Source organism: Podarcis muralis, chromosome 2, assembly GCF_964188315.1.
Source record: "Podarcis muralis chromosome 2, rPodMur119.hap1.1, whole genome shotgun sequence".
Lineage (NCBI taxonomy): Eukaryota > Metazoa > Chordata > Lepidosauria > Squamata > Lacertidae > Podarcis > Podarcis muralis.
In genome coordinates, this window is record NC_135656.1 from 61,754,424 (window position 1) to 61,826,512 (window position 72,089).

At 44.7% G+C, this 72,089-nt stretch overlaps 1 protein-coding gene across 1 annotated transcript; it reads right to left on the minus strand.

Annotated features, from left to right (window-relative positions):
- Window positions 1–16,723: 16,723 nt before the first annotated feature.
- On the minus strand, window positions 16,724–32,452 carry LOC114591340 (zinc-binding protein A33-like). Its single transcript, XM_028718266.2, has 7 exons — window positions 32,301–32,452; window positions 30,839–31,114; window positions 29,417–29,512; window positions 21,197–21,430; window positions 19,332–19,351; window positions 17,686–17,801; window positions 16,724–17,526 (listed from the first exon to the last, which is right to left on the minus strand). The coding sequence occupies exons 2-7, from the start codon at window positions 31,109–31,111 to the stop codon at window positions 16,985–16,987; spliced, it is 1,281 nt and encodes a 426-aa protein (XP_028574099.2). The 5' UTR covers window positions 31,112–31,114; window positions 32,301–32,452; the 3' UTR covers window positions 16,724–16,984.
- Between the last annotated feature and the right edge of the window lie 39,637 nt (window positions 32,453–72,089).

Consider the following 72,089-nt stretch of genomic DNA (forward strand, 5'->3'; position numbering starts at 1 on the left):
AACTGTTCTTAACCTGAAGCACCACTTTAGCTAATGGGGCCTCCTGCTGCCGCCGCGCCGCTGGAGCACAATTTCTGTTCTCATCCTGAAGCAAAGTTCTTAACCTGAAGCACCTGCTCTTAACCTGAAGCACTGTTTCTGGGTTAGCGGAGTCTGTAACCTGAAGCGTATGTAACCTGAAGCATATGTAACCCGAGGTACCACTGTAGTATTAATCATTTTCAGTATACAAATCTAGTTGCCAATGGCATATATAATGTCCAGTTCTTACCTTAATCCCCAGAAGTATTAAACATTCTAAGAGCTGACCCTATGTATGTTTACTCACATGTAAGTCCCACAGAGGTCAACATGGCAACAACAAGAACACTCTTCCAGAATCATGTAAGTTCAGTAAGAAAAGGAAACTTTCTAAACCTGCCCTTCATTTATTTGTCACATGTAAGTCCCACAGAGGTCAACATGGCATCCTTCTGACTGAGTGTATGTAGGAATCCAGACATATATGCCTGTGTAACCTCAATCTACAACCTATTTCTGAATAGTCCTATTAAAATCAGTACAACTGCTTAGGTATATTGTGGATTACACTCTGACCCTGAGTTTCTCTGCCACAGTAAATAAATGCTTGATTGGAGGTGGATGGGCAGGGGACACAGTGAAGCCTGGTTTGCTTTAGCCTTGCAGAGCAACATAGATTGACAGCACTATGTCAGAGTATCATGTCCTTTATTTTCTGCCCCTGCAGTGGTTGAAAGACTGCATGTCACAGCAGAAGGCTACAGTGCTCCTGACTTTGCTGGGTGACCTACAGTTAAGACCAGCTCAAACCGAGCTTTTTGCAGGACAGAGTCTTGTGTGAGGCACCTCAAACATTGTACCAAAGAACTAATGTATGTTGTATGAAGAAAAAAACAGTAGGGGATGTGTGTATTCAACTAACTTTGTACCTAAGTTAGTCATGGTGAGGAATTTCAGTGGGTTTACTCTGAGTTAGTTGAATAACACCATCTATATTTTTAAACAGAAGAGGGAGCAAATATTGTACAAAAAAGAAAAAGGTAAACATTACAAATCAAAGGCAAAAAGCCGCACACAAATATTGTTCAATTATCAGCTTGTAAAATGTTGAGTTCTGGCTTTGTATAAATGGATACGGTGTCATAATTTCCAAATTAAAGCTACAACAGGCCTGAACAATTGGGAGGCCAACCCTTTCCTTACCATGTGTATCTTTCATAGAGTGGAAGTGAGAGTGGGCGGGTGGTTTGGCTACACAATTTTTTTATCAATGATATGACCTTGTGGACATTGAAAATGACACCCGGCTGAGAACCACATGCTAATTTTTTCCAAATGGTATGAGTAGCTTGTGTTCTCAATGTCTTCCATAAACCAGTTCAAATACACACCATCCCCTCTTTCTGAAAACACCAGATAGTGATGAAAGTGATGACTTGTGGGTATTACTGGAGCTGGGGTCCAGCAACAGCCTTCCGCATCTATTACACAAGAAGTAAAAGATTGTTCAGAATTAAATGAGCAGATTCAAAGGCAGAAATAAGGGTTTTAAGCAACACAAGCACACTGTGGCTCTTTATTTCTCACTTTCCTCCACAGATACATTCAAAGTGGCTTAATAATAAAACCATAAATCACACAATAACTTATATAAACAAGAGCAGGTTACTGAAATAGCAAAAAAACTACCATAGGAAAAACAGAAAATTACCTGACAAATGCCTTTTACAGGGTCTATGTTTATCACGATATATAATAGTGGATAAGAAGTTTATTCACTAATCAGTTGACTTCATCGAGAGCCAGTGTGGTGTAGTGGTTAAGAGCGGTAGTCACGTAATCTGGGGAACCGGGTTCGCGTCTCCACTCCTCCACATGCAGCTGCTGGGTGACCTTGGGCCAGTCACACTTCTTTGAAGTCTCTCAGCCCCACTCACCTCACAGAGTGTTTGTTGTGGGGGAGGAAGGGAAAGGAGAATGTTAGCCGCTTTGAGACTCCTGAAGGGGAGTGAAAGGCGGGATATCAAATCCAAACTCTTCTTCTTCTTATTCATGGATTTTCCTAGAGGCAATATTATAGTAACTTTTATCATTGTCCATAGCAATCTTCTCCACCTGGAGCCCTCCCAAGGTCAGACTGCAACTCCTGTCATTCCTGACCACTGGCCATGCTAGTTGGAGCAGATGGGAGCTGGAGTACCGTATGACACTGTACATTGAAGGAGTACAGTCCTAACACTATGCACTCATATATAGTGGCTATGTGAATAGAGTTCAGAATCACTTCCTATGTATATAAAAGGTAAAGGACCCCACGACGGCTAAGTCCAGTCAAAGGCGACTATGGGGTTGCGGTGCTCATCTTGCTTTCAGGCCAAGGGAGTCGGCGTTTGGCCACAGACAGCTTTCCAGGTCATGTGGTCAGCATGACTAAACCGCTTCTGGTGCAACGGAACACCGTGACGGAAACCAGAGCGCACAGAAATGCCATTTACCTTCCCGCTACCTATTTATCTACTTGCACTGGTGTGCTTTCAAACTGCTAGGTGGGCAGGAGCTGGGACAGAGCAACAGGAGCTCACCCCGTTGTGCGGATTCGAACCACCAACCTTCTGATCGGCAAGCCCAAGAGGCTCAGTGGTTTAGACCACCGTGCCACCTGCATCCCTTTACCTTTCTATGTATGCCACCAGTATGAATGTGGTGAGTCTAAGAGACATGAGAACTGTTTTCTGCAACTATTAAAATTTCTGCTGCAATTTGTTTCTTTCAAAAACCCTTCATGCAATCCATGCCCTAGTTAGAATCAAATAAATAGGGCTTTCCCCCCATGTTTAATATAAATACTTTATACATAATTGTAAGGTTTTAGTTCTGTACCTGTTTGCACAGGTTCCAGATTTTTTTAATGTATGTTTGTTTTAGTGAATTCTTGTTTTACTGAATTCAGCAGGAACAGGATTGTATACAAGAGTTTTATATTTATGCTCACATCTCTCGCAGATTACTATTATCCCCCTGGAACCAATATTACTGCTGTTATTTATTTCGTTTATGAACAGCTCCCTTTGAGGCATCTCAAAGTGATTTCGCAATACAATAAAAACTGTATATAAAACAACTGCATATAAAAAACCAGTTTCAAATCCAGTACAGATACTGTTGGCGATAAAGACCTCTACTACAGCTATTTTAAAGCTACTAAGATTCTCATTCAACTCAGCCATAAAGAGTAACAGTGCACAATGAGGAAATGTTTCCTGTTCATCTTTTTGAATCTGGGTTATGATAATGTCATTGCATTCCCTAACATTGCAAGATATTTTCTGTTTGCTTTATTTTTCTTCATCAATTTTGTATGCATCTATGGAACGGATAGAAAACCTGTCACTTTCTAGATCAGCCTTCCCCAACCAGGTGCCCACTAGATGTTGCTGGACTACAGCATCCATCACCCCTGAGCATTGTCCATGCTGCCTGGAGCTGATGGGAACTATAGTTCCATAACATCTGGAAGGCCATAGATTCCTCATCCCTGTTCTATGGTATCCCCCCCTCTCCCCCATCTAACTTCTAAGCTGAAAGCTACTGCCTCATATAGCAAATATTCTTTGGTCCAATGTGGTTTATGCATGACACATTTCTAGTCTGTCATATCCTTACAGTACTTGAGGCAGACATTGTGCATTGTGATATTTTCTCCCAATGCCCCGTCTGCTTATTTGACAGCTGCAGCCCACTGCATCAAGTCTTCAGGGAGCTGTCCACAATTAAATAATAATCTCTCTTCCATGACAAGACCTACTTCAGAACACAGAATTCTGTTAAGGACAGTTAAGCCTGCCGAGGGTTTTTTTTTTTTGTACATAATTTTGCACTTGTTAAGCATTGCATTTTATTACCCAATCTCCTAGCCTTGAGAGGTCCTCCTGTGCACATTTTAATCACTTTGCTATTCATTCCCTTTCCAGGCCATTAGTCAAGCAAGCCTTCGGAGGCGAGAAAACACATTGCTTCAACACCTATATTCATTCCGCATGTCACTGCTGGTGAGGGGCTTCAGTCGTGCCAGTCGAGATGACAGTGGAGTCTGGAAGGATGCCTGTCAGCAGGGAACTGCTCTAACAAGTTCCATTAAAGAACAGTACAAAGGTCACCTGAGTCTCTTGGGATGTTTCTTGCACAAAAACAAAAACAGCTACTCAACAGACACCATGATCAAAGAAACAATATGAATTTCACAAACAGTGGAGAGGCGACTGTACGTCTACAGAACTTAGGAAACGCAAGGCTCAACTTCTTTCACTTCACAAAAAGTTATTTATGCCCAGGTGAACCAGCAGACTTCTCTATACAAGCTTCTTTTCTCATTTAGCAAGAGGGAGATGTACTGGATTTCATGTTGGGCCATTCTTGTTCTCATTTCTCATGTATTAGATCAGCTATAGTCTTGGCTACTGCCACAGGCTCCTGGGCCAGGGTGAGCAATGTCTTGACACTAGTCATAAATGAGACAAAGACCTGGAAGGCATTCATAGAAAGCAGGGGTGGGGAAGGCACCAAATGTAGCTCTGGCCTCTCTGCCCAGTCTTTCATAACTACTTAAGAATAGGTATAACTTATTTCAAAGGAGATCTTCATTGTAACATCCAGGCACATTCTCAGCATATTTTTTTCTCCTCTTTCCTATTTCCTCTGACTCTTCCTATGTCTCCCATAAACTACTAGGACCTGGCAGAAGAGACTGACCGCTTTGCTCCTCTGGCTTTTCTGCTGCTGTGCTGAACTGAGCCTAGCCATGGTTTGGCTTAGAGCAGGGGTGCCAACTTGAATAAAAGATTGGAGTGGGGGACATAATCACATGACACAGTGGGGACCCCCTCAAATATTTATTGGGGGGCAAAGACTCCTAGGAGTTGGCTCCTATGACTTAGAGTATCATCAGAGCTCAGGTTCATGGTTTAGCTCTCTCCAAACCATGACCTGTAACCAATGTTTGCATTACAGTTTGCTATTTATGGCTTGTCTGGGAAAGCTAAACCATGAACCCGGGTTCTGATGACATGCTAAGCCATGGGTAGGCAAACTAAGATCGAGGAACCAGATCCAGCCCAATCACTTTCTAAATCTGGCCTATGGACGGTCCAGGAATCAGCGTATTTTTACGTGAGTAGAATATGTCCTTTTATTTAGAAGGCATCTCTGGGTTATTTGTGGGGCCTGCCTGGTATTTTTACATGAATAGAATGTGTGCTTTTATTTAAAATGCATCTCTGGGTTATTTGTGGGGCATAGGAATTCATTAATTTTCCCTCCCCAAAAAATATAGTCTGGCTCCCCACAAGGTCTGAGGGACTGTGGACTGATCCTCTGCTGAAAAAGTTTGCTGACCCCTGCTTTACATGATCCAACAATCACTCTGTAAAGCCAAGCCCTTTCCTCCTTTGGACCCCCACAAGCTGCAACAGATAACAACTGTTCAGAAGTGTCATGGGCAAGGCTTAAGGGAGCAGGCCTTTCCAGGAGCAAGATGTGAAACTGAACTCCACACTAGTTGCAAGAATGAACATGGATTCAACTTGTTCAGAGAACCAGAGTACTTTCAAGCCGACTACCAAAATAAAGGCCAAAGACACAATATGATGCAGAGACCCAGAACACAAAGTAGGGGGCAGGAACCTACACGTAGACACACAAGTAGGATTCAACAGAGTGCAACAAGAAATGGTTCCTTGAATGCTTATGTTATTGATGGCTCTCCTGTCCCATCCCAGAGGATGTGCTCAGCACAGAGCAAGAGTGAGGGACCTGTGGCCCTCCATACATGGTTGGCCTCCCAGGTCTGAGGGACAGTGGACTGGCCCCCTGATGAAAAAGTTTGCTGAGCCCCGTGCTAAGCCAAACCACGGCATAGCTCAGAGTAGCACAGCAGCAACCTGACCAGAAGTGGAGCAAAGAGGTTGTAATCTCCTCTCTCCAGGAGCGCACACATGTACTTGTCTGTGCTAAGCCATGGTTTGGCTTAGCATGACCTGCAAACAAGGTCTGTCTATTCCAGAACCATCTACTCTGACAGGCGGTGGCTCTCCAGGGTCTCAGGAAGAAATTCTTTCACATCACTTGACACCTTTTATACTTCCTGTCTCTTTGAGCTGATGTTGAGGCCGAAGACTGAAATGCCTTTGTTGCTCTGTTTGTGGCACCAATATGAATCTTTGTGTGTGGAGACTGCCCTGCCCCCACGTAGCCTGGTGCTACAATGAGTGCTTTACTGGGCTGTAAAGAGTGAGAATTAATGCAAACATTTGTATTGGGAAAGAGAGGTAACAAAAGTGTGACAGAGAGATAAACAGGCCGAGAGATGGCACTGGGATATATTAAAACACCAAAGGAAATAGAGAGTCATTCCACTGAAAAGAGCGTTGATGGCAGTGGAAAGCAAAGGGTGGGAGATCATGAGAACTTGGCTTCAGTTCCACGTATTTATCTGGTCTCTTGGCAACTGAGTAACATCTGACCCTCAATAGTGTGGCTGTGGGGAGGGGCAAATTGTGTTCAACCTGAAGGACAGGGACAAGGTGTCACCTGGCAGTACAATCTGTTATATGCAAAATGGCTGAATCGCACGCCATGCAAGCAATCGCCAAGGTCTCAATACCCAGCTTTACCACACTGCCACCTAATGGCGGGAAGCGATTAGGACTTTATTTACACATAAGCTGTAGATAAATGGCTATTGGTAAACAACAGGGACTCTTCGTTGTTATAATCTGAAAAATACTGCCCCTGACAAGCCCAGTATGACCAGTTAACAACATAAGGTAAAGGATTGAAAGTGCATATTAGTTGCTTGCTATTTTGAGAGTTGAGATTTATTTATTTTCTTACATCTATATACTGCCCTTCTTCCATCATGGAACCCAAGTGGCTTCCAGGCAGCCTTCCATCCAGTCACTAACCAGATCTAGACCTGTTTTGCTTCAGCAATGAGCTTCATGTGCTTTCAGACCTGAGACATGAAATGATGCACAATATTCTTACTTATAGGTAGGTAGCCGAGTTGGTCTGCCGTAGTCGAAACAAAATAAAAAAAATACTTCCAGTAGCACCTTAGAAACCAACTAAGTTTGTTATTGGTATGCACACGAAAGCTCATACCAATAACAAACTTAGTTGGTCTCTAAGGTGCTACTGGAAGGATTTTTTAAATTTTGTTTCCACAATATTCTTGCTATCTTTCAGGCTTTTCGAAGTAGCTAATTAGGAAAAGTGAGGCAGCTTAATACTGAAATCAGGGTAGCAAAACAACTCAGAGATAAGGGGTAAGAAACAGGACATATATAAAGAGAGTACGAGAGAGAGAGAGAGAGAGAGAGAGAGAGAGAGAGAGAGAGAGAGAGAGAGAGATTGTACAAATGGCCACACTTTATTTGCACACATACAAATAAAGAGAAGAAAAAAATTTAAAATATTTTTGGCAAAAATTACAACCTTTCCCTGAATTATTATTCTTTTTAAGGAGAAGAGTTGACTAAACATACTAAAGCATTTTACAGTTTTATAATGATATTGTACATGAGTCTTACAAAATGAAAAGAAATTTTTTTCAAACCCCAGTACTGCCCTATCTAGAATCACAGAAATGTTTTGCTACAGAGGGTCTGGTAGGCCACACTACATATTTCTAGGCTGTCTCCCCAATGAGGTCTCCTGATAAATTATGTTTGCCCTCAGTGAAAGCACCCTAAAGCATCCTTCACCAACCTGGTGCCCTTCAGATGTTTTGCAGTGCAACTTCCATCACTGTGCTGGCTGGGACTGATGGGCAGAGGCATACCTGGGGGTTGGAAAAATTGGTCCCTGCTGATGGCACACACGGTGTGTGTGCAAAATCCACCTATCAGACTATGGATTGTATGATACATGTGTATGTAGCAATGCACCACTGTCGTCACAGCAAGATCAAACATAGGAGAAGCTTCCTATCCTTCTTGCACCAGAACACCAAAGGTGTGTGGTAAACTGATTTTTAGGTTGTCATTGCTAACTTAAGCATATGAACCCACAGAGCTGCATTGCAATCTTCTGTTTGGAAAATAAAAGGATTTGCATGATACCCAAAGCAATCCTCGTTCTTAACAGGGGGAGCGGGGGGAGTAAGCGCACATCATGGAAAAACAGGAAAGCTTTGGGTTATTTTTAAAATGTGTTTCAGTGTAGGACTAGGTGACACATAAAGGTTCATGAATGGTGCTTGTTTCTGTGAATTTTATTAGATTATACAATTGCCCCATACATCCTCTAACAGACAAAAGCCAGAATTTCATCTGCACATATCAGCATGTGAAACACACAACCCACCCACAGCACAATCTATTTGTTACAGCCACATTACCAGCTCTGAAAGGGGCTACAGGGTCCAAATTATGGTATCACCTGGGGTAAACAGATTAATATATAGATATTTTGACATGTTGGCAGGGTTTTGTTTTGTGTTTTAAAAAAATGCTTGTCAGCAACCCATTTCCTCACAGTGACCCCAGCAGGGGCTTCAATGTGCTTCCTCCCCTCCTGACCCAAAGAGCATTCTCTCCCAATACAAGTCTCTTCCTTGTATGGGAGGCAGATGGGTCAAGGGCATATCCCATGGAGCAAAGAAGAAGTGCATGCTGGGAACTGGAACAAGTCCTTCCAAGTCCATTGCACAGGGAATGTGCATAAAATTATGACCCCCCCTTTTAAAAAACACACCACAAAACTGTTTAATGCTCTCCCAACACCACAATTTGTCATTCAAGTACAGAACACTCTTCCAGAATCATGTAAGTTCAGTAAGAAAAGGAAACATTCTAAACCTGCCCTTCATTTATTCGTCATCAAAACATGTGCTTAGTGTTATTTCCTTCCCATGACGAGCCAGTGTGTTGCAGTGCCCAATTGCGCCCCATAAAATTCCTGCTCCATAAATATGTTAGGCTACCATAGAGTGTCTGGTTAGCTCAGCGATGGAAGCAAAAAAAGAACAAAACAAAAACAAAAAAAAGGAAGAAAGGCGAGCGGGAGCAGAGCAGGTAACTATCCAGGTACAGTGGTACCTCTGGTTATGTACTTATTTCGTTCCGGAGGTCCGTTCTTAACCTGAAACTGTTCTTAACCTGAAGCACCACTTCAGCTAATGGGGCCTCCCACTGCTGCTGGGCCACTGCCACACGATTTCTGTTCTCATCCTGAAGCAAAGTTCTTAACCCGTGGTACTATTTCTGGGTTAGCGGAGTCTGTAACCTGAAGCATATGTAACCTGAAGCGTATGTAACCTGAGGTACCACTGTAAATGGGTACCTTTTGTTTCTTTTGTCAGAAGTGCTCAGGTCAGGAGATGGATCAGGGCAGCAACAAAATATCACTATGGAGATTGTGATGAGCAGGTGATTTTGAGATTATGGGCGGCGGCAAAACAAGCTAGTCAGCCTTGAGAATTTTGCAGCTTGACTTGGGGAGTGGGGCAGTTGGCATTTGTTATTCTGTCACAGGCAGCACAATGCTTTGGGCCAGCCATTTCCAATCCTGCCTCCTTTTAAAGAAGAGATTGACATTATCTGGAAAACAGAAGTTAATGTTGTTTTGTAAAATCTTTTGTAAAGGTAAATTTATACAAATGTGCACTGTGGTCATATTATTGCTGTTAACAAAATGCCCGCAACAGCAGCAGCTCACAGTTCTCAACAAGCTCTTGCATCTGCAACAGCCAGAACCAAATCACCCAGGCTAACCCTATATCACTGTTGTGTTGGTACGGCCAGGAAAGAAAGGGGGAAAAGGAATTTTTTTTCTTGTTTCCAGAGAGATTAGATTTAGTCTTGTTGCTGCATATGTGTGGGTCAGCCAGCTTCTTCATTGAATTAAACAGTCTTCACCTTTTCTTATAGGCACACGGACAAAACATCCCCAGGAACTTTATTTTTCCTTTCCCCACAGGAGATCTCAAACAAACAACCCCTTTGCTATTCTGTTTTCATTTCATCTGTGGCCAGCAGGCTGTAAGGGAGCTAGCTCTGTTCCAGGACATCCACAGACGAAAATGGGTTGCATAAACTCCCTGGGTCCCGCACAGGCAACGCTGGGTAGTGGAGCTACAAATGGCTTGAGACTCTGGAAGGAACAGGCCAAGACTCAGAGCTGTTGTTTAACACAAAAGAAGCTGATTCTTGGAAGATGACACACTAGCATAACAGCCCAAGAGAACGAAAAATCAAATAAACACCCAGCAGAGACTCTCCCACCGAGAGTATTCCTTCTGTCCAAAAGCAGCTCCCTTTCTGATTTGTACAAATCATACACAGCGGACGCATACCTTGGAGAAAACAGATGGTGGCCTATTGCATGGTCACTGCAGGGGAATGGCAGACTTTGGCCATTTGGCAAGCTGAATGTGACACGTATACTTAAGCTAATACAGTGGTACCTCGGGTTACAGATGCTTCAGGTTACAGACTCTGCTAACCCAGAAATAGTACCTCGGGTTGAGAACTTTGCTTCAGGATGAAAACAGAAATTGCTCGGCAGCCGCGGGAGGCTAAAGTGGTACCTTAGCTAAAGTGGTACCTTAGCTAAAGTGGTACCTTAGGTTAAGAGCAGTTTCAGGTTAAGAACGGACCTCCGGAAAGAATTAAGTTTTTAACCCGAGGTACCACTGTACAGGTTAGATCAGCTCCTCCATGTAGGATGTTTTGAAGAAGCAACCATGGGATAATGGCCCACTCTTTTTACTTCCTCTGAGGGGATATGGTTTGAAAGCATGCAAAGCTAAGCAGGCTGTGTGTGTGTGTGTGTGTGTGTGTGTGTGTGTGTGTGTGTGTGTGAGTGCTTGGATGGGTGGCTGCCTGAGAATCACATATACACTACTTTGGGTTCCATTCAGTAAGGTGGGACATGAATGTAATGAAATGAATCAGGAGCAGGAAAAGAGAAGCTTGGCTGCTATGGTCCATATTCTTATCTCTTAAGATCTGTGGGTTGTTTATTGTGTGGCTGGGAGGTGCTGTTGCAGTGTGCCTTCTCTCCACTGTCTGTAACCCACATCTTGGACCCTATATGTGTGGAATATGGCACTTATGGAATGCTTAACTCACCATCGAGTGGTGATAAGAGGAACAACAACAAAGATGGGCTTGACTCTTTAATTTATATCATTTATTAACAATAGTACAGTAATCTCCCTTCTGTCTTACAGCAGCCACTTACAACATAAATTATCTTAATGCTTTAGATTGAAGTCTACCCTGTAGATGCAAACTTATTCAGTAATGTACAAAGATTTTCCAAGTTTGTTTTGATGCCATGTGGATGACTGCATACAATACTTAACATCTGTACATGTATTTGTCTTGGAAGACAACACTTTATGTTTGGTAATCGTTTTTAAGTTTTTCAGCAAAGTTTTTTTTTAAGGGAATTTTGCCTGTATTGGTACAGTTTTACAGTGATGTTCACAGGACCAGCACAAGCAGTGAGTTTTCCATTCAGCCTAAGCACTTTCTGGGGAAAGGGTTCTATGCTTTTCCCAAGCATTCTTCCTTAATTTTTGACTATATTCTACAGTGCCTAACCAATAACCTGGGTAGCAGTCACATGGATGCACCTCAAAGAGATCCCCCTCCCAACCTTCAAATAATACAGTATAATACAACACACATTCTTCCATTAATTATTCTCCCCCACCCAATCAAGTTTGCTATACACAAAGTCAGCATCTCTGTCAACTCTAAGTTGCTTTGCTCCATAAGACTTTGCTCCATAATAATGGGTTAGGTAAATCAATTGAATCAATCAAATATTTATTATGCTTGATCAACCATTAAATAAAGTACAAAAGAAAAAGTTGTGCACAATCACAGCCTCAGTAGAACCAATGATGAATTATTCACAGTGAAAAGTGGGGAACTCACAATCATAGCAGGTATAAGGGAAATTAAGTACAACATTCAAATGATGAATGGCACCTGTTTGGTCATAGTGCTTTTTTCTGGGGTACGCATACCCCTAAACATTTTGTGAATCTAAGTTTGGCCTCATTGAGGGGCAGTATTTCAATATGAGTAGGAAAATGAGAGTGCCCCTAAACATTTTTTTTAGAAAAGCACTGGATTTATTAGACCCCTCAAGCAAGACACTTGAAAGGGTCTCTAAGGATCAACCAGAAAACTGCCTCCTAAGGAGATAAATTATGCATTCCTCCACCCGTTGTGGGTTCTCTAACATTGACAGAAGCTTCAGTAAAAGACCTAAGAGTGTTTCAAACTCTAAATGGTTGCAAGGATCGTATCTGCCATTGAAGGGAACTTGGGTAAATCTGTCATCTAGGATCTTGGAGGGCAAAATGTAAAAATATGCCAACAAACTCTTCTGTACCTAGGTATTGTCAGAAAATTTAGATATGGCTTACATGTGTCAGAGGCAGACTGAGCCAAGGCCAGATACCATGATGTACATGCAAGGAGATGCATGGACATCTGCAGGGGTGTATGTGTATGAGAACAATGCTCCCCCCAAGGTGAACCATAGTGCCCTGTTTCTCAGCTTCCACTTAAAAAGGAACAAGCTCCTACCATTTGTAAGAACCTCAGAAATGAGAAAAGCTTAGTACTTTTTGTTTGCCGCAGGAATGCATTTATCCTGCTTCCTTACATGCTCCAAGTCATTACTAAAATATTCCAAACTGTGCAAAAACAAGCACACCGAGTGATCAAACCCCCAGCAAAAATGGGAAGCTGCCCTCAAAATAAAGCAAGTAGCAACAGATGCAAAAGGCAATGGGGCCGACCAAAGAAAGGAGGGGATTTATTGACCTAATATGTTTCAGACGCTATAGGGATTCAGCGAACAGTAAATCAAAATTCAAATGTGCTACCTCTAATTATTTCCTATGCTGCCTTAGAAATAGAAGAGGTATAGCACACCTGAATTTTGAAACACTGTCCTCTGAATTTCCCTGAAGGAAGCCTACTTGGTTGGATCAATACCTCCACCACACTTTTGTAATCAAGCTTACATTCATTGACTTCACATACATTTGGCATGCTTTATTAAAATTTTGAGTTTTAATGAGGACAGGTTTGGGATGTGAATGTACATTTCCTGTTAGGCTGCACCTATGCGCTGGGAAAGTGGGAAGGAGCCTTCTCACAAAGCCTTTGGGCCTTCCTGTAACACTTTTAAACCAGATTGATGAGCTTCTGGGAAACGAAGAGATCTGCTTCATTCAGTGCCAGGGTAAAATAATAGGACACTGGCAATCCCTGGCTGCTGTTAAGATTAGATAACTGTGACCAATCCATCAAGTACAGTATCTTCAACCAGTGTCTCACCCCTCAGAGCTGCTGGTTTCTGCCAATGGATATGTTTGTTTTGCCCACTGGGCCTGGATCCACCAGGCTTGTTGAAAGCCTTGAGCTACAGAAAGGCTCCGTATAATCTCACCCATTAGAAAGGCTGCTGACAGACGAGGGTTTCTTAGCCAGGAGGTGATCCCCAACCCGCCCCCCTTTCCTCCAAGTATTAAAGCAGCTCTGAAAAGAGTCCAAACCTGTCACTCCAACCTCAGTCTTAGGAATCTAAACAAATAGCAGAATCAGGCGCCATTTGTTACATTCCTCAAACGAATGGGACTCTCGTCTTTCATTTTGAGAACAGTATTTTTTATATTTAAAAAACCCCAAAAGTCAAAAGTTGTGGAGAATAGCTCTAGCAGGTCAAGGAGAAGCAATGGAGCCTGAACAAGCACATTGTGCCTCTAACCCCTGTGCAGTACAGTTGTGCAGTAGGCACGAAAGCTGCACTAGGAAGGCTGTGGGGAGATCTAGATGGGATCTTGCGTTTTCAAAACTCAGTTGAACCACATTGCAGGGGTGGAAGCAATTTCAAGCAGGGTAAGGGGGGGGGAAGCTAGCTGATCTCTTCTTGAATCTACTGCCTGCCCCCACCCATTCACATTTGTCCTGGCCAGGTTCAAAGACTAGCAAATTGCCCCCAACAATGTGTGTGTCCTTGGTGGTTAACCCACAGGTTAGATTCCAACTCCCATCTGCTCCAGCCAGCATGGCCAATGGTCAAGGATGATGGGAGCTGGGAATCCAACTCTATCTGGATGGACACAGGTTGGTAGGGGAAAGGCCCAGCACCAGTTTTGGTCCCTGCTTCAAATTGCCACTGCCTTCATTTAAAAGGGGTTCAGTCAGTCACATCGAGTGTGACCTCTTAGCTTCCCTCGTGCAGTTGTATGCTTAACAGAGCGGTTGTGCAGTGGCTTCATGCGCATGGGTTGCATGAGACAGGCACTGAATCTCTCAGAGTGGAAGAGTCATGACTATTCAACTATTGATCAATGCTTGTTGCTGAAGCGCGTTATCAACAAATACCTTGGCAAGCACAAAGAAGCAGATTCACGGCTCTCAATGACTTGAAAGCAGCCTTTGACTCTATCCCTCCCTAATGCTTTTTGGAGAAAGTTGCAATCAGTAGGTATTTATTTAAAACTGTTAAGCTCCTTCATAAGGATGTATTCTGGAACAACTTTACCAGCTAGAACTGGGTTAAATGACCAGTTTTCAAATAGCCTTTCTGTTGCTAGGGATGTACTTTTAAAATTGTTTTTAAAGGATGTAGCGCCCTTCTTAAAAAGCAATCATCTTTGTACTGTGAAAGTAGGCTGCAATAGGATAGTTATCCTTTTATTGTGCTAATGATGTTATTTTAATTTCCAATTCACAGGTTGAACTGTGTAGGCTGCTAAGATGATTTAGTTTGTATTGTGATAAAACCAAAATAATGGTTTAATACATAGTGTAAAACTGGACATTAGACGGGAAAATATTCACTTAAATACTTAAGTTATTGTGTTCTATCAGTTGAGCAGCTGCTCCACCCTGTTTTGCAGGATTGCTGTTGCTGTTGTTGATACCCTGCATTGCCCCCCACAAAGGGACTCAAGGCATATATAAGAACAGCTAAAAACAGAAAAAAATATATATTTAAAAACAAGTAAAAATTAATAGAATTAAAACTATATTTATATATACATATATCTGTATTAAAAACTAAATTAATAGTTTTTCAACTCCATTAATTTAATTGTACACTGTCAATAATTTTTTCTTTTAAACTACTACTGTCAGATTTAGTAAAGAATTCTAAAACACATTGGCAGAATATTGGATCTTTTATGACCAAGTAAGTCTTGGGGGCAGCAATGGAAGTTACTGTAAAATTTGAGAGGCAGATTTGTAAAATTGCTGTTACTGTAAAATTTGACTATGATAGTGGCAGGCAGAAGAAGGACAACGCAGCCTGCTATACTTTGAAATAGCTAATCTTGACAAGCAGATAACTTTGTTAACCCTTTCTATATGGCTCCTGATAAAGAAAGGCTGCTGCATGCTAGAACAATCTTGCAAATAACTGGCTAAGAATTCAATGCGAAATATGAAAGGCACGCAGCAACTGCTGAGCATCAACGCCATCACTCAGCGCCTTCTGTTAGCATGCAGAGCCCTCTGCTGGCAAAATGCAGCCCTGCACCAAGAACAGGAACTCCTTATACCCACTGAAAAAACACCCTTCCAAAAGGAAATTCCACTCTTCGTATGAAGAAATTCTTCAGCGTCAACACTGGGTAAAAGACTGATTGATTGAGCATTTTGTGCACTGCTGCAAAAACAATGACAGCTTGTGAAACTGAAAACTCTTGTGGAAGAATAGGCAGAAGCAAGCATTTATTATTATTTTTAAAAAGCGGCACGGCAAGAGGATGTGAAATATAATGAAAACAAACCGTGGCGTCCTGGTACAGGCCAAAACTGGCACAAAGGCCTCTTATGCATCTCTCCCAAATATACAAGCTACTCTGAACTACTGTGCTGCAATGCGCCAATGCAATTCTATCATCCAATGGTTCGTCCATGGAGCACAGCTCTGCCAATGCGGACTTAGTTCATGAAGGTGCACCGATCCCAATCCTCTCTCTTGCAATCTGCCATTCTTGTTGCCACTGTTAGGTTGAACTGCTTTATTCAGCACCATTATTCAGCACTTCACTGTGCCCAGACTTATTTTGACAATCTAATTTCCTCCACAACTAGTATGAACAATTATGTTGTGCTGTGTTTGCATGAGTGTATGTGTTGCAGAGCCTGGGGGTAGTTTTAAGGGTGGTGTAGTCGTTAAGAGTGTTGGAATAGGACCTGGGAGACCATGGTTCAAATCCCCACTTGTCCATGAAGCTCACTGGGTGACCTTGGGCCAGTTACTGTCTTTCAGCCTATCTTACCTCGCAGAGTTGACGTGGAGATTAAACGAGAAGGGGAGGGAACCATATATGTCACATTGAGCTCCTTGGAGAAAAGGCGGGCTATGAATGCAACCAACAAACTATCCTTGTCTCTGCTGTTATCACTTTTGGCTCCAGCTTTTCTACACCTGTGTTTTTGTATGTGTCTCTAAGTTAGAATGCAGGTCAAAGTGTCCAATGGTTGTGGTTGTATGTGTTACTGATCCCTAGTGCTTTGGGATGTATTCCCATCTTATACAGCTGGCAGAAATGACCAGGCAGCACCATCCACAAAGCACAAGGCCCTTTAATTACAGGCATTAACCTGGAGAAGGGGACGTAATTATAATTAGGGGGGGAAATGAACCAGGAACCAACTAATTCTTCTTAATCATCTGCTTTAATATCTATTCTAATACATTCCATCATGTTGGTATTGTTTTATGCATTCTAAGAGGTGGTGTTTGTCCTATGAAATAGAAGAGTGGGTTGTGGGTTTTTTAAACCTCTTTGCAAAACCGTTCAGTTTCCCTTAACTTGTTCATCACAGCGGGGAGACACACAGGGTAGAACTTATGTGGTCCCAGGAAACAAGAGGGACCCACCAAGTCTTGCTGAATGGAATCAGACTTTAGGATGTTCCTACAGGTTCAGGTGGCAGATCCTCATGGGCTCTGCATTCTCGCCATCGCCGAAACAAGTGCTGAAGAAAGGATAGAACCTGCGTGCCCTGACCTGGTGGAAGGTGAAGAGAAGGGACATGTCCTCGGCATTATAAAAGGCCACCTTCCTTGCCCTGCAGTCCAGCAGGACACCTACTTTTCTCAGCAAGCACCCAGGATTCAGGCGCACCCAGTGAGCGGCTGCAGCCCAATAACGAGACTTCTCCCGCAGCCGTATAGCCCAGTAGCCATTCTTGGGGCATAGCTTGACTCTTGCTGCCCGGTCCACTGAGTCCGCTGCCACTCCCAGGTCCCACTTGGTCTTGGTGCCCACCCAGACCTCCCAGTAATGTCTTCCACTCTCAAAGGACTCCTTTGCCAGCACATTCACACACTGCAGGAAGCGGCTGGGGCTTCTGGGCACAGACTGGGGAGTCTTCCTCTCTGTCACTGCCGTCAGGTCTTTGGACAGGACAAGGTTAGGGTGAGCCGATTCAGGGTCCAAGGTCAGAGGAGCAGGAGCTGTAGGAAGAGAATATACCGGGATTCGGCTACTAATCGAATTAATGATAATTTTAAGAAAGAAACCGGGTAGCGTGTCGTCAAAAGAGTCTATGAACTCTGTTCTGTTCCCATATCCCCAGTATGCTCTGTTGCAATTGGGGGGCGGGCGCGACTCACCTGTGCAGATCGATTTCAGCATCCTTCTCCAAAATATAAACTGCAGAGGTCCATCATACCGGTCCTTGTGCTGCTCTATATTAAAGGCGGTCAACTCTTTCACCTGCACCGCTGGCCTGGAGCAGAAAGAAATGTCTGCTGAGCAAAACAAGATTCCAGATAAGGAAGTTCTGGATTTTAGAAAGTGACTCCTAACCAATCTGAAAGTGCTTCAGCCAGCATAAGGATGGGACAATAAGCCAGTTGCGGCTCGGCCAGTGCCATTTGCTTGGCGCACATAATGGCAGGGAGCGTCCTCAAATTATTGTGGGGGCCAAATCATGTCTTTCCCCCTTTCCTTCTAGCTTTCTAAAAACAGTAGCTAAGGGGCCATCACAAAAGATGTGCCTCTCCTGTCCTTGCAGTCTAAGTACTCCCTGGGATCCTCGGTCAAAGGGCAAAACACTATCTCTACTGAACAACCCCTCTTAGGCAGGTATTTCAAGAGTGAGGTATCTTTGGAAAAGGACGCAACTCCTAGGGGTTTCAGTACACCACCTTGGAGTGGGGTGGATTCTGACATAAGCAGGCCACTGGTTCTCCTCTGCCTCAGTGGCTAAGTAGCCTACTGCCTAGAGAGACAGAAGGTGGGCAACCACAAGTTCCATGGAAGCCAACTTCCAGAATGGAAACATGCATGATAATAAAATAGAATCCACCAGTTTCTGCACAGTACTCCTTAGAAACATGAGCCAAATGCCCTAATTCTCCTCAACATTGACAGCAGCCAAGGAGCAGTCTCAAACCTATCTTCTATGGATGTATTTGCTCTCCTTTCTCCCCAGCAAAGTAAGCTGGGAAATGAACTGCTCTGGCAATCTTTCAGCCAAGAGGTGGGATATGGCTGTGCATGCGAGATTCGCCCAAGTTTAGCCATTAGAGAAGCTTGGCAGCTCCACAATTTGAGAGAGCGATAATCATTTTAAGGCAGGCCACCAAAACACAGCCCCTGGGTGGCTCATTAAACCTGTCCCCTCATCCTTGCCTTCCCAGGCTGCAATAAAATAAAATTAAAAAAGCAAGGTTTTCAAGCAGCTGACAGACAACATTATATGGCAGGTGAGGTGCATTCAGCTTGGTGACCTGCAAAATTTATTTAGGCTCATTTCCCAACCCTCCTTGTCGAACACACAAAAAGAGGCCAGCAGGATCAGTCCAAAGGCCCCGATTCCAGCTTCCTTTTCCCACAGTGGCTAACCAGGTGCACATAGGAAGCTGGCAAACAAGACATGAGCACAACACTCTGCCCACCTGTGATTTCTGGCAACTTGTATTCTGAGGCTATTAGAACATAAACATTGTGTCTAGTGGCCCCAGAAGACCATTCTGAGCATTTCCTTGAAGTAATGTGGGAGGACCTTATGAAAGCAGTTAAATCCTGGGTGCACCTCAGTGCTTTTGGATTTACATACTGAATCCTGAGGTCAGCACACCTATGCAACAATGCCCAGAAGGAGAGATCTGCTATATTCCCCAACAGCTTCTCTCCCAATAATTATTTTCCAATGCTTTAAAAGCTACAGCGATAAGTCCCCCCGCCCAGCTGAGTAGGTAAAATAAGAGGCTCATGAAAACAAAAGCTGCTTTTTTTCTTTCCAGGCACGTACCTAACAGACACATTTTCCACCTGCAAAAAGAAAAAGAAAAAAGAGGAGAAAATTAACAAAACCCCTCACTTAATCCTTATTGCAGCTGCTCAAGTAAATTCTCCTGTCCATTTTTTGCCTCTGTACTAAACTACAGACAATTAAAAACATAATTATGGCCCTACAATTTCAAGTGGCAGCCTGGGAACCACATGGGATGTTGCCTTCAGTTGCATGACGGATGAAAGTTGGTATATAAATGTAATATAATGAATAAATGAATGAATGAGGTGACAGCAAATTCTGAAGGGGTATGGGCTAGTTCTGATATATAAACACTGGCTTCTGTAAGCAAAAGAGAGATGCAAGAGAAGGCAGGTTCCTCATATCACCAAGACTGAAAAGCCTGGAACCTAGATGGTATCACTGTCAGCTGTCAGGAGAGCATGCCATACACACATAACAACATTTCCCTAGTCGTATTGTACCTCTGGCCTGCAAAGAGGCTGAAAATATGCACTATCATGACTGAGAAGTGAGGACATACATTTACTTGCCTATCAAAAGAAATGATAACCCACCTTTTGGCTCTAACAAGCACCCTCAAGGCAGCTTGCATTTAAAATTTCAGAATTATACAAGCAGTAAAATAAAAGCCAAGGGAGTATCACTACCAGCCACCCCACAGGAGTCCGATGATGGAAGGAGATAGATAAGGAAAGGAGTATTTGAGACATTTAGGAAAAAACACACAAGTATTTTCATGCAGACCTGCACAGCACAGCGCAGTATGGTCCGAAGGCACACAATACAGTAACCTTGGCTGAAACTAAGCACTTCATCCCTACTTCCAAGAGTAGCTAGTTCTTACGACAGAACCGGTCTCCAAGCCCGAACTGCTTCTTTATGCCTGTCAGAGGTTAAGGACCATGATTCTCACAGCATGCACAAGCAGATCCTGCTGGAGAAGCAAGCTTAAACCTCCTAGCAAAGGCTACCTCGGTCACTTCACAGCACTATCCTGCTGCAGTAACCGTGGCAACCAACTACGGAAAAGCATCACACCAAGCAACCAGCAATACTTCAATCTTAGAGGGAGATGGAAAGGGCTGCCTCTTACCATGGGGCAAGAGGGGAGGCTGGGGAAGAAAATGGCAGGCACACGTTTTCCTTTATGTTGGAAGTGGCAAATAGAAAGCTGTAATGTTGGGGGTTTTTTTGTGGTGAGAGAAGTGTTCCAGCCACAGTCTCACCTCTGTTTAAAAGAGAGAGGGAATTGGGAGGCCACACTTTTAATGGCAGATAAACTTCTTTACATCTCAATGCAAAGACCAACAGTTATTTGCCTTCTATGACAATGTTATCTGGCAGACATTGACAAGGCCTAATTCTGGTCTAGGGCAGAAAAACATATTGTTGATAGAGACAAACATTTTCAGTCCAGAGTTTAAAATATGGAAAGACTTCTTCGAACACGCATTCTCCCCCCCCCCCCCCACAAAACCATGACCCACTCCCAGGTCTCACTGCATTTTACACAAAGGCTGAATGGTCACCAATCAGGTATGCTGCCATGGTGGATTTCCTGCACTAGCAAGGGGTTGAACTAGATGACCTCTGAGGTCCATTCCAGCTCCGACTCCAGGATTTTTTAAGCCTCACCCCACTTCCTGAATGCATAGAATGAAATACAAGATGACACCCTTGCTTGGTAAATCAATCCATAGAAAACTATAGCGTTTGCCAGTGTGCAGTGTGATATGTGTCTGGGAATGTGGAGAGGATGGAGCCTATGACTGAGAAAACGCGAGAAAATACAAATCTGCCTCCGACACCCATGACCCAAACTCCTCCCACCTCAGCCTTGTAAGCATGATGAGTCTCACCTCCAGCAGCAACGAGTTCCCCAGCTCATCAAGCTTTTTCTGAATGTGCTCCATGCTCTTCTTCAGCTCAGTTATCGCCATACTGAGACGTGTGGCATCTCCGTCCAGCTTCATCAACCACTGTTCTTCCTCTCTGGCCAGCCCCGTCAGCACAGCTCTCTCTTCCTCTTGCAAGATCTGATGAAGATACTCAAATTCTGCCCGGATCTTGGAGTTCACTTCACGAGATGTTGTCTGAAACAGCAAAAGGGCTATGTATGAAAGCAGCATGTTCAGCCACATCCACAGACTTCTGTGTAATTCAAGGAGGATAGTAAAGCCAAAACATTTGCGGGACAGAAAACACAATATGGTGTTGGTCAAGGGGAGAGCAGCCTATGCCCCTTCTAATATAAAACATTTGCATCCATGTTCATTAGCTTCATAGCAATTTTTGCTGTCACAAAGCTAGGCTGCTTCCATAACAGATGTGTACCGTATTTTTCGCTCCATAAGACACTCTTTTTTCTTCCTAAAAAGTAAGGGGAAATGTCTGTGCATCTTATGGAGCAAATGTGTGGTCCCTGGAGCTGAATTGCCCAGGGGCAAAAAGCAGATCATGCTTTTTTTTTTTTTTTTTTTGAAAGAGAGAAGAGGGTGTTGAAACAAAGCCGCTGATCATTTGCTGATCAGGGAGAGAGATAAGGGACGCTAGAGATAAAGGAGGCTGCCTGGGAGGGGGGAGATAAAGACAGCAAACTTGCAAAGGGGGGAAACAGGAAGACTAAAGCAATAAGAAGAGAAACTAGAAGAAAAGGAGGAGCAAAAAACTGTTCCAGCTAAGACACTAAGGCAAACAAGAGGGAAGGGAGTGTTGAAAGGAAACAGTTGATCGGTGGGATCAGAAGAGAGATAAGGGCTGCTAGCAGAGGCTGCCAGGGAGGGGGGAGGTAAAAGCCCATGGATCCTCAGGATTTTTACATTGGGTCACCCAAAATTCTCCATCAGATCACATAGCATGTCCATGGCTACAGCCGACACCAAAAAAATCACACATCCACTGTTTCCTGGGTGCAAAAATGTGGTTACAAAGCACGGATCCACATGGATCCTCAGGATTTTGCATTGGGTCACCCCAAATTCACCATCAGATCACATGTCTGTGGCCACAGCATGAACCACAAAAATCATACATCCACTATTTTGTTCAGAATATATTTTTTCTTGTTTTCCTCCTCTAAAAACTAGGTGCGTCTTATGGTCAGGTGCACCGTATGGAGCGAAAAATATGGCAATCGGGAATTGCCATCCATCATTCAAGAACTGTTTACAAGAAACTGCTGATGCCGTTTCATTACAATACCATTTTTTCTTTGGTCCACCTGTCTTTTTTCAGGAGTGACTGGTGACAACAGTTTGGCCCCATAAAACTTAACTGCATTGCCAGTCTTTTCGGCATGGATTAAACTTTTTCAGAGCTGCTACAGTTTTAATTAGAAGCAACCTTGTGGCGTTTGCCTCCTGGGTGGGTCATAAGGAAAGGGTTAAAATGAGTGTGATGTGATTAGCCAGTGTAAGCAGATAGGAGGAGTTAGAGTTGGAGGTGTGTGAAAATCAGGTGAGAGTGGGGAGCTGGAGAAGGAAGAGGGAGCAACAGCCTGTGGGTTGGTCGAGTTGTGTGGTGAGAGAGTGAGAGGAATTGTTAGGTGGAGTCAGATAGTTAGTTGGGATAATCAGTTTGAAGTTGTTAGGAACGAATAGGACAGTTAAGGAACTAAGATTAAGAAACTGACAAGAAAAATTAACTGAAACCATAAGCTTGTTCATGCCTATAAAATAAACTTGATTATTTGTTAATGTGAACAACTGACTGGACTCTGTGTGTACCCGTGAGAAACGGGCTGGTGGCAGTGAAGAAAGCAATCACAGTGGTGGCACAGGGTCAATAGGCCGTCAAACGTCTGGGGACCCTGTGTGATCGCCACATACCTCTTTATGGCTTATTCCTCTGATTGCTTCCTGCTGAGTGTACCTGATAAATTTCTGATAAATTGCCTCAGGAGTTGACCTTATGTAATCAGTTCCAGAGATGCCTGCTGTTTCTATCCTTCAAAGTTTCCTGCAAGACCATGTGTCTCTCTCTCCATGCTTGACAGAGAACTCAAAGAAGAGATAGGAGAATTTTCTGAACTCCAGGAAGGTTTGGAAACGGATAGACATGTCAGCTTTCCTTCTCCACATAAGAAGTGCAGAGGGAGAGGCAGAGTCTCAGATAAGGGGGTAAAGAGTGGAAGAAAGGCCTGCTATTTCTTTCTCTTTTTTTTATCGATACGGCAGCATGAGTGAGAGTCTGAGATACTCACTCCTCTCCTGTCAAATGGTGCCGCTGATGCTCATCTCTACTATGCGGAGTGCAAGAACCCCAATTTGAGCTGAGCTTTGGCCACAGGTGTCTTGTGGAGACCAGATGCACTCCAGAAGCCCATCCTAAAAGCAGCTTCTCAGCAAGAGGGTCTAGAATTTGAAGCAGAACCTCCAGCAACTCACCACTGGGAGCACTTGTAAATTGTGTAGTGCAAAAGCATCTAATTCTGAAGAATAAAAAGCATATAATTCTGAAGAACAATTTCACAAGGTGGAATGTTCTATCCAGAGCCCACCAGACTGAAATGGAGTGGTGGGTGGTGCCCCTATTCTTGGACTGGAGAAGAATAACCAGAAGCTCCCTCACCTCTTCTGTATTCTTGGTAGCACTGGGTTATTTTGTATTGAATAATAATAATAATAATAATAATAATAATAATAATAATAATAATAATTTATTTATACCCCGCCCATGTATTACAGCCTTTGGCCTCTCTCCAATTTACTACTCTCCTGCAAGCAATTCAGGTTTTTTCACTACAGAGACAAAGAAATACTATCAAAGTACCAATCATTCACATTGTCCATCTTTGTTTTTTTTTTATTTTTTTTTATAATAAATTTTTATTAGTTTTCCATAAATAAAGAATAAACAAAACAAAAACATAGACATAAACAAACAAAAACATGACTTCCCCATACCACCCCTTTTCTGCATTCTTGTTTCAAGATTTTTCAGCAACCCTCTGATCATAACTTAAATATATTTCATGTATTTAACTTCAGTTAGTTATTAATACAACTGTAGTTCTTTATCTCTTATAACTCTGAGCCCCTAGTTTTCCAAATTAAAACAGTTTTTAAGATAAACTTTAAATTTGTTCCAATCTTCATCCACCGCCTCTTTCCCCCGGTCTCGAATTCTGCCAGTCATCTCTGCCAGTCCCATATAGTCGATCACCTTCGTCTGCCATTCTTCCAACGTGGGTAAATCTTGCGTCTTCCAATACTTTGCTAAAAGAATTCTTGCTGCTGTGGTGGCGTACATAAAAAATGTCCTATCCTTCTTTGGCACCATTTGGCCCACCATACCCAAGAGAAAGGCCTCTGGTTTTTTAACAAACGTTCTCTTCAGAACTTTTTTTATTTCATTATAGATCATTTCCCAGAAAGCCTTAATCTTCGGGCAGGTCCACCAAAGGTGATAGAAGGTTCCCTCCGTTTTACTGCACTTCCAACACTTGTTATTGGGCAAATGATAGATCTTTGCTAACTTAGCAGGAGTCATGTACCACCTGTAGATCATTTTCATAATGTTTTCTTTTAAGGCATTGCATGCCGTAAATTTAACACCAGTGGTCCATAACTGCTCCCAGTCTGCAAATTCAATGTCATGCCCAATGTCCTGTGCCCATTTAATCATATTAGATTTCACCATTTCATCTTGAGTATTCCATTTCAACAGCAAGTTGTACATTCTTGACAAATTTTTAGTATTGGGTTCTAACAGTTCTGTTTCTAATTTTGACTTCTCCACCTGGAAGCCTTTCTTTCTGTCCTGTTTAAATACTTCATTTATCTGTCGATAATGTAACCAATCTCTCACCTTAAATTTCAGTTTCTCAAAACTCTGCAATTTTACATTTTCACCATCTTGTTCTATAATTTCACAATATTTAGGCCAATTAGAACCCATATTCAATTTTTTCACCTCTTTTGCTTCCATTGGTGACAACCACCTGGGGGTTTTACTTTCAAACAGATCTTTATACTTAATCCAAACATTATACAGAGCTTTCCTTACCATATGGTTCTTAAAACCTTTATGCAATTTTACCTTGTCATACCATATATATGCATGCCAACCAAATCTATTGTCAAATCCTTCAAGGTCCAAAATGTCTGTATTCTCGAGGAGCAGCCAATCTTTCAACCAGCAAAACGCTGCTGATTCATAGTAGAGTCTTAAGTCCGGCAGGGCAAAACCCCCTCTATCTTTCGCATCTGTTAATGTCTTAAATTTTATTCTTGGCTTTTTGCCCTGCCAAACAAATTTCGATATGTCTTTCTGCCACCTCTTGAAACAGTCCATCTTGTCTATTATTTGTAATGTCTGAAACAGAAATAACATTCTAGGCAATACATTCATTTTGATAACAGCAATTCTGCCTAACAAGGAAAGTTTCAGCCTTGACCATATGTCTAAATCTTTCTTAACTTCTGTCCAACACACATTGTCCATCTTTGACCTCCAACTGTACGGTATTGCATTTCAGATGACATGACTAGTATGAAATACAAAGGCCCAGGTGAAGCCACTTCACGGATGGCATCAAAACAGCCTCAATATATATATCCTCTATCCATGTCTCTCATTATTTGATTTGCCATTTTTTAAAAGTCTTTGCTACACATCACATATGAGGGTTTCCATAGTGAACATCAGGATGCATTATCAGTGATTAGAGTTCATTTTGATTTCAAATTATTCCTTCTGAAGTGCACATTACTTGCAGCTTACCAATGTCAATAGTGTCTAGTAATGCTTCCTAAACTAGGCCACCCAAGTCCTTTTGATGTTGCTGGCAGACTTCAGCCTCAACTAAAACAATATTATGTCTCTTAAAGTTAGGTCAACTCACAGCTCATTCACTTTTCCCTCAACCCTGCTTGTGCTAGGGTATCTTTATCCAACCTTCAATCCCCACCAATTAGAACGGTTGGTGCAGGATAATCCATTTGTGTCGCTAATCACACTGTCTTTGCCTCCTGGGAAATTACTAACTATCCCCACCCCAAACCCATGGGGGTCTTCTGGTACAAACAGATAAGAGCATAAGAAAATCCTGTCTGGATCAGGCCAAAGTTCCATCCACTCCAGTTTCCCATTTCCTACAATGGCCAACCAGCTACCTCTGAGAAGTCCACAAGCAGTGTAAGAATCCAAAAGTCTGCTGGCTCAAACAAATGGAGGATCAAAGGGGAAAACATGTGTGGGAAATGCTTGTTCATATCCTACCTTAAAAAGATCACCCAAGCTTTCCCTTGAAATAGACCACAGCTCCTGAAGTCATATATAACAAGAAGCTGTGGTTCAGTCAAAAGTGAAAGCTTTCGCTCTCATCCTGTCATGTGCAAAGAGAGAGCCAGCATGGAACAGTGGTTAGAGTATTGGCTAGGACCTGGGAGACCAGGGTTCAAATCCCCACTCAGACATGAAACCCATGGGGTGACTTTGGGCCAGTCACGCATCTCAGTCTAACCCACCTCACAGGGTTCTTGTGCGGATAAAATGGAGAGGGGAAGAAGTATATATGCCACTTTGAGCTCTTTGGAGAAAAGGTGGGATATAAACAGAGTAACAAATAAAGGAGAAGATAAGGGAGTGTGAAAGTCAGAAGGTCACCACACTGTTTAGAGACAGATGTCTGAACAGCAACTACACATTGTTGCAACTGCAACCATTTTCTTCCTTCTTCCATGGGACTATAAGGATGTATCTAACCCATTTCCATGTCATAGGTGGCAAAATTATTGCATGTGTGCGCATGCCACTGAGCACTAGCAACAGCAGCTTTCCAGAACAAGCAAACTCAATGGATAACATATGAACACATAACCATCTCTTATCTGCCCATTTGGTCAATCTTCACAATAAAATAATAATGAAACCAACAAACTCTGTGTGTGTGTGTGTGTGTGTGTGTGTGTGTGTGTGTAACATCTGTATGCCAGTTACTATAACTTGCTTCATTTGAAAATTTGCGTTTTCTGATCACAGGTTCTGGTTGCTTTCAGATTGGCATTCTAGGCATCCCTGACAATTGTTTTAGAGTGAACTGTTGCATTGTGTCTCCTCGACTGGTGAAAAAGCCACAGTGCACAATGAGCTCGGAAAAAGCATGATAGGCTTAAATATATAAAGAGTGTGCCTAAATGCTTTCAGGGGCGATTTTATCTTTCAAATGTTTAAATATGACAATAATTGTAACATATCTAGCATAAAAGGAGGAAAGAATGAGACATGAGAGATGGGGATCCTTTTTAATCAAGGACTGGCAGCTCTCCAAAGCTAGCGCCTGCTCAGGCCGGATATCAGCTGCTTTTAGCAGTCGCTGAACCATCTGGCTCCTGTCTAGGACTTGCCCTACCAGCTAATGATGCTCTACTAAGTGCTCATATTGCCAGGAGTCTTGCTGACATATTTCTTTGCTCTGAGCAGCAGACAGACAATTTTACTGGAGATTCTATGGGGTGCTGTTTTGAATTAGCTTGGCACTGCTCCCTTGGACTTTTAGAGCTGAACAAATAATTGTGAATGAAAAACACAATTTCGGAGAGTCACTAATGCCAACAACTCTCAAAGTTGCCAATACACAGAAGTCACTGGGAAGACGCAACCCAAGATGTTAGCCAGGGACTATGCTTAGTTGGCAAATCCCCAGCTGCAAGCTCACCACATAAGAAGTGTCTGCTGGATCAGGCCAGTGGCCCACTGACTCCACCACCCTATTCTCACAGTTGCCAAACATATGCCAATTGAGAAAACACATGAGAAGGACCCAAGCACAACAGTGTTCTCCCCTCCTTTGGTTTCCAGCAACTGGTATGCAGAAGCATATTGCTTCCGACAGTGGAAGGAGACCATATCCCTCAGGGTTGGTAGCCACAAGCAGCTTTCCTCTCCATGAATTTGCCTAATCCTATTTTAAAGCCATTTGCATTGGTGGCCATCACTGCCTCTTGTTTGACTCTGTGCTCTGTGAAGAAGGACATCTATTACACCAACGCTCTAGCCCTAAGGGGTTTCCATTATTCCACTCGGCATGGTGAGTGAGGTGCTACCCCATGGCGAGCATGAAGAGCGGCCAACCCTTCCTTCCTTCCAACTTTGAAGCTGTGGTGGTGGAGGTGGGTGGGGGTTATCCAAGCAGCTGTGTGGCACTCCCTGCCACCTGTCCGGCTAAGAGCTGTTTAAGAACAGCTGCATGTTCAGTGTAACTCCCACTGCGGTCCTTACTTGCTTTGGTGCTGGAGAGGCTGAGGTGGCTCTGATGCCCCTGCCTGAAGATGCTTGGAAAAGACTGATGGGAGTGTTGATGGGCATTGTTGTCCAAAGGCCCTTGGGGTAATCCCGCCTTCCTTGTCCATGACCCTGAGAAGCTTATAGAAAATCAACTTGTCTTGTTTAATTCTGTGTCATAAACCCTGGTGTACAAAAGCTTCCCTCTTCCCTCTATTATTTAAGAGGCATTTTGCTTGTTTCCCCAAGATAAAAACCCAACAGGTTGGATTTGACTAAGTGAAATCTGGCATGTGAAGCCTGGTGACATGGGGAAATTTGAGGTTCTTTGCTGAAGCTTAGTGGCTTTCAGCTGTCTCTCTCTATACCACTCCCAAGTAATTTCCCTACTGCTCAGCTCCCTCTGTGAAAGTGCTGCAATTAGAGGTATTAATCTTCTTTTCTGCTGAGGTGCGTCAGCAGATCAATGGTTATCTGGGCAGATAATTAGTTTGCTCCAACCCCAAAGCAACTGTCATTTATTTGGCGGCTTTATCTTTTTGCCTGTGATTTAAAGCAACCATTGAGATGGGCGGTCACAAAACAGCAAGACGCCCCAATTGCAGCCCTGCTGATTTGATAAGCCTGCCGAGGCCCAGCTTTCAGCTGTTTTCTATTTTTGTCCATTCTTTTCTCTAGTTAAGACTCCCCAATTGATCTCTTCCAGCCCTTTCTCACCGGCAATACAAAAGAGCAACACATCTCTTCCTCTGTAGGGAAGCCTCCACCTTTAGAAACTTTGGCATTTCTCATCTGAGCAAGCCAACACGAAACAAAAGCGACCACAGAAGGAAAAGTGGGGAATGTACTAGTACCAGCAGGGTGCAGATGTTCTCTTCAGCTGCATGCTTCATTCTCATCAGTTTCTCACACTCCACCTGGCAAGACTGAAATGCCTCTTGGAGGTGTGTCTAAGAATGAAATAGATGGATAGATAGAACACTTAATCATTATGTGTGCAACAGTCTCTGCCTATCAATTTTAGAGCCAGGATGGCATAATAATAAACAGAGCAAGGATGCGAAACTTCCGGCCTAGCCGGCTTTCCCACCTCATAGGGTTGATAGAAGAGCAAAATGAGGTAAGTCCTACCTCCCTGAGTTTCTTAAATAAAAGCCAGGGTACTACCCTTAACAATAACTGCCATGTTCTTTTTCTCCTTTAGAATTGACTTCTGCAGCCCCAGCTTTCCTGTTCTTCCATTACTGCTTGATCAACTGCTACCCTTTACCCTTCTGAGGGAAGCACTCCAGGAGGAAAGGAAGTAATAATCACTGTCTTGCCACTCAGCTGCTCACCTGCATTTTTTTCTTGTGTTCCTCAGAGGTGCACCTCCGAACTGTCTCCACTACTCCAGAAACAAGGTACTGGGGACGGAAGGACCTGGTGGGGAACTTTTGCCGGCATTGGGGGCAGGTGGCACTTGCCAATCCCAAACCTCACTCTCCAATAACCCCAGCTGTAAATTAAGCTACGAGAGCATGACTTGCTCAGTGTCACTGACTTACCTTGAAATCCACAAAGCTGAAAATCCCACACTACGCCTATGCTGGGAATTTACCTTCCCAGAATATTTGACATGCCTTTTAGCCTTTGTGCAGAATCAACAGAATATGAAACCCGTGACCTTTGATTAAGCGCCTCACGTGATGTGGTAGTCCAGTGCAAACAATAGTGTTGCAATGACCCAAGACAGCAAAGAGGAATAACTACAGAAAGAATACAATCAGCCATTGGACTGAAACTCCCAGGGAGTTAAGACGCTGGGGTAGGAGTAGGGCAAATTATGCAGGGGAAAGAAATCCACTGGGCTCTGCACAGCCAAATGACAGGCAAGCCATCTGCTGGCAAACTGAGCTGGAAACAGGGAGTTGAGATTTTAAAAAGACACACAAATATCTTTGTCAAAGTGCTATTTGTCTTTGCTTCAGAGGCTGCAGGGGAGACTGCTTGATGGGAGATTCTGTTAGAATCAGAAGGTGACAAATGGAATTTTCCACTTGTCCAGAATTCTTGGTCCAAACAAGTCTGTCCCACACTTCCTTGAATCTTTCTGTACAGTCCCAAGCAACCCTCACACTACTGTACAAGGTACCCCTGCCTAGTTCATATCTGACCATCCTGTTTTGTAGCTAAGTTGACCACCCGAGAGAAATGCCAAGCCCCACAATTCATTGAGGGAAGCACTCCAGGAGGAAAGGAAGTAGTAATCACGGTCTTGCCACCCAGCTGCTCACCTGCATTTTTTTCTTGTGTTCCTCAGAGGTGCACCTCCGAACTGTCTCCACTACTCCAGAAACAAGGTACTGGGGACGGAAGGACCTGGTGGGGAACTTTTGCCGGCATTGGGGGCAGGTGGCAACTTTTGAGCTCTTATCCCAATAGCTCTGGATGCACTCCCTGCAAAAATGGTGCATGCATTCCAGCATGACTGGGTCTCGGAACAGATCATAGCAGATGGCGCAGGTCAGCTCTTCCCGGAGGCTCTGCTCCCCGCTCCTATGGGCCATTTCCTGCACAGACACAAGATACATTCCTCACTCTACCTGCCACAAACCCCCAGACTCCAAGGTCCGAACCTCTCCTGCACATTCACAAAACCCTGCGGTTGCAACACATGCAAACAAGCCAGCTGTGTGCATGGTTCTGTTGCACACTCACACTAAAATGTGGCAGGTACAGAAACAAACAGCTGTCCTTTTAGGTCGGGCATCCCCAAACTCGGCCCTCCAGATGTTTTGGGACTACAATTCCCATCATCCCTGTCCACTGGTCGTGTTAGCTAGGGATGGTGGGAGTTGTAGCCCCTAAACATCTGGAGGGCTGAGTTTGGGGATGCCTGTTTTAGGCCTTTAACAGCAGTAATAAAAGAGTTTTAGGACGACCTCTAACAAATTCAGATGTGCCAAGGAGAAAAGCAGCACCAGATGCATTTCTGCCTATTCCCATGGTTCCCAACATGGGGCACACACCCCACAGGGGGGCAATTTGATTTTTAAGGGGGGCAATTTGAGAATGAGTTAGACCAAGTTAATGGCCTTTTAGACTTCCTCCACCTGAACAGGAGTTCACTTTTTGAATAAGAAGAATTATTAGTGGGAACCACTGGCCTACACGCAAAGGCAGTGTAATGCTTAGAAAGGGTGCCCTCCATACATTGTTGGTCCCACCAGCCCTAGCCAACTTGGCCAAAGGTCAGAGATGAAGGAAGCTGTAAGCTACCCCAGCTTAGTATGTCAGACAAGGGCCCAGGAGACCAGGGTCCAAACCCTCATTCAGCCACCTTGGGCCAGTCACTATCTCCCAGCCTAACCCACCTCGCAGGGTTGTTGTGAGGTGAAGATGGAGAGAGGGAGACCAGGAGCTCCTTGGAGGACAGGTGGGCTATAAATGTAATAACAATAACAATAAATAGGAGGTTGCCACCTTAGCAGCTGCCCTACAGGCAAAAATGCAGCACAACACCTCCACGGCAAGGAAAGCAACACCTGTCGAACTGCTGCTCGTTCAAGGCAAAAACGAGCCTTTTCGTCGGAAGACCCACGGAAGGAGCGAAGCAGACAGTCGGGAGAGCGGAGACGCCAGCTCTCTCTCCCCCCCCCCCCCCCAAATCCCTCTTCCCCCCTGTGCAGGCCACGGGAGAGGAGAAGGGCTGCGCTGGGGCTCCCTGACACCGAGCCCCGGCTCTGCCTGACTTACCGCCTGACGGGGACGCCGCTCTCCTCCGCCGGAACCCCACCCGCCGCCCGCTCTCGCGCTTTGGCTCCCCGCGCGCCACCAACCCTCGGCCCAGGCGCTCCAACTTTCACTTCCCCTGTACGGCGCGCCTGCCCCGCGGTAGCTGAGCGACGGGCGCTCCCCGCCAATTGGGGCAGGCCCTGGGAGGCTGCGTCGCCCTCCATTGGCCGGCGAGGGAGATCTGCTCCGCCGGGGCCCTCGGCGGGTCTCGAGAGCGCGACTAGGACGCGAGGCGGCGGCTTGGCTGTTGTACCAGGCTTGCCCTTGCGGGAGGCGGAAAGGGGCAGTCTCGGCACCTGGTGGTGGTTGTTTTCATAATCGTTTTTATTGATTTTCAAAGATATAAACATAAAACAAAATCCAAATCTCGAGATTACTCTGAATCTCCTGACTTTTCCCCTGTCCCTTCCATGGGTCCTTTTAATTCTATTTTCAACTGCATATCAGTACTTCTCCAATTTTTCATCTTCCTAAGTTATCTATACGTTCTGTTATTTTATTACAGGTGTGTTTAAAATCCTGCTAAGGTTTTGACCTGCTCACAATGATTTTGTATATACATTATAAACACGGGAAACACCTGGTTGTTTTTAGGCCGGAGATCTCCTTGGTGGTGGTGTGATTCATCAACGTGGGCAGTGTCGCTGAGCAACTGGTGGTGGTGGTACTACTGCTACTACTACTACTACTACTACTACTACTACTACTAAAAACCTTTGCATCATTCTCGCACCAAAAGGAAGGAAGGTTGTTAGAAAGTTAGGACTCAAAAGCCAGCTGCTGGCTGTGGCGTTGATGGTTCTGAAGCACAGGGCAGAAGTACAGGGGAAGCAAACAGAGCAGAGTCATAGGCAGAAGCAGGAATTAAACACCCACAACCATGTCCTACCATCAAGCATATTTGGGCATCATCATATGTATGTGTGTGTATGTATGAGCGCAGCATTTTCTATCTTTTGTACATATCTAACATCAACAAAAATTCCATAACAACCCCACCCCTGCCCACCATCATCTATAATCCTCTACAAAAATGAATTGCTGTTTTTAAGAGCTTGGTCTCTTGAAGAGTCTGCTGAGTTTCACTCTATAAAATGTGTAGTCACATTGCCTTCAAAATGCATCCCAATGTGGTGAAGAGGGATATCTTTTTTCCAGGATGCTGTTAAGGGCTTGAGCAGGCCAGTCCTCTACTTCCAACGCCATCCTGTTCTTCAGCTTGACACATCAACATACCTGTAAAGGCACTTCTAGACACTGTGTTGGTCCCATACTGGCACATTCAGGTTGCACAATTAAAGATGATTTGACATTTAGCCCAAGAAGCCTTACTTCCCCAGCTAAGGACGTTCCCAGAGACCCTGTTTATTATCAGTGTTCATCCTGATTGGTCTGCAGGAAGATTAGATGACGTTGGCTATTTATTGAGCATTCATTATGATTAGTTTGCAGGGAGGTTAGATGATGCCAAGTCAAGGAAAGTGTTATCCTGCACTTTCCAGCCATTTTATCTGCCACTATCCTGATCACAAAAAAGTCAAATCTTTGGGGAAAGCAGGTGTGTTGCACAATACCTCCTAATCAACAATAATTAATGCTTGAATTTTCTGGTATGCATTGAGTCCCATCCAAAAATACTAGCGGTCTAAATTGGATGGCTTTCAACAAGGAAAGTGGTAGGGAAAGGAACTGGAAAGTTTGACCTTGTCTAACGTTGCAAGCTTTGTGCAAAACCCCAGAATGAATGCTCAGTAAACAGATAATATGGAAGTTAATAGGCCCTTGTCAAGCCATCTTCTACTTTTTTCCGGAGTTCCTTTAATCTACAAGTGCCTGTATTTCAATATACCTGGGGAGTTCTCTTATTTTGGGGGTAACTGTTTTGCATCCAAGCTGCTAGGCATTCAACCATATGACTTGGTTGAAACAAATGGTACTGTTGTTCTGCTCAGAATGCCTTCTCTGACACAAGTCGCCCACTGACTAAAACAGATGCTATGTTATTTGGGCAATCAGTAATTGCTGAGGGATCACCTCTTCTTATACCTAGCTGCCTGCTCATTAATATCAAGCATGGAAGCTGTTATCTGTATCTGGTGGAAGCACAGTTGGTGTAGGCAAGAAAGAGGTCATACTCTGTGTCTAGTGAACACAACAGGCTTCCTAATACTGTGGAACACTTTGTCTCATGAAACTGTCCAATCCCCCGTGGTTGTCTTATGTCAGTTGGTTAATGCTTTTTCTTTTTCCCTTTTAGTTCAAGCAGGCATTTAGCCTGCCAGGCAGATACTGTAAGTGTTTTATTTGAATGTTGTGTTTTACTTGCTGCCTTTTTCTCTGCTGCATTTTGTTTGATATTGACATGGTTTAAATTATTATAAGCCATGCTGAGTAATGCATACACATTAGAAAGGCAGGGTTAAAAAAAATCTATATGAATAAATGATTGTGTGAATGACTTTAAAATAAAAAAGTAATTTGTGGTTGCGGGTTCCCTAATTGGGATCAGGACTGTGATGTGGGTAGAATGGGAGCTTTAACTTGGGCTTTGGCCTTGGTCCCAAACTGGAATTCCTTCCCCACTCATACAACTTTTGACCATAGGCATGTTCTATTAAAAAAATTACAAGGTGATGTACTGGTGCCCATTGTCCAAGGGAGGCCCTCAAGGACTAGGGTCCCAGTTCTAGAAAATATAAGCCTTCACTGCATTCTGCCCAATAGGCAGAGGTGGATTTTGTTGGGAAACTGCCAGGGAGATATTGTCCATCATGGCCCCAAGCCGGCTGCCGGACGTCCATCGATCTCCCGTAGCCAGGCAGATCCAGCAGTTAGCGACACGAAGCCTCAGAAATAGATTGCCACATTCCAGGCTTGTGCACACTGTTTATCAGCAGAAAACACAGCCAGAAAGCTTGCACCGCAGAAGAGCATATTTATAGACTTTATTTAGCGTTGAACAGAACAAAGGAAAACATGACCGTTCTGAGTCAGTGACTCCGACCGACTGAAATCGAAAGGAAACAGCAAACGTAAACATCCTGTGACTAGGACATGCGCAGACTCTGTGACTTACAAAGCCTGCTCCCTTTTTAAGGTGGAACGGAAATATCCTAACATCCTCCCCCTTTCCGTGTAACCTGTAGTACCTGTGGTTCACCCAATTGCAACCTTTGTACATAAACCTTATGTTGTTCTCTGTTAACAACCTTAGACAACAGATCAGCAGGAATTTCATTTCCTGGCATGTAGGACACCCGAATCAGTCCTTTCTGAATACACTCTCTTGCACGATGTAGCTTAATCTGCAAGTATTTGGTTCTCTGCTTGCAACTCTCTGAGTTCAGCAAAGCCAAACATGATCTATTGTCTTGGTACACTTGTATAGGACATTTCACAGAAACCCCGATGTCCTTAAACAGTTGCATCAACCATTCACAATCCATGAGTGAAAATGACAGAGCATTGAGTTCTGCTTCACAGGAACTTAGGCTCACTGTTGTTTGCTTCTTGCACAACCAGTCAAACAGGCAGTGGTTGTACATGTAGCATACTCCAGAAGTGCTTGTACCATCTGTGGTGTCACTTCCAAAACTTGCATCTGCAAAGATTTCAAGACCTCCAGTCTTCTGACTGGTGAACCTCAGCCTGTAGTGCATAGTCCCTTTCAAATAGCGGGCTATGCGCTTCAGAGCTTTCCAATCCTGAATCGTAGGATTGTTGGCATGTCTGCTAAGCAGATTACAGCTTACAGCTATGTCAGGTCTAGAACATCTGGCAATGAAATTCAGCTTGCCTAGAACGCATCTGTCAGGGTTGCTTCAAGATCCTAGCTCACAGAGGATCACGCTAGCCAACGGTCATTAAGTAAAAGTCTTTATTGAGTTACAGTTTCCATTCTCAAGCTGCTGCTTGCAACCCTACGTCTAGTAGCTAGATCGGCGAAGCTCCGTCTGAATCTCCGCCCCTCGTACACCAACTTAATATCCTAGCCCTGCTCCACCTTTTCCGCCTGACTGTTCTTCTCTGGGTCCCTCTGCCCCCCTGGGTCTCTTCCTTCCGGGATTCTTCGGACGCTGACCCCCCGGACTCTCCTGTCTCCTTGCGCCGGGCTTTAGGACCCGGCTCTCTTTCCGGGCTGCCTACTGCGCCTCCTTCCTGTGCATTTGAACTTGGCGCGCGCGCCCAACCTTCCACCTTCCGTCTAACCGTTTCTTCGCTCCCAGATGGAGGTGTGGCCACCCCTGACTCGTGCCCTCCCTCCTGCTGTGAGCTGCCAGCGCTTGCCCCCTGGCTCCTTTCCTCTTCCCTGTTCTCTGGCGGTGACGCTGGACCCGATCTCCAACTGCTCTCCTCTGATTCCCCTCTGGCTCTATCTCCCTGGGGTGCCCCCCTAAACTCCCCCCTTGCCTTGGCCACTGGTGCTCCTTTCTGTGAATCCTCCGACTCACTGGAGAGACTCGGAGATCTCGGGTCGTCGTCATCGCTCATCCTTTCTTCTGCCTCCTCCCCTTCGCTCTCTGTTTCCTTCCTTGCCCTTGCCTCTGCTCCTGAACCCCTGACATCCATCCCCCCCTCGAAGCCCCCCACTCCCCCTTCCCCTCCTTCCGGTGCTGGAGCTGGGTGCTGCTGCGTCAAGGAGACGAATGTCGGGTACCGTTCGGTTCCCGTAGCGGGCCTCCCTCCGAAGTCTTCCGGTTCTTCCTCCCTTCTCTCGTCGACTACGGTCACCTCTGCTTCCATCTCTGTGCCGCCGTGCTCGAAACCTGGATCGTCCCCGAAAATGTCCATGTCCGTCTCTCCCTCGCTTCCTCCAGGCGGCGTTGCTCGGCCTGGACCTTCTTGCCACTTCCTGCGCCACTGTTCCTCTGGTTTGTCGTCCCACCAATACGAGGGTTCTGAGGCAGATCCCGAGGGCGACCCCTCCGGGGAACGGACGTCTCGTATCGGGTCCTCGTCCGAGTCGAACCCCCGGAACGTGCTGCCCGAAAGCGTGGGTGTGAAAAGCCAGTCGTCGAAAAAGTCTGCTGGCATCGGTCTATGTGGGAAGAGGGCATGAAACTCGTCTTTGAGCAGAGGTTCGTCCAAGGCGTAGTCCGGCACCCAACTGTTCGCACTGGCCGGGGTGCCCTCCCTGGCGAGAAAGTATTCTACCCCTTCTTCCCCCCATCTGGAATCCAAAATCTCTGTGACTTCGTTGATGCGCTCCTTCTGTGCCACTCCTGCGTGCCCTGTTCTGTCTCTGGCCGGACTCTGCGCCGTTCCGGGTTCCTGAAACCTGTGCGGTGCCTTGTAGGGAGTGAGCACCGATCTGTGGAATACCGGATGCATTCTGGAACCCTCCGGAAGCGCCAGCCTGAAGGCCACCGGGTTGACCTGCTCTTCGACTTGATAGGGCCCCAGTTGCTTATGCCCTAGTTTCTTCTTGGCCAACGACCTGGCCGGCACTGCGTGGGCTGCTAACCAGACCCAGTCCCCCACGTGTAGCTCTTCGCCAACCCTTCTGCGTTTGTCCGCTTGTACCTTGTATGCGTGCTTGGCCAGTTCCAGGTGGCGCCTCAGCTGATCGTGGACTTCCTGCAGTTCCGACGCGAACGCATCTGCCGTCTGCGGCTCCCCTTCCCCCAGCCTTTCCAGTCCCGGGAAGGTTCTGGGGTGCCTCCCGTTGTTGGCGAAGAACGGTGTGACCCCCGTGGACACGTGCTTCGTGTTGTTGTAAGCGAACTCGGCGAGCGGCAGGTAATCCACCCATGTCGCAGGCTGTTGATTTGCATAACACGTCAAGTACTGCTGCATGATGGCATTGACCCGCTCTGCTTGCCCGTTGGTTTGCGGGTGTCTCGCCGACGCCAGGTTGATCTTGACGTTCAGGAAGCCCATCAGCCGCTGCCAGAAATTTGAGATGAACTGCCGCCCCCGGTCGGACAGAATAGACCGTGGCAGACCGTGAACCTTGAACACGTGGTCTATGAACAGTTTGGCGGTTTGTTCCGCCGTGGCCACCTTCGCACACGGAATGAAATGTGCCATCTTGGAGAACAAGTCCACCACCACCAGCACTGCCGTCTTGCCCCTCGAGCTGGGCAGATCCGTGACAAAGTCCAGGGCCACCCTCTCCCAAGGTTCGGCCGGAGTTTGCAGCGGTTCCAACAGTCCGGCCGGCGGTCTAAGCACTGGCTTCGCCCTCTGGCAGGTGTCACACCTCGCCACGTAGTCCGCGACCTCCCTTCTCATTCCAGGCCACCAGAAATCCCTGGCTACTAGTTCCACCGTCTTCTCCTTGCCGAAGTGCCCTGCAGTGGGCGCGTCGTGCATCTGCTGCAGCACCTTGGCGCGAAGTTCGTCTCCCGGCACGTAGATGGCCCCTTTACGGATGAGCAATCCATCTCTTAGCTGGAAACCGTCGGCCGCTGCTTTGCCCCTTTGCACCTCTGAGATCTTTGCTTGCGCGAAGGAGTCCCCCTGCAACGCTCGTCGCACCGCCTCCAGATCCACGGTTGCCGCGGCGCACGCCCACACTGTTGGTGCGAAGATGTGCATGGCGGCCGCTGGCGTTGCTTCCTCCAGATACTGTGGCTTGCGGGAGAGAGCGTCCGCCATGATGTTGGTGTCCCCCGGGACATACTCTATTCGGAAATCGAAGTTCGCAAAGAACTCAGCCCAACGTATCTGCCTTTGGTTCAGGAACTGTGCCGTGCGCCAGTGCTCTAGGTTCTTGTGGTCCGTGCAAACCTGCACCGTGTGCTTGGCGCCGATCAGAAAGTGCCTCCACGCCTTGAACGCTGCTTGAATGGCCAGCAACTCCCTGTCCCATATGGTGTAGTTCTGCTCGGACTTGCTGAGCTTCCTGGAGTAAAACGCTCCCGGTCGCCACACCCCCTGCGGGTCTTTCTGCAGCAGGACCGCCCCCACGGCTCTGTCCGAGGCGTCAGTCTCCACCCTCATCGGCTTGCTGGGGTTGACATGAAGCAGCTGCTCTTCCGACGCGAAGAGACGCTTGAGTGCCTGAAAGGACTGTTCCGCCTGCTCTGTCCAAATGAACTTCTTTTTCTTGGAGCTAAGCGTGTCAGTGATGGCCGCCGTCTGCATAGCGAAGCCCTTGATAAACTTGCGATAGAAGTTCGCAAAGCCGACAAACCGTTGGACCTCCTTCCGGTTGCGCGGGCTCTTCCAATCCAACACCGCTCGAACCTTGGCGCTGTCCATGGCGAGCCCCTTGTCAGACAGCTTGTAGCCCAGAAAATCCACCTCCGTCACGTCAAATTGGCACTTCTCCAGCTTGGCGTAGAGCCTATGGTGCTTCAGCCTGTTCAGTACTTCCTTGACGTGTTTGTCATGCTCCTGTTGCGACTCCGAAAAGATCAGGATGTCATCTAAGAAACAGACGCACGTCTTGTAGAGAAGTCCCGCCAACACGTGATGCATGAATGCTTGAAAAACGTGGGAGCCATTTTGCAATCCAAAAGGCATAACTCTATATTCGTAGGTCCCCAGTGGCGTGAACATGGCTGTTTTCCACTCGTCTCCCTCCCGCATGCGAATGAGGTTGTACGCACCTCGCAGATCCAATTTGGTGAACACTCTGCCCTTCCGCACCTTCGCGAGGAGGTCGTCAATTCGGGGCATGGGGAAGTCCGACGGCTTAGTCACACTGTTCAAGATCCTGTAATCCACTACGAGCCTCTTTTGGGGCGTATCCCGCTTCTTAACGAAGAACACCGGGCTGCCTCCCACCGCCTTGGACTCTCGGATGAAACCGCGCTCCAAATTATGATCTATGAACTCCTTGAGTTCTTGCAGCTCGTCCTCTGACATGGAATACAGTTTCCCCTTAGGCAGCGCCGCCCCTGGCAGCAGGTCAATCTTGCAGTCATATGGCCTGTGAGGGGGTAGCCTGTCTGCCTCCTTCTCGCAGAAAACTTCCAAAAATTCTGCGTACTTGTGGGGAATCGCTTGCAGCGTGCCTAGCAGTAGCTGTGACTCCTCTTCCTCTCCTTCCTGCCTGGGCACGATACAGTGTTCAGCACAAAAGGAAGAGCCGAAGGTCAGCTGCCTCTGGTACCAAGCCAGCGTTGGGCTGTGTTTGTCCAGCCAACTCATGCCCAACACAATGGGCGTGTCCGACAATTGAGTGACGTTGAAGCTGATGACTTCTTGGTGATTCCCAAGTCGCATCACCATCGGTGGCGTCTGCTGCACCACTTGCCCTCCTAGCAGCTCCCTGCCATCCACCGTGACCACCTGCAGGGGCAGTGTGGCCGGCAGCAACTGTATAGCATGCTGGTTGACAAAGTCCTGCCCCATAAAGTCCGCATTGCTGCCTGAGTCAATGGTGATTGGCACGTCCATGGTGATGCCATTGGGCAGCTGGAGCGACGCGGTGAGCCTCACCACTGGTTTGGGCGGGAGGGGGTTCACGGGCTGTAAAATCTCTGGGGACTGCATCATTAATACGTCTGGCTGGGCCCCAGTGCCTCTTCCTCCAGCCAGACAGCGTCGTTTCCCTGCTGTGGTTCTCCTTGCTGCGTTGCTGCAGTCGCCATTGCTGAGGCTGCAGTGAGCTTGTGGAGCCTCTGGGGACACTCTTTCGCCATATGCCCTGGCTCCTCACAGACGTAACACTTCCTGTTCCCTCTAGGAGGCTTCGCTTTCACTGCTGCTGGTGCTAGGGCTCTGGTTGCTGACTGAGCCCTGGCACCTCCAACCTCCATCGGTTCAGCTCCTCCCCCTGGCGGAGGCGTGGATTGCGTACGTGCTGCTTCTCTGGGAAAGAAGGAGGAGCCCCTGGCTGGTTCGCGCCCTCCACGCCCTTCGTCCCTGCTCCACGGACGTCCTTCCAGCCGTACCCCCACTGCCAGCGCCCTCTGCACGACCTCCTGGGTGGTCCGGGGTCTCTCCCCCCTCGCAATCTCATCTTTTACAGAGCTGTTTAGTCCCTCCCAGAAAAGGTCTCTTACAGGGGTCGCATCTCTGTCCCATTCTAGGGCACTGGCCAAGGCGAAAAAGCGGGCATGGTACTGCCGTACGCTGGCCCTTCCCTGCTTCAGTCCATGAATCTGTTGCCGAGCAAGATCCACGTCAATGCTTGATAAAAAACACGCATCCATCGCTTTAATAAAGGCATTCGCATTTTGGAGCGCCGGATCGTTATCCCTCCATAAATTGCGCAGCCATGCTCTGGCATCCCCATGCAAATAAGACATGATGAACCCCACTTTCTCTTGCTCATCTCTAAAATCTTTACTCAGCAGTTGCAGTGCACACAGTACGTCTGCTTTAAAATTGGGATACTGTTGCAGGTTCCCATCGAAGTGAGAGACCAGACCGCCTGTGCGTCTCCCCAACCCAATCCCCTCTGGTTTGGGTGTCTGTTGCCCTTGCTTCGTAAGCACTTCCAACCTGACCTGGAGATCCCTGTAGGCGGCAGCTGCGTCCTCCTCTCTCTTCCTGGATGCGAGAGCCTCGGCATTCAGCTGTGACACTGCTTCTCTGAGTTCCGCTATCTGCTGTTCAGCCGTCATGTCGGCTGCCGTTCGTGAGCTCACTAGTAGGCACCTGCTTCTCTCCTCTCCTCGAGGCTGTAGATGCCCACAATACGTGAGACGGAGCTTACTGTCAGGGTTGCTTCAAGATCCTAGCTCACAGAGGATCACGCTAGCCAACGGTCATTAAGTAAAAGTCTTTATTGAGTTACAGTTTCCATTCTCAAGCTGCTGCTTGCAACCCTACGTCTAGTAGCTAGATCGGCGAAGCTCCGTCTGAATCTCCGCCCCTCGTACACCAACTTAATATCCTAGCCCTGCTCCACCTTTTCCGCCTGACTGTTCTTCTCTGGGTCCCTCTGCCCCCCTGGGTCTCTTCCTTCCGGGATTCTTCGGACGCTGACCCCCCGGACTCTCCTGTCTCCTTGCGCCGGGCTTTAGGACCCGGCTCTCTTTCCGGGCTGCCTACTGCGCCTCCTTCCTGTGCATTTGAACTTGGCGCGCGCGCCCAACCTTCCACCTTCCGTCTAACCGTTTCTTCGCTCCCAGATGGAGGTGTGGCCACCCCTGACTCGTGCCCTCCCTCCTGCTGTGAGCTGCCAGCGCTTGCCCCCTGGCTCCTTTCCTCTTCCCTGTTCTCTGGCGGTGACGCTGGACCCGATCTCCAACTGCTCTCCTCTGATTCCCCTCTGGCTCTATCTCCCTGGGGTGCCCCCCTAAACTCCCCCCTTGCCTTGGCCACTGGTGCTCCTTTCTGTGAATCCTCCGACTCACTGGAGAGACTCGGAGATCTCGGGTCGTCGTCATCGCTCATCCTTTCTTCTGCCTCCTCCCCTTCGCTCTCTGTTTCCTTCCTTGCCCTTGCCTCTGCTCCTGAACCCCTGACAGCATCTGTACAGCGTTGTGTCAGAAAACGCTTCAGCAGTACTGTCTACCTGGTAACCTGTCACCATCGGTGTGTCTGCTGGGTTTGCATCAACCAAATTCAACCTGGTTAATACATCAGCAATTTTCTGTGTTTGGTGTACCAGAAAATTACCTGCTTGGTCCTTCTCCACCTGCAGAGAAAGATAGTTGGATACCTCACCAAGATCCTTCATGTCAAAGTGCTCCTTCAGCTGAGCTAGGGTGCTTTGATAGAAAGCCTGATTCTTCCAAAACATCAGAAGATCATCAACAAAACATAAACAATACAGTTTGTTTTGCCCCTCCTCCTTGACAAACACACATGGATCAGCTTTGCCCTGGTGAAAACCTAGAGAAAGCAACGTTTCAGTGAGTTTTGTGTTCCAACACCTAGCACTCTGCTTGAGACCATATAAGGATTTCCGCAGTTTACAGACCATTCCCTTCTGTATCTGCATCCCCAGAGGTGGAAGCATAAACAGCTCCTCGTTCAAAATCCCGTACAAAAAAGCTGTATTAATGTCATGATGGGAAACATGCAGTTTCTCCTCCGCAGCAATCTTGAGCATCAGCCGAATGCTCTCATATTTGACTGTGGGTGAGTAGGTCTCGTGGTAATCCTGTCCTGGTACCTGTGAAAAACCTCTGGCAACCAATCTGGCTTTGTGTCTGACAACCTTGCCATTCTGGTCTGTCTTGGCCTTGAAGACCCATTTGCTGCCAACCAGTCTCATACCTGGGACTACCGGTACCAGTTCCCAAGTTTGGTTCCTGTTCAAGGAATCAACTTCAGCCTTCATGGCATTAAGCCAAGGCTCAGCATCTTTAGAGGTTAACTCCTGAACCTCTTTGAAGCTTGAAGGTTCCCACACCTTCTCTGAGCTACTAAGAACAGCAGTTGCAGTCTTAGCAAACTCATCAGCAAATCTCTTTGGAGGTCTGCCTTTGGTCGCCCTTTCAGACCTACGTACTAGACGCAAGTCTTCTGGACTCATCTCCTCTTTCTTAGGAGAAAAATGACCAATGGTGAACAGTGGTTCTTCCAGTTCATTGTCAGACGCATCAGATGGTCTGACTGAGGCCTTTGCACTCTTGTAGTCTGCTGTGTCATCACTCTCACTGACATCAGCAGCAGCGCCGCCCACTGAACTGGAATCCGAACTCTGATCATCATCATCATCATCATCATCCTCATCCTCAGTTTCCTCAGCTTTCTCAGCATGATCTGCTTTCTTCACATCACCTTCATCCTCCTCTGGGTAACTCTGGAAAATTCCCACATTTCCCCCCCACTTAGGATTGTACTCAACACTCCTTGTGAACTTTATGGATTTAGAGTCAGTCATCCATACCCTGTATGCACCTTTTTCGTACCCCATGAACAAACCATGTGCCCCACGCTTCCCAAGCTTGTTGGTTTGTGGGGTGCGTACCCACATGTCAGAACCAAAAATTCTCATGTGTTTGGTGTTGGGTTTCTTGCCAAACATCTTCTCATAGGGGGTACAACCAATGGGTGATGACAGTCTGCGATTAACGGTATAAACTACCGTCAACAGAGCTTCCCCCCAAAACTTATCAGGGAGGTTGGCATCATGCAACAAGGTTTTCATTCCTTGCAGCAACGTTTGATTTGCTCGCTCCACAAGCCCATTCATCCATGGCGATCTAGGCATTGACATGTCATGCTGGATTCCCTTCTCAGTCAGGAAAGCTTCAAACTGCTGAGAAGTGAACTCCCCGCCGCGATCGGTAAACAGACAGCCGATACGTTTACCGTGAGCATTCTCCAGCCAAGCACAGAATGCTTTGAACCTAGGAAACGCTTGCGATTTCTGCTCGAGCATAAACACATGAATGAACCTAGAAAAAGAATCAATTAGAACCATGAAGAACCTTGCTCCTCCCAAAGAGGGCGCAAGAGGACCAACCAGGTCTGCATGAACTAGCTGGTAGGGTTTGGAAGCCTGCCTGCTAGACTCTTTGCCTTTTGGAGCAACCTTCACCTTGTTCTCTGCACAAGATACACATTTCATGTGATACTTACAAGGTTTGATGTTCAAACCTTCAACCAATCCAGGCATCTTGGCCAGCGCCTGCCAAGACATGTGACAAAATCTTCGATGTGCATCATGAATGCATCCTGCATGAAGAACCTTGTTAGTTTGTGCAACACAACAAGAATCAGCATTAGACACAACAGCATTGTCATCATAAGTTATACAGAATAAACCACCTATAAACTTTGCATGCAAAATGTCCTCTTTGCCTTTTCTGATGACACAGACGCTCCTCTTGAAGGATATCTCAAAGCCACGCCCAGTCAGCTGTGGGACGCTAAGCAAATTATCCGCAGCTCCAGGAACATACAGTACATTACTGATGGTTGTATGCAAACTTGCAAGTTTCACAGTCCCTTCTCCTGCAATTTGCAACGTCCTTCCATCAGCCAGGTGGATCTCTCCTTCTTGAGGCGAGAAGGAGATAAACAGGTGCTTATCCTTTGAAAGATGGCGGCTCGCACCAGAGTCCACAATAAACCTGGCTTTAGCCTTTGGAGCAGTCTTTGCAGCAAGCAAAACCTTGTTTTCCACCGGCGTGGGCTTTTGCAGCTTGCCCCCCTGCTCCTGGCCATGAGACTTGCCTTTAGCCTTTGGTGAAGCAGTGCCAGCTAACAAAGCCTTGTTTTCCACTGGCGTGGGCTCTTCACCCCCCTTCTGCTTCGGGCCATCTGCAGGCATCTGTCTTTGTTTACCTCTGGCCTTCCGGCCTCTGCAAAGACGATGACCTTGGTTCCCATGAGAAACAGAGCTCTCAGCTGCCGTCTCCTTGGCTCCCCCTGGAGGCTGGAATGCTGCCTGGGATGACATCACAGTCTGCTCCCCCTGCAGCTTGCAACCGGTGCCCTCAGCATCCCTGCATTCACTCGCATTCTGGGAAACAGCCAGGACCTCCGATGCAGTCAAACTCTGGGCATTCAAACTCTGAGCTGGGATGATTGGCATGTGGGCTATCTTCAAAGCATACCACATCTTACGTGCCGTCACGTTGCCAGCAAGCGTAGCAATTTCCTCCAGAGAGACGGATAAGACTATTATGTCAATGGCCCTCGAATTCTGGGCCTCCCATTTCTCTGTCAGAGGATCTGGGGGGGCTTGAGACACAGTATGCCAGACTCCATACTGACGCAGCAAACTCTCACACCATTTTGCCCAGGTCTGATAATTGTGCCGATTTAACTTTGGGCACTCAGTGGCCTCTGAAGCTTCAAAAGCGTGGAAAAACTCCATTCCAGCTTTTACTTGAGCCGTGAGCCTTTATGCCTTCAAAGACTCCTTATCGTGGCAGCTCATTAATCATGATGCCTTTTGGCTCGGCTCCCAGGCCAATTAAGCCTTCCGGAGTTCATAGGCTCCGTCCGAGGTAAAACAGAAAAGCCTCCCTTTCTTTCGCTTTTCCCACGTACCTCTCAAACGCAGTCTGTTGCAGCTTTACTCTCCTGTAGGTGCTGTGAATCTGGGCCCGAAACCTTGTTGTTGGGAAACTGCCAGGGAGATATTGTCCATCATGGCCCCAAGCCGGCTGCCGGACGTCCATCGATCTCCCGTAGCCAGGCAGATCCAGCAGTTAGCGACACGAAGCCTCAGAAATAGATTGCCACATTCCAGGCTTGTGCACACTGTTTATCAGCAGAAAACACAGCCAGAAAGCTTGCACCGCAGAAGAGCATATTTATAGACTTTATTTAGCGTTGAACAGAACAAAGGAAAACATGACCGTTCTGAGTCAGTGACTCCGACCGACTGAAATCGAAAGGAAACAGCAAACGTAAACATCCTGTGACTAGGACATGCGCAGACTCTGTGACTTACAAAGCCTGCTCCCTTTTTAAGGTGGAACGGAAATATCCTAACAGATTTAGGGCATCACGGCTAGTTTGGTTGTACTGGGAGCGGAGTCTCGGGGGTGCCACAGGGGGCACTGCAAGTATAATGTAGAATGGAAGGTGATAGGTGTGGGCACTGCTGAAATTTGGGACCCCAAGGTCCATGGGCAGCTTGTTGTTGTTTAGTCATTTAGTCGTGTCTGACTCTTCATGACCCCATGGACCAGAGCATGCCAGGCACTGCTGTCTTCCACTGCCTCCCGCAGTTTGGTCAAACTCATGCTGGTAGCTTCAAGAACACTGTCCAACCATCTCGTCCTCTGTCGTTCCCTTCTCCTTGTGCCTTCCATCTTTCCCAACATCAGGGTCTTTTCCAGGGAGTCTTCTCTTCTCATGAGGTGGCCAAAGTATTGGAGCCTCAGATTCAGGATCTGTCCTTCCAGTGAGCACTCAGGGCTGATTTCCTTAAGAATGGATAGGTTTGATTTTCTTGCAGTCCATGGGACTCTCAAGAGTCTCCTCCAGCACCATAATTCAAAAGCATCAATTCTTCAGCGATCAGCCTTCTTTATGTTCCAGCTCTCACTTCCATACATCACTACTGGAAAAACCATGGCTTTTACTATACGGACCTTTGTCGGCAAGTTGATGTCTCTGCTTTTTGAGGTGCTGTCTAGGCTTTGTCATCGCTTTTCTCCCAAGAAGCAGGCGTCTTAAGTAAATCAATACAAAATACTTAACTAACTGAGGTTCTGCCCCTGCCAACATAAAGCCTGCCCTCCAACATAAATCCTTGCTACACCCATGCCACCAATTACCATAAGGGAAGGGTTACAAGTGCTATACAGTCCAAACAAATCAAGGTCAAGCACAGAGAATCAGTCTAGGCCTAAACATGATCTAGAGATGAAGTTGCACAGTAGTTCAGGGTCAATAGCACAGGGAATTCTGGCAAGAAATAACACAGCAAATCAGGGAAACAGAAATCAGGAACAAGGAGCCAGTAACTGGAAGGCTCAAATGGGAGGCCTTTTATCATCCAGCCCAAGAGTTCTTCCTTTTGACGCTTTTAAACCTCCACTCCACTGCCTTTTTCTTAGTTCCTTAATGCCCACCTCTACTCCATCTAGCTAGGGCATTCTTTCCCCACCTCTCTCCATCTCTGCGATAGAAACTGCTTAAGCACATGGCCCAGGCAGATGTGCCTTGGGTAGCTTGGGTCATTCGTGACAACAAACCATGTCATTATTTTCTATTTCTGTACTGGCGCTTCGAGCAGCAAAGCCATCTCATTCACAGTCTGCCATTTTATGTGAATAAGCATTTGTATTCATTAAGATTGGCATTTATTGGTTTTTGCTAATTTCCCCAAATTAAGCAAGGCAATGTTGCCATTCACAGAGTAATCATGTCCTGCAGTATGTGTAGTATATTGAATTGGAGCACTCCACTCCTGGAACCCACAAGGAACATGGAAATACTGAAGTGTGCGTGGCTTTGCTTTTTTTTGGTAGCACCCCAGATTTGACCAAAGCTGTTGTGCCCATTTTCCTCTGTGGAAAAATGTGAGATAAACTGACAGAAGTGCACAGGAAACAAACAGAAGAGAGACATAGGCAGGCAAAACAAGCAAACCTCCCATATCCTACCTTCGAGCATATTTGGGTATCATCATTTTTTAAGCACAGCATTTTCTCTCCTTTGAACATAACAGAAAATAGCCCCATAATAGTCCCCACCTCTATCCCCCATTAACCCCGCACCCTCTCCACAGATTTATAATCCTCTACCAAAATGATTCATGTTTTAAGTAATTCATGTCATATACTGTTAAAATCACCTTACTGTTTAAATGACATTTCCTCCCTTTACTGCCATATCTAATAAAGAGTCTTTGTCTACATTTTAAAGTTGATGTTTAGTGAAATTGTGAAATTAAATGTTTGGCTACCATGGAAGCCCTTAAAAACCACAGAAATTCGTATGTATTTTCCATGTGTAAAGCAAATGTCCAAGAATAATTTTGGAAGCAGAGCATCTTTAACATTAAGGTGTCTCGTACAGTGGTACTTCGGGTTAAGAACTTAATTCATTCTGGAGGTCTGTTCTTAACCTGAAACTGTTCTTAACCTGAGGTACCACTTTAGCTAATGGGGCCTCCCACTGCCACCGCGCTGCTACCGCACGATTTCTGTTCTCATCCTGAAGCAAAGTTCTTAACCCGAGGTACTATTTCTGGGTTAGCGGAGTCTGTAACCTGAAGCGTGAGGTACCACCGTATGATTATAATGTGCTGGGTGCAGTACCTGCACACCCCATGAGGTGGCAGCACAGGAAACATGGTTAGGCTGGCAAAAGTTAACTGGGGGCAAGATCTGCCCTTCCTTATGCACTTCAGCCACTTAAGTGAAGATACAGACAAAAGGGCTCTTTAACAGCCTCTTCCCCAACATAAACAATAACAGAGGGTCTATTAGTGTCATCCATTTATGTATGCACTTCAGCTTCTTGCTTCTGCTCCACAGTAATGAAATAAACAAAGGAAAGGAACCATATGAGATGAATGAAGAGGGGGCTATTTTCTCCTTTTTTAACTGAGCAACACACTTTTTCAAGAAATATCAATTACTCTTAACAGAAGAAAACATAATGACTGCAACACACAGGTACTACCTCTAGAAAGAGAACATCCTCTTTCCTTTCACAAAAGGGGGGAAGCTTAGGATGGTAGCTTTGTATATAAGTATGCAGAGGGCAAGGCAACATGCTGAAAGCATGCCAGGATGTTTGCACTAGTCGCGTCCAGGTGTGTTCTCTGCCCAACAAAAGCTGAAAGTATAATTTTGACTTCCTAAATATTGGCTCATGCCACCCCAGTCTCTGAGCGGTATTCCACAGGTTCCAGGCATTTACCCAGAGTTCATGTTTCTTTTTGGAAATGAGGCGCAGTGGAGAATGTGGTGTTTTAAGGTCCACCAGATATGTATAAATGTCCCTTCTGCTTTACCACACCTCTAACACAGGTTTGCTTTTGTTTTATACATTTTAGCTATTTTGGCAGGTGTTAAGTACCATCTATAAAACATATTGATTAAATTTTCCCTTAGCGCTTTGCAGGCTGTAAATTTCCAATTCTTTTCCCATAATTCTTCCCATATTTAGTTTTTAACACTTGCTGGATCCAAGGATTCCAATTGTCTGGCACCCATCTTAACACCCCAAGCTTTGATTAAATTCTAACACTTGCTGGATCCAGGGAATAAAGGGGCCTGGCACCCACACAAACTTATAACAGCATGCCCCCAACCTTCAATTAATGCTCACTTTCTACAATGAGGTTCAGGTTTAGCCTACCCCCTTGAATTTTCTCAGAGCCCAATCCTCTGCCTGTTTGCACAGACCTAACATCTTCATACGATCCATGAGGCTTACTCCAAATTAAGCTCACATTGAATTGCAGCTTCTAAATGACTTATTTTGCCTTTCACAGTTAATGATATGCCTCAGTGAAGTTGGACCAAACTATGAACTGCGGATGTTACATTTTTACCAAATGCGCTGGGCTAGGTAGGTGGAAGCACGACTGATTTAAATAGGGAAGCAGTAGAGGGAATGGACGTTGCATGGGGGATTCTCAGAATGCCATGAATAAAAACAATCTAATTATTTCTGTGAGCAAAACATTGTTTGTGTTCCACATTAAACATGGCTTGTCTCTCCTCGCTCTTATTTGTACCATAATATGCAGCACCTACTGATAATCTTGTATAACTCATGAGTGGGCTAAGTGCTCTCATTTTATTTATTTCTGCTTTCTATCATTAGGCTGCATTCTTGCTGGGAAGGACTGTGGTTGTGCTTCAGGGTCTAATCCCCTGTTTGTTATTCTTGTGCCATTATCGTACACGGTGGAGAAGCATACAAAACTAAAATAGATCCCATCTTTAAGAAAATACATTCTGAAGCAGATAAAGGAGAAAAGCAAAGATAGAATGGAGAATTCAAAGGCTAAAGTGCGAAAAGAAGCCACAATGTACCAACTCTAATTAAAGTGATGCAATTGAGCTGCACCAATGTAGTCACATACAAACAGCTTGATCATGCATGCTTTTGATCAGCAGGGAAAAAGGATAGGATCCAGCAGTAAACGTGCATTGGGGCATCTCATTACTCTGGTCTGTGCACTGATGGAAAAGAAATGGGGCTGGTGACTTCTTGATCTGTTCAAAATGCAAATAAAAACTCCTTGTCCTATTCTGCCCCGGATAAAAGATGAATCCTACTTTTTATTTATTATTTCTGTCTGTACAGCAAGATTTAATAATTTTGCTTATATTGTGCTTTTTATTTGTAATGAGTCTGCTGTTTGACCAATGTTGGAGTCTGTTGGGATGGGCAACCATACTCTGCTGTAGGGCAGATATAAACAATTTATTTTAAAAAATGTATTTATGCCAAAGTGGTGTTATTTATGAAAGGTAAAAAGATTACAGTTTACAGGTTTTTAAGATATTGAAGTTATAAAGAACACAGCTACACCAAGCTCTCCCCCCCCCAAACATGGATAGATAAATTAAGAGAAAATGAGCCTTAAATAATGATGTGAGGAAGAAAGAAATCTTTCCAGTTACCTTAAATGCAGATGCCATTACTGTTGGTAATTTGAACTCTAGCATGACACCATGTTGAATTTGAAATACTTTAAAATAGGGCTGCCAATGTTGTAGTGTTATGGGACTTGTGCGGGAAGCAAATCACTTTTTTTTGCGTTTATCAGCTGCATGAGATGCAGAAATCCAACAGGGCAAGCTTTTCCTATCTCTGTATCTGCATGGTGTGAAAAGCTTCAGCTGCTTTTGTTTGTTGTGCTTTGTTTTCATAAGCTGTTAAAGGTACAGGAGCAATGCATTATATATTTTTGACAAACTTTATGCTCACCATACTTCAGATATAATATGTAAAAAAGGACAGGGCTTCTGTACCTTTAATAGCAGAATGAATATGTCATTAAAAAACCTGCATCAGCTGAAATTTCCTCTCTTGAACTATTAAAGGTTCAGGAACCCTGTACCTCTAGCTGCATAGAATCATACAGTTGGAAGAGACCATGAGGGCCATCTAGTCCAACCCCTGTAATTCAGGAATCTTTTTGCCCAAAGTGGGGCTGGAACCCATGACCCAGAGATTAAGAGTCTCATGCTCTACCAACTGAGCATTCCCACATAGCACACTAAAGATGGATGTAGTAAAGCTGTGTAAGCACTTCTGAGCAAAAATCCTGTTCATTTTAATAGAGTTTGTCTGTGAGCTATACATGGTCATTGGCAATCGGTGATAACAAGAATAATGGGAACCCTAGCATATCTTAAATGGATCTTAACCTGTCAAGTCCAGAATGACTTTTTAAAATGAATTGATTGTTCAATAATGCAAGTTCTATTCTGCTGGCAGGTGGCTTTGTCATCATAGTTTATGCTTCACTCTTGAGATGTCTGGAGTAATAAACACCTTTAGAGCGAAGAGCCAACCGAGCTCAGCTCATTGCATCTTTGAATAATCCAGTGATTTGTGTGACATTATTTATCTCAGCCTCCTGCAATATAGCACAAGCCTTCTGGCGTTCTGTCCAAGAGAACTGTCTGCAGACAGATTAAAAATAAATACTGGCATTCTTCTTTAAACATTAACAGGGTTTCAGGGTTTCTATAGGATATGTTATTGCAGGAATGGGTCACCTTTCTTTCTTTCTTTCTTTCTTTCTTTCTTTCTTTCTTTCTTTCTTTCTTTCTTTCTTTTAGAAACACATGCCAGTGCTGAGAACAACCAGAGGCAAGCAAGTGGATGGAGCAAGAGATATGACTTACCGTATCTTTGTACCGCGTGCTACATTCCAACCACACACAAACCACAGGTTTCTACATGCAAGCCTCTCCAATCTCTGCCCGGGCAAAGAAGAAGCATTATTATTACAGTTCAAAGACCTGTTCCAACCAGGTAAGCCAGGCATAGGCAAACTCCGGCCCTCCAGATGTTTGGGACTACAATTCCCATCATCCCTAGCTAATAGGACCAGTGGTCAGGGATGATGGGAATTGTAGTCCCAAACATCTGGAGGGCCGGAGTTTGCCTATGCCTGAGGTAAGCACACCTGTGGGCAGTGATAACTGCTGCCCATGGGGACTGGTAGGACAGAAGACAGGAAGCCCACCAGTAGGTGGAGCCAGAGCCAACGATAGGTGGAGTCAACTGATTTTAGCTTTTGTCCTGCCTTCCTCCCTGCTGAGTTCTACAAGGGCAGCATGGAAGCGAAGAAGGAAGTTGGTAGGCATTGCCACCCCTTGGACCAGTTGTGGGTAAGAAGGTTGGCAGGTGAGGGCAGGTTGAGATTGGAGGCCTCCTTCACCCTAATGGGCCAGCCTCTACCACCTGCAGGCTGCCACCAACTCAGAGCTCCCCTGGCCTCACCCCATCCCACCCCTGTCCTGGCGAGTGTAGCACTGCTGTCAGAAAGGTGCCTCTGTCACCCTGTATCCTCGTGCACTGCGACTGCTTTCAGCATGTACTGTACATGTAAAGCTTATGTTCCAAAAAGGTTGTGACCCTTTCAGAATCAAAAAGAGGAAAGGGGACCGCAGCATAAGTGGTAGGCCTTATACATCACAAGTTTCCTTGCAACACTCTGTTAACTAGGTTTAACACAGGTTTGTGGGGGAAAGTTCTATATGATGGTTCAATAGAGCTTTCGAGGAAAAGGAGGAAACACAGGGATGCAGTTGCCCTTTCAGATTACAGTGGTGCCTCAGGTTAAGCACTTAATTCGTTCTGGAGGTCTGTTCTTAACCTGAAACTGTTCTTAACCTGAAGCACCACTTTAGCTAATGGGGTCTCCTGCTGCTGCGCTTCTGCTGCGTGATTTCTGTTCTCATCCTGAAGCAAAGTTCTTAACCTAAGGTAATATTTATGGGTTAGCAGAGACTGTAACCTGAAGTGTATGTAACCTGAAGCGTATGTAACCCGAGGTACTGCTGTACTTGCTTCACCTCAGGTACATACTCAGTCCTTGTGACAAGCAGGGGTGGCCTATCCCATTTTGCCGCCTGAGGCGAAATGGGAAGGTGCAGCCTCCGTGCTACCCTCCCCTGAAGCCTTGCTTACCAGGATCCTGTGGGTGTGGTGTCAGCTTCTGTGTGGTTCTGGTGAGATCTCACAAGAGATCTTGCTACCACAGTTGCTTCTCCTTTCTTCTCTGGTGGTGGTTGCTTGCGGGGGCACTGCCCCTTAGATTCTGCCACCTAAGACAGCTGCCTCATGGATAGGCCTGGCAGGGATTTAACCCTGGAAATGTAGGATGTATAGCTGATTTCAAAGTATGGCCCAAGCCTGTACTAGAGTAGAAACTGTGTGCCATGCATTTATCAATGTTGTGGCAAATTATTATAAACTGAGATTTCTAAAGAATATCTGGCATTTTGCAATTACTTCTAGTTTGCTATCAGTTCAAAACCTCCCCACACTTCAGAATACTGACTGTGGGGGAAACCATCAAATGCTATATAGCTCATTAGACCCATTAAACATAATTTTGTTTGTGTCAGCAGCATGCTGTGGGAATCAAGTATGTATCTAGAACAGTGATTTTAATGGGCTTTCTCCTCATTTCTTTCTCTCCCTCTGGCTAATCCTTCCACCAGAAGGCGTGTGCACCAGCTGTACATGTAGGTTTGTTTTTGTAAGACATGGACTGATGGTTAAATCTGCAGATTAAAATTTAAACCTCCTATCCCATGTATGTGGAAGAGATGCAAAAAGTAAGCAGGCTTTGAAGCCTTTTTAGCAGAGTAATACACTTGTACGTTTTGCAGTTTACTAAATCCTAGGAATAAGGCACATTTTAATCCTTTATATTTGTGGTCTGTTGACCTCTGCCTCTTCACCTCGCTGCAGAGAATGAACCACATGTTTTCAGCGAAATAAACAAAAAGTTTACTTACATTTCAATGCAGGCAGAAAATACAGTACAGGTCAGAAAACTTCATTAACACAAAATACAAAAGATGGCTTCAAAATAGGCTGTGGGTGTCTGGAGCCCCCAGACACATGTCTGATCAGTTTGGAAGCATGGTGGGGAGATAGTCACCTCAAAGCAGGAGGAAGTAGAAAGGATTATATCCTTTGTTACAGAATTCCCACCTAGAGAAGGCAAGCACACAGAAGATCCACTTTGTGGGGGGAAAGTTATATATGATGGTTCAATAGTGCTTTCGAGGAAAAGGAGGAGACACAAGTTTAAGAAGTCTCTGTGTACTAGCCCTGTGCTTGTCTAGCAAAAACATGCATTTGTGAATTGGTTGCAAACCCCAGTTTCTATCCATACTTTTTGCTTCCGGAGCTGGCAAACCAGACAATATAGCTTATTTAGGAGCGAGTCCCAAACTGCATAACAAAGAGACCTTTATTACTAAGAACCACCATAGATCTCAACACTTGGCACTCCAAGGGCATTTATTTGGTCACATTTTTGCTGAGGTTGTAAATAACTTACAGCAAAGTGACCATCTCAGTTGCAATCCTCCAAAGATGGAAAAGTCCCATTACAGAGCTGGAGCATTAAATTTTAAAAACTCAAAAACGCAACCAAGCACCACTCTAAAACTTTCCAGAGAACAAAACCAGCAGAAAGTCCTGTGGCATATTAAAGGCTAATGGGTTTATTGTGACTTAAGCTATCATGGGCTACAGCAGGCATAGGCAAACTCGGCCCTCCAGGTGTTTTGAGACTACAGTTCCCATCATCCCTCACCACTGGTCCTGTTAGCTAGGGATGATGGGAGTTGTAGTCCCAAAACATCTGGAGAGCCGAGTTTGCCTATGCCTGGGCTACAGCCTGTTTCATTAGATATATTAAGAATTACCCTAAGCAGATAATACACGAACATATACCCTGGTGTAAAGGAAGAGGTATAAATAATGGAACTAAAAGGATGCAAAATGCAAGAGGCAATGTTTGTGATTCAGTCGTAGTTCTATGTAAAGCTAAAATGTATAAGCACAGATAAGCACAGAGACAATTTACAACAGCAGTTCTTCACAGGAACAGTAAAGCCTTGTTATATAATAAAGTTTTTCTGTTATAATTTACCACTTGCAGTGGGACAAAAGGTCTTCATCCCAAATGAATCCTAAAAAACTCCTGGTGATAAATTCTAGTTCAGCAATTTCATGTTGGACTCTCCATTTGATTTGTCAAAGAATAATGGCTTTAAGGTCAGCAGAGTGTCCTGAGAGAATGAAATGGCCTTCCATGGGTTTCTGAATTTTGCCGGTTTTTGTGTCAGATTCGTGTCGCCTTTTACCTGTTTGTCCTATAGACAGAGCAGAAGATTGCTGTCAGGGTGATGGCATTTTGTTATATTAGCTTTAAAATCTGGTCCCAGTTTCAGAGTAGATCTATGTTAGACCAGTTGGTTCATGCAAAATGAAATCCGTTTTCTTCCTTCATGGGCAAAAGGACTCAGGATTCTGAAAAACGAGTTCCGAAAATACTAATGTCTTTGGCAGCAGCAGTCTTAACAGAGAGATGGAGTGTCAACCTCAGTCTAGAAGGATTTGGCTTAATGCTAATGGGTTTCGTCCAATATCCTTTAGAATTGTTTGCCCTTTGTTGTAAACAGTCTCATAGCAGCGGTGGAATTCAACTCCATAGAGGCCATAGAATATAAAAAGAACTGCTTTTGCCTTATAAAAATAAGCAATGCCAGTATATAATGTAGAGGACTCCACTGTAATTCTAACCTGTTTCCATAAACTGTTGTTATTATAGCTGCATATGACTGAGTGATGGATTTGCTTAGCTCCCCTAACACCACCATTCCCAAGTCAGAGCTGCACTGTGGACAGTTAAAGCCTTTTATCCTTTGTATAACTTAGAATAAAGTAAACATTAAAGCCTTGTTAAGAGGCCTCTTTCAGAACTGTTGCCTGGCTGCTCAGTTCTATCCAGCTGCGGCACACCTGTATTAGGGCAAGCTGCAGCATGTGGAAGTGCAGTTGCTACGGAATTCGTAAGAACGAACGTAGAGCTCTGCTGGATCAGAAAAAGCATTTATATAATCCCTCGCACAGTGGCCAGTCAGGTGCCTCCAGGAAGCTGGGTGTGAACGCAACAGTCCTCTAAGGCTGTTGCCCACCAGCAACAAATATTCAGAGGCATAGATCCATCCTCCATGAAATTGTCTAAACTCTTTTAAAAGCCATCTAAGCTAATGAACATCAACAAAACTTGTGGCAGTGAAACACATAAATCAATTATGCTTTGCATGAAGGAGCACTTTTCTGAATCAACTGTCAATCCATTTCATTGGATGACCCCAACTTTCCCAGTTAGAAGAGGGGAGGGGGCAGAGGAAAACACCTCCCTCACCACATTTTTCATTACACAGAATTTTATGCCTGCATACCAGCATGACTGCAAATAAAACTCACACAATATATTGTTACATGCTACCCCACTCTCTGAGCGGTGCAAGATTCCAGGGGTTCTGGGCGCTCACCCAGGGGTTTGTGTTTCCTTTTAGACAATGAGGCACAGCGGATACTATGGTCTATGGTTTATTTACACACACATACAACCTGAGCCTGTGATGGAGGGGCTCACAGCATTAACACCCCAAGGGAGTCTTGCTTCTCCCATAGCCACAGTCTTGAAGCCTGCAGAAATTAGCAATAGCCCTCTGTCCCACTGCCCAGCTCGCCGCATTTAACAAACTGCAACTATTTTTTCTTCCAGCCCACAACATCCCTAACTGCAATCCTAAAAACAGCTGCTCTCCTTCCAACTCTAAAAACTACTTCAAATGTTTTTGTCCTAATTCTGAGTTGGCACAGAACCAATCCCTTTGTCTCCCTAATGACTCTTCTTTAACAAGCCATTACCAAGCTGGCTCCTGGCTTGTATTTTAACATGCTAAATCCAGCATCTGGTACCCAGGAATTAGAAGGGGTGGGGTCCATGAATTAGAAGGGGAATCCAGGCACCCCACAAACTCATAACAATATGTAGCAGGGAATTGTACCGCAGGCTATGGAGCAGCTTCATCTTTATCTTTTCAGTTCATCTGGAAATTTACTCTAAAGAAATGAGTGGCCATTAACTGTTGAGTTTCAGGAAGATCATTAATAATTGAATTCAGGGGTATAAATCAAATTGGTTGTAAGAAAATTCAAATTAGGGCAATTTGCTTATTTAAAAAGTATCCCTAAAATTTGTTTCTGCATAGCAACAAGCTAGATGAGCTGCTGTGTGGCTCCTCACTGTAGACTCCCCCCCACCTTATGATGAAATTACACATTGCAAATTATGTTTTCAACGCCAGCTCCCACCTTGTTTAACTTTTTAAATTTAATTTCCCATAAACAGATAGGTACATATGCCTTTTTATAACCAAATGAAAGCAAGACTTTAAAAAAATAATAATAGAAAAAGAAAAGAAACAGGGAGGAAAAACACAACCAACGACTACCCTGTAAGGGAAACAAATCCTATTTCCACAATGATTGATGACGGAACTTTGAATCCTGGACTTCCTGCAAAAATCTATAAAAGAACAAAAGTGATCCAAAGTTCCATCATCAATCATCACTGTTAGCTGGCAGGCATCAAGTATTTCAAATGCTGGCATATCTCACCAGAACAGTGTGGATATGGGGAGCAGCCTCATATTTAATTGCCTCCTCCCTTTGTTTGGTTCAATTTATCCCATGCCTGGCCATCATTACAATGTGCTTACCATGGTCTAACTACTGCGTAAGCTTTGTGCCTGCTATTAGCCACTAAGGTGAAAACATACATGTACACAGTACAGGCGGCTGTATGTTTGGCTTTGAAGAGAGGGGAATAGGTGTGTGTTTTGAGGTGGGGAGGAAGGTTGTGCAAGGGCCCCATACCAAATTGCCTCCCCCCCCCCCCCCCGTTTTAACACAGATAATTGGAGATGCATTCTGTTATTTGTTTTGTTTTTTAGAAAAAAAATCCCTCTTCTCCAAAGCTGCACTGATGGCAGGGGAGGGAAATTGCTGGCAAGGGGCTGCCCTTTGGGATGACAGCTCCTGCCATGTTCGTAGTGTGCCTTGCCACCCTTGGTGCTGCTCTGTGTATTTAGTTCTAGAGAGGTACACTTTACAGATGTAGAGCTTTTGCCTGGCTTGGCCTCCTTCCTGCAAAGATCACAAGCTGGCCTGTCAAGGAGTCTGGCATTTTAATGAGAGAGATTTACCATACCAGCCCTTCTGTGGACAGTTTGGAATCTGTGTGAGCATTCCATGTGGAATCCTAGTGCTGCTTTGATCTCAGCTGCAAAGCCAATGTTTTCTGGGAGTACAATATGAGATAACCTCTCTTCTGTTTGCTTAATTTGTTCCAAATTTTGCATGCATTTGTCTGGCATTAGACAAAGCAGGGGCATTTCATACATGCTGCATGCCAAACTCCAACAGGGAGACCTGTAGGTGAGGCACTGAACTCCCAGCACCCCCAGAGCTAGCAATAGGATTGCTAGCAATTTGCTTTCCATGTAGCCTAGGGTTCTCTTCCCTGCCCAGACCAGTGGCATAGCGTGGGGGGTGCAGGGGGGGCCGGTCGCACCGGGCGCAACATCTGGGGGTTAGGGTTAGGGGGCGCAAATCCACGGGTTAGGGGGCGCAAATCCATGGGTTAGGGGGCGCAAATTACTTGCCTTGCCCCGGGTGCTGACAACCCACGCTACGCCACTGGCCCAGACTTAAAAAAAAAAAAAACAGTTCTAAAATGTAAACTGGGCAGTTCCAAAAGGGCTAACTGAATAATTATACATACAAATGGGAACCCATGAATTTTTCCCCCTTGCCTTTTGGCAAATTAGCAAGTACCAGTACTTTTATTGTAATGGCTGCATCATTACTGGGAGAAGAGCAAGGCAGGTGGAGAAACTTCTAAAGTACAAGAATAGACAGAATAAAGAGATGAAGTCATGCAGTTTTATTTGTTTATTATCATTATTACACTGTGGGTTCCACCAGAATCAATTAGATCCACATAATATCCCTCTGTTTGGAGCCTCATTGTTGATCTATTTGTGCTCCCCATCCCACAACAGTGCGTGTTGAAGGCAAACCTATTTTGCTGCTTTGTCTCCAGCTCTAAGTGAGATAGAAACAATTGTTCACACCTCTTGATTTTTCACCATTTCATCTCTCAGTGTCTGATGACCCACAGAATGTATTAATTGATTGCACTGGAAATTACTGTGCAGATTATATGAAAATTTCCATCTGCAAAACTCAAACCGTGGAATGTGCAAGTTGCTATTTGATGCTGCAATCATTGAGAAGAACATGGATGCATGACCAGCTCACTGACTCATATTGTGTTACAAATCTAAACCAATCTGAAACCCTAATTTGCTCCGAACTGTGGCTTAGCTAAACTTTCAGAAGGCTTTCTTGCTCATCATGAAAACATGGATTTAATGCCTCCATGATTACTTTTTAAAACGTTATGAGATGTTTTTAATTTTAAAGGTTGTGCAGCGCAGCAAAGATATCGCTAGCATCCCCAATACAAGTTGAAGACAATGTTAAGAAAGGAAAGGTCAGAAATGGGGCATCGTCTAAAACAGAACAAAGATAATGGTATCTTCTTTCAGCAAGGTAATTATAATAACAATGACAATAACATCTCCAGAACTGTGCTGTGCTGGAACCCTACTGGAATTATCACCATAACAACAAATCTTTGTATAAGATGGAATGAGAACTAAAAAAACAAACACAAGGAAGGTTTGAGCTAAAATTTTAGATAGCCTTCTTTTTAGTAACAATAGACATTCAAAACAAGTTTATACAAGTTTGTCCAGTTATTCTTTTGATGATCAGAGAGATGCTCCTTTGAATTCCTTTGAATTCAAGGCAATTGAGTCAAGATTTCAGCCCAAGGTTTGCCTTAACTAGATTTGGGGCAGAAAACACTCATTGATGGTGGATATAAATGAACATTATTTGAGGTTAAGCTGCTGTGGAGGTGATGTTGTATACAGAATGCTGAACAATTTTCTGTCCAAGGTTAAACTCCATGAAAACCAGCTCTGCCACTTTCCAGTAGAGGTCAACTGTGCATTGCAATAATTGGATTCCACCTGAAGTGTCCCAACCCTACCTCCAATTGCTGCAGTAGTTTTGTAACTTAAAATAGATTTGGGTTAAAAAAAGAAATTAATGGCAAACAAACGTAAAAGAATTATGTGACAATTTATATATATATATATATAAAGTGGACTAGGCATCTGAAGCATGCTGGGAGGTGCCAAACATACAACTAAAGGCTGCAATCATGTACAGGGTGAGTCCTTTAAAAGAGGCCCCATGGATACAGAGTATACATGTTCCATGGGGCCTCTTTTAAAAGACTCACCCTGTATAACCTTACCTGAGAGTAAATCCCAGTGATCTCAATGTGACTTACTTCTGAGTAAGCGTTATAGGATTATGCTGTGTATTACCATTAGAATCACTGAGAAGCGCATTTGCCAAATGCATTGTGAAAGTTGAGGACAAACCTTAGAAAGTACGCTGATTAGGGGGACTTTTGTGTTCACTATCAGAGGAGAAATATCTGAAAGCTCAGATGTGCTAACACTACGTTAGCACTTGATTTCAGACACTAATGAACTCTGGGAATGGCTGCAGTAGTCATGGGAACCAGAGAACACCAAATGAGCCTATATTTTATTATGGGGCTTGATAGTTGTTTCTCTATTAAATACCCAAAGTGACAGGCAATAAAACAGAAAATTAAAAGTGTATGTTGATAAAAAACATTTTAAACTGGCAGCAGCTGAAAACCAATAGCAATGCAATACCTATTTTAAAATAAACAATTTATCTTTCCAGTAATACTTCACTGGAAGTAAATACTCACTTTTCCTGAATTAAAATGTTTCAACTTGCTGATTCTTCTTGGCATAGTTTCTTCTACAGGGTGATTGCCACAACCGTGGAAGCCCATGGTCACATATTTCATTATGGGGTCTTACCTCCCCTTTAATTTTAGTGCTGCTTATCCCTACCCTTAGATAAATAGATTCATTTGATAGCTAGAACACTATATGGATGCAGCAGAACTTCTAAAAGAACTTGTGAGTGTACAAATTGTACATACACAGGAGTTGTACGTGCAATCAAAGAACTGTCTTTTGGTGTCTTTCCTGGCTAGAATCCAGGACTCCTTTGAATTTATAGAGCAATATTTATGAAAGAAGTGAAAGAGATAACTAACTTGATCAGCAAGGGCAGTGACTCAAGAAATTCAAGGGCAGAGAGAGTGAGTGAGACAGAAAGAGATAGAGATAGAGATAGAGAGAGAGAGAGAGAGAGAGAGAGATCTTCAAAAGAAAAGGCTTCATATTTCCTACAGTTTTTTCCAGGATTTGTAAAATGTGATTTTTGAAAACCAAACCTTTACATTTTTCTTCATATAAATTAATTGATCAGATGCCTTGGTGCCCAGGTTCAGTGTCAAGTTGTCAGGGTGGGGGGCAGAGAGGGCCCACTTCTCCTATCATGAGGTTGGTTTGTGCAGCACGGTGGTGGAGGCAGTGTTGTCCTCTTGGCCATGGTGGTTGTCCACTCAGCAGGGCAGGGATGGGGTGAGATGGAGACAAGACTGGAGAAACTTTGGGTTAGCAATGGTGCACCTGTGGGGCCACTGCCAACCGAGAACTCCTCCTGAGCCTCCCTCGCCCTGCCCCATCCGTTTTCCCGACAAGTGCAATACCATTGGACAGCACTGCCACTGCTCCCTTCCTGAGCCACCGCTGGATTTAGGTGCTTGTGAGCCCCTTGAAATTACTGGCCTTCTGGGAGCAGGTGCACTGCCTCCAGTTTTGGTGCCAAAAAAGTCAGCCTTCAACAAGCACCTTTTCAGCAGCAACTCGCGCTTCAAATCTTTTCAGAGAGAGCAAAGCACTTTGGGAAATCCTAACTCTCTGCCTGTCAATCAAGCAGCTTTTCTGAGCCACTGAATCCAAAGGAGTCGTCAACTTACACTTCACTAATAATAGCCCTGATTTTGGTCTTGTGCAGAGCTGTCATTTAGGCAGTGTTTATGCCAGCACCAGCACCTTCCCAATCTTCTTCTGTGCTGCTGCTGCCTTCATCATTACTCCATGTCTAACTTATAGAGTTCACTTTGCTTCCTTAAGAGTACCAGTAATTGCTAGATGCAGGCTTAAAGATCACACCAGTCAGGAAGCTAGGGAAGAACTTTACATCTTTTTCCAACCAAGAAACTCCTGGTTTTACCCAGATGCATCTAGGGACGCGGGTGGCGCTGTGGGTAAAAGCCTCAGCGCCTAGGGCTTGCCAATCGAAAGGTCGGCGGTTCGAATCCCCGCGGCGGGGTGTGCTCCTGCTGGTCGGTCCCAGCGCCTGCCAACCTAGCAGTTCGAAAGCACCTCCGGGTGCAAGTAGATAAATGGGGACCGCTTACCAGCGGGAAGGTAAACGGCGTTCCGTGTGCTGCGCTGGCTCGCCAGATACAGCTTTGTCACGCTGGCCACGTGACCCGGAAGTGTCTTCGGACAGCGCTGGCCCCCGGCCTCTTGAGTGAGATGGGCGCACAACCCCAGAGTCTGTCAAGACTGGCCCGTACAGGCAGGGGTACCTTTACCTTTTATCTAACTGGAACAGAACCTGTGTGACTCCTTTCTCAGTGAAGTTTGGCAAGTGACGCATTTCATTGAAATCGCCTGAATGCACCAACCTTTTAGCAAAATCCTACTCCTGGTGCTGCCCCAACGATGCAGTCTAGCTGCAAAGATGGCCTCTATTTGAGGCACCCCTGACCTGCTTGAGGTCAGCGTGAAGGCTGAGTGGAGAAAATCACCAGTCTGTATTTCCTGCCTATTCCCCCCCCCCCCCGCATGACAAACATTCTAGAAATACAGTGGTGCCCCGCAAGACGAACGCCTCGCAAGACGGAAAACCCGCTAGACGAAAGGGTTTTCCGTTTTGGAGGCGCTTCGCAAAACGAATTTCCCTATGGGCTTCCTTCGCAAGACGAAAGCCCATAGGGAAATCTCCGGGACAGCGGGGAAGCGCAGCGCGTCTTCCCCACTGTCCTCGGACCTCCTCCGAAGGCTGGCGGCGGGCGGAGAGACCTCCTCCCGCCGCCAGTCTTCGTTTCTCCGCTATCCCAGACGGCTTTTGAAGGCAGGCGGGGAGCAAAGACTTTCACCCCCCGCCGGCCTTCAGAAGAGGTCCTGGACCTCTTCTGAAGGCCGGCGGGGGGCGAAAGTCTTTGCTCCCCCCTGCCTGCCTTCCCGGGAGAGCGGAGAAACGCAGCGTGTTTCTCCGCTGTCCCGGACGGCTTTTGAAGGCAGGCGGGGGGGAGCATAGACTTTCGCCCCCCGTCCGCCTTCAGAAGAGGTCCTGGACCTCTTCTGAAGGCCGGCGGGGGGCAAAAGTCTTTGTCCCCCCTGCCTGCCTTCCCGGGGGCTTTTATTTTATTTTTTTTTTTTATTAATGTTTATTGAGATTTTTCAACGTTAAAAACACACTTCACAACCAATCAAAAAAAGAAACACAATATCACAGTCACACCAAGACACACCAAACAATATACAGCAGAAAAAGAAAAGAAAAAAAAAAAGGACGCCAAAAAAAACATAAGAAAAAACAAGAACATTTACATACAACATTTAACAATCAACAACTGCTTCCTTCCCTCCTGGTTTCGGGTTTTAACTTTTTCTCTTTTTATTTTACCACTGGTGTTAGTCTTTAGTTTTCGCGTCAGAAGTGATATGTCAATCCTGCTATAGTTGGTAGGTTCTTAAAGTTACTTTCCAGATAAACCGAAAATTTGTTCCAATCCTCATTTAACTTTGCGTTTTTTTGATTTCTAATTTTTTGAGTCATCTTTGCCAATTCAATGAAGCCATATAGTTTTGTTTGCCAATCTCTTACTGTTGGCAAATTTGCATTTTTCCAGTTTTGAGCAATTAACATTCTGGCCGCTGCTGTTGAATATTGAAATAAAATTTTATCTTTGTCCTGTATTTCTTTCCCGACCATCCCTAGCAGGAAGGCCTCTGGTTTTTTGGGGAATGTGTATCTAAGTATTTTTTTCAGTTCATCATATATCTGATTCCAAAATTTTTTCGTTTCCTCACATGTCCACCACATATGTATAAAATTACCTTCTTTTGTTTTGCATCTCCAGCAATCTCTATTACCGGTCTTATACATCCTGCTTAATTTTTCTGGTGTTAAATACCATCTATATATCATTTTCTCTAAATTCTCTCTGACTGCCGCGCTTGCTGTAAATTTTATTCCAACATTCCACAGCTTTGACCATTCCTCATATTCAATGTTATGCCCCAGGTCTTTCTCCCACTTGACCATGACTTCTTTGGTTTTTTCATCTTTTGTATCCCATTCTAATAGTATGTTATACATTTTGGATAATAACTTGGATTTACTTTCAATTATTTCTATCTGGAACTTGGATTTTTTTTCGTTCATACCTAGCTTTTTATCTTCCGTCCATAATGCATTGATCTGATGGTACTGTAACCAGCTCTTCAACTTCTCCTTCAACTCCTCGTATGGTCTTAATTTCCAACTGTCTTGAGCTCTTGTCAATAGATCTTCATATGTCAATTTTCGTTCTTCCAAATCTGTCTTCTTGATTGATAGGATATCTGTTGGGGACAACCACCAAGGTGTTCTCCTCTCCAGCAACTTTTTATTTTTTCCCCAGACTTCATATAGTGGGCCTTTAATAATGTGGTTCGTGAATCCTTTATGCGCTTTCCCTTTGTTTAACCAGAGGTAGGCATGCCATCCGAACCTGTTGTCTGCCCCTTCCAGGTCCAATAGATCAGCATTCTCCAGGGTTATCCATTCTTTGACCCAGCACAGGCAGGCTGCTTCGTAATACAGTTGTAGATTGGGGACTGCGAGCCCACCCCTTTCTTTTCTGTCTGTAAGCAGTTTGAATCTTATCCTAGGCCTTCTGCCCTGCCATATGAACCTCGAGAGGGTTTTCTGCCAGTCTTTAAATATTTTGGATCCTCTAATAACCGGAATGTTTTGAAATAAGAACAGCATCTTAGGTAATATGTTCATTTTTATTGATTCCATCCTACCCAGCCAAGAGAGCTTGACTCTATTCCAGACGTCCAAATCTTTTTTAACTTTATTCCATGTTGCCGAATAATTGTCTTCAATTAGATTTATATTTTTCGATGTGAGCCAAATTCCTAAATATTTTACTTTTTTAACTACTTTAATTCCATATTGCCTCTCAATCTTCTCCTTCTCTTCAGTATCCACGTTTTTTGTCAGCATTTTTGTTTTGGATTTGTTTAGTTTGAAGCCTGACAGTTTGCCATATTCCTCTAATGTCTCTAACGCTTTAGCGATACTTCCTTGTGGTTCTCCCAGAGACAGTATCAGGTCATCCGCATAGGCTTTTAACTTATATTCTTTTGGACCTATTTTAATCCCTTGGATCTCTGGCTTTGCTCTAATCTTATTCGCCAGGATTTCCAGAGCCATTATAAATAGAAGCGGGGAGAGAGGGCAGCCCTGTCTCGTTCCTTTCTCTATTTTAAACGTGCTTGTAAGATTATTATTTATGACCAGTTTTGCAGATTGGTTTGAATATATCGCCTGTATTCCTTTCAGGAATTCGCCCTCTATCCCTGCCTTTTCTATAGCGTTTAATAGGAATGCCCAGGAGACGTTATCAAACGCCTTTTCTGCGTCTACAAAGATCAGAGCTGCCGGTACTTCATTTTTAATCTCCAGATACTCTATTATGTTAATAACGTGTCTCACGTTATCTTTTAGGAATCTGTTGGGTAGAAATCCCGCTTGATCTTTATGAATAAGATTTGTTAAACACTTTTTCAATCTGGTTGCCATAATATCTGCATAGATTTTATAATCGTTATTTAGCAGGGATATTGGTCTGTAATTCTTGATGTTCAGTCTATCTGTGTCTGGTTTTGGGATTAATGTTATAAAGGCTTCTCTCCAAGACTCTGGTATTTTTCCTCCTCTTAGAATGTTATTCATGGTGTCGCACAGCGTGGTTGACAGTTGATTCCCCAAAACTTTGTAATATTTAGCCGATAGTCCATCCGGCCCTGGCGCTTTCCCCAGTTTCATTTTTTTTATCGCACACTGGATCTCCTCTATGTTTATGGGTCTGTTTAATTGGAGTTTTTCTTCATCTGTGATGGTCTTCCCTTTACAGTTCTTTAAATAACATTCTATATGGGTTAGTTCTTCCTCACCTTTCTTGTATAATTGCTCATAGAAGTTTAAAAAATTTTTTTGTATTCTTTTTGGGTCCACTATCAGTTCTTCTCCTTCTCTTATCTTGTTTATCACGCTCTGTTTTTGTTTCTCCCTTAGTTGCCATGCTAGAAATTTTCCGGTCTTATTCGCTGACTCAAAATATCTTTGCCTCATCAACTTAATCTTCCATTCAATCTCTTGATTCGTTAACATGGAGTATTGTGTTTGTAATAACTTTAGTGTTTGTAGGCTTTCTTCGTCTTTCGGATTTTTTATTAATTTTTTCTCATTCTCCCTTAGCTGTTTGAGAATTTCTTCCTTCTTTTGCTGTCTTACTTTTTTCTTGTAGTTGTTTTGCTGAATGAAGAGGCCTCTTAGGACCGCTTTGCTAGCGTCCCATACCACTTCTATACTTGTTCCTCTGTTAGTATTGATGTCAAAATATTCCTTTAGAGTGGCTTTAGCTTTCTCGATGATCTCATCGTCATCTAATAAATATTCATTCAGTCTCCATCTAAAACCTCCCTGGATCACCCCTTTTATTTCAAGTGTTACCGAGTTGTGGTCAGAAAAAGTTCTCGGGTGTATTTCACATTTAGTGGTTCTTAAAGAAAGTGCCTTTGAGGTCTATATTTGATCTATTCTGCCCCAACTTTTATGTACCTCAGAGAAGAAGGTAAACTGTTTTTCTGTTGGGTGTTTGTATCTCCATATATCTATTAGATCCATGTTTTCTTCCAAATCTAGGAAAGATTTCGGTAATTTCCCTTGTTTGTGTTTTTTCTTTTCCGTTCGTCTGTCCATTTCTAATGTCGGGACCGCATTAAAGTCTCCCAATAATACCGTTTTGTTATTATCAAGGTCTAATAGCACTTGTTCTAATTTTTTAAAGAATTCTGACCTGTTTGAGTTGGGGGCATAGATGTTTACTACGTTAATCTTTTCCCCCTGGAAGTTGATTTGAACCCCCAGTATCCTACCATCTTCGTCCTTACATATCAGTTTGGGTTCCCACTTTTCGTTGACATATGTTACTACCCCTTTTTTCTTCTCTTCCGTGGAGTTTATGAACTCTATTCCTAGGTTTTTATTTACTAATACATGTTTGTGTTTTCTGGCTACATGAGTCTCCTGCATACAAATTACATCCAGTTTTTTCTTTTTCAACACATTTACAATTTTATTTCTTTTTGTTTTTTCATTCATGCCATTTACATTCCATGTTAAAATTTTTAGATTCATTATCACTTTTTATTACTCTTTAGTCAGTAATCTACTAATTACGTTTCGTCTAGCTTAGATTCGGGTGAGTTTGTCTTCTGTTTCTTCCTCTTCCTCTCCCTCCTCCTCCTCCTCCTCTTCACCTTCCCGGGGGCTTTTAAATCGCCCCGGGACAGCGGAGAAGTCCCCCGCTGTCCCGGGGCTTTTTAAAATGCTGGCGGGCGGCAGCGGAGGCTTCGCTCCCGCCCCCCAGCATTTTAAGATCGCCCCGGACAGCGGAGAAGTCCCCCGCTGTCCCGGGGTTTTTTAAAATGCTGGGGGTGGGAAGAAAAGCCCTTGGTTCCCCCCCCCCAGCCTTCAGAAGAGGTCGGGGGACAGACTGTCCCCGGACCTGGTCTGAAGTCGGTTTCCATAGGAACGCATTAATTGATTTTCAATGCATTCCTATGGGAAACCGTGCTTCGCAAGACGGAAAAATCGCAAGACGACAAAACTTGCGGAACGAATTAATTTCGTCTTGCGAGGCACCACTGTATATAAAAGGGGCAGATACAGACAGAACAGCAATCAAAAGTATCTGATGCGGAAAAAAGATTGACTGGACACAGGAACAATGTGTGTTAAATAATTGTGTGGATGGCCATTGTATCTGCATTGGTAGCCTGCCCAGGCCTCGGCATCTGAAAGAAAGCTTTGCAAAACAGCTCAGGAACTCCTGCTGTAGAGGCTGGAATCCCGACTGATAGACTGATATGGCTTGTGATATTCTGCCACAGGAATCAATTTTTCCCTGATGCAAGAAATTGCAATATTAACTGACAGCTGATCTAATCTACTGCAGCTCAGGACCAACCCATCTGGATCTTCCAACTTTAACCTTTTAAAGTCTGATTCTCTGTTCTTTACTTGGTGCTTTGTGATTTGCAGTTGTGGAAGACACTCTTATCTTCCACGCCTGATTCTGTCCCCTTTTCACAGCTGCAGGAAAAATCTTATTCTTTTATCTGCTCTGTATGCTGGTTTTGACTGTTGACACCTGAGTGCTGCCACACATTCTAGCAAAAGTATCTTCTATGTATAGATCCCTCTAGTTATGAAACTGTACAGGAATAAGTTTAATAAGACACTGGCAAAGGGATTTATAAATTCTGGTCTTGAGTGGTTGTATGGGTGTTGTCATAGGACTGAGAGGGATGCTGGAACAGCTAATTTAATCTATTTTCTTATGGCAGGGCAATTTATAGTACCTTAGACATTCCCTGTTGATATCTGTCCAATTTTATTTTATTTTTTTAAAAAAGATGTTATACCCTCACCAGGTAACACATTCTATTGCTGTATTTTCCCACAGTTATGAAATAGCAGTACAGAATGGTAGGCAGCCCACTCAATTATCTGAAGCACTGCTTCCTCTATTAACTGCTATCTCATTAGCAGTGGCTTGTATGCTGGCATGGGTGAAGATCCATTGCTCTCAGGGCTGTCTTAAGCATATGCAGCACCAGGGTGCAAAGATCTGCCCCCCCCCGGCCAGGTTGCCCAGTCCCAGGCACACAGGAGGTTGGAGCCAGCCAGCCGCCTCAGTGTCTCGCTGGCTCGGTTGTCCCCGAACTTGCGGTGCAGAGCCGCCTGCTTCAGAAGAGTCCGTCACGGCACTTGGGCGGGGTCTTCCCTGGACTCAACTCTCAGGCCCCAAACTCTCGGCCTGGCATCCCTGAGAGCCTGGTGCCCGGGTGCCCCGCACCCCTAGTGCCTATGGGTAAGACGGCCCTGATTGCTCTCCCAGCTTCCTAAAAACTGTGGGTTGCTGCCGCTTACCAAGAGGGGAAGGAGTGAGGTGCAGGGAAGTCAGCATGGTGTGGCATGCGGTGGCAGGAACATCCTATGCTTTTAGGAGTGTGGAAGAGACCTTGCTCATAGTTCTGTTGGCATCTGTAGCTCATGGTGCGACAATGTGGTACAGGGCCTTCTCTTTTGTGGCACCTCAGATGTGAAACTCTCTCCCCAAAGAGATCCAGCTGTTCACTATGCTGGTGGTTTTTAGGTGTCAGATTAAGACACATCTCCTAACATTGGAGTAAACTGGCAAAAATGTATAAATCAAAATCAAGTGTTGGAAATGTAAAGAGAAAGAAGGTTCTTTTTATCATATGTGGTGGTCTTGTAGTAAGGTTAAAGCTTACTGAGAAATGATATATAATGAATTGGAAAATATGTTTAAAATAACATTTGTAAAAAAACCCAAAAAACCCCCACACCCAGCAGCTTTCCTTTTGGGAATTATGGCGACAGCACTACCCAAACTATATAGAAATTTATTCATGTATGCGACTGCAGCTGCAAAAATGTTATTTGCCCAAAAATGGAAAGAAGAAGTCCCGACGAAAGAAGAATGGATACAAAGACTTATGGAATACACAGAAATGGCAAAACTTACTGGAAAAATAAGGAATCAAGATAACAAACTTTTTATAAAAGAATGGAAAAAGGTTTATTGAATATTTACAAACAAACTCTAAACAGCTAAGAACATCGGCAGGATTACTGTAAAAACCTGCAGTTTTATAAGAGTATACAGTTAAAGTAGATGAATAAATGCTTAAGTTAAGTTAATTTGGAATATGCAGAAAGTATAAAAAACTAATTTAAGGAACTGCAGAAATAGGGGGAAGGAAGTCAAGTTTTGAAATGTTAAAATGATTGTAAAATTATTGAAATGTATAAAATGTATAAAATTGAAAATCATAAATAAAAATTAAAAAGAAAAAGACACACCTCTTACATTGACACCTGAGATGTATATTCTTAGGACACATGCTGTTTTTGTGATTGTAAGCTGTTTTTAATGTTCTGTTTTAAATTGGGACTTTAGGGTGATGGGTGGGTAATACATTAAAATAGTAATAATACTTGACCAGGTATATTGATTTGGCTGATGTATGGGACAGATTGCTGTGGGCTAATCTGAATTTCTGATGTCTTGATCTTTTGATGCTTTGGATCTTATAACTGTTTTATGATTGCTGCCATTCTTATAACAGTTTTACTAAGATTTTGCATGTGAACTTTTTTGTATGTCTTTTTTCTAGTTGTTAAATTGGAGGAAGGATGGAGCACCCACCCGCCCCCGGAGGTGCACTCCATTGTCTCTCGAGACAGATGGACATCAACAATATCACCAAGGTCAGAGAGCTGAGGGGTCCGCCGTTGACGGCGACTGAAAGCAGAATGTACGGAAATATCAGATCAGAGGGTTGGCAGGCAAGGAAGCTAACAAAGAAACGGACAAGAAGACAGACTAGAAATTGAAAGATACTTGGAGCAGGATAGAGGAATATACATTCCGGAAGAGGACAGAATACAATTAAATAAGGAAATTACCGTAAATGAAGTTATGGAGGCTATTAATAGGATGAAAAATGGAAAGGCCCCTGGGCCGGATGGTCTGCCCTCAAAATACTATAAAATACTGGGGGAAATCCTTGCTCCAGTGCTTAGAGACGTTATTAATAACATTCTCCAGGGAGGGAAAATTCCCGGTTCCTGGAAGGAGGCATATATAACTCTGGTTCCAAAAACAGAAACTGAGAAAACAGATATAAAAAATAATAGGCCAATCTCTTTGCTTAATAACGATTATAAGATCTTTGCCGATATAATGGCAAGTAGACTTAAGAAGCTATTAACGAAATACATACATAAGGATCAAGCGGGATTCCTTCCTAATCGATACCAGAAAGATAACGTTCGCCATATATTAAATATCATTGAATATCTAGATACAAGGATAGACATCCCAGCAGCACTAATCTTTATAGACGCCGAAAAGGCTTTCGATAACGTCTCCTGGGAGTTCTTATCACTATGTTTGGAAAAAGCAGGTATAGAAGGCCCCTACATGAAAGGTATCAA

Coding starts and splice junctions, on each gene's coding strand:
- LOC114591340 (XM_028718266.2), bottom strand. CDS start 31,111: ATGGCCCATAGGAGCGGGGAGCAGAGCCTCCGGGAAGAGCTGACCTGC. Junction 29,513..30,838: donor AACACAAGAAAAAAATGCAG/GTGAGCAGCTGG, acceptor TTTCATTCTTAG/ACACACCTCCAAGAGGCATT. Junction 17,802..19,331: donor GTGGAAAATGTGTCTGTTAG/GTACGTGCCTGG, acceptor TTTCTGCTCCAG/GCCAGCGGTGCAGGTGAAAG.